At 43.4% G+C, this 72,089-nt stretch overlaps 2 protein-coding genes across 4 annotated transcripts in view; one reads left to right on the top strand and one right to left on the bottom strand.

The window, feature by feature from the left end:
* Positions 1 to 594, bottom strand: part of TMEM100 (transmembrane protein 100) — a 9,414-nt gene extending 8,820 nt beyond the window's left edge. Inside the window, exon 1 of one of the 2 annotated variants that reach the window (XM_054047406.1) lies at positions 24 to 594. The gene's annotated coding sequence lies outside the window, so the exon portion shown is untranslated. The other variant, XM_054047405.1, reaches the window with a different exon arrangement.
* Positions 595 to 12,783: 12,189 nt separating this feature from the next.
* On the top strand, positions 12,784 to 62,643 carry PCTP (phosphatidylcholine transfer protein). Of its 2 annotated transcripts, XM_054048000.1 has the most exons (6): positions 12,784 to 13,008; positions 27,867 to 27,984; positions 32,477 to 32,556; positions 33,284 to 33,455; positions 34,130 to 34,197; positions 34,743 to 36,356. In XM_054048000.1, exons 1-6 carry the CDS (start codon positions 12,868 to 12,870, stop codon positions 34,806 to 34,808), a joined length of 645 nt encoding a protein of 214 aa, XP_053903975.1. In that variant the 5' UTR covers positions 12,784 to 12,867; the 3' UTR covers positions 34,809 to 36,356. The 2 variants fall into 2 exon arrangements, with proteins under 2 accessions (XP_053903975.1, XP_053903976.1); XM_054048001.1 differs by lacking the exons at positions 34,130 to 34,197; positions 34,743 to 36,356 and adding an exon at positions 62,511 to 62,643.
* The last annotated feature ends 9,446 nt before the right edge of the window (positions 62,644 to 72,089 follow it).

Raw genomic sequence — 72,089 nt, 5'->3', positions numbered from 1 at the left:
CAGAGCCTGGGCGCGCCGCTTACCTTCGCCTCGGCCAGAGTGGAACTGGGACCGCCAGCCGCTTGCACCGCGCACACAGCAGCGAGGGGGACGCACATCGCAGCGCAAGGGAGTGTGAGCAAAGTGCTGAGCCAGGCTGGAAGACCACTAAGGGACCGGGGGAAAGTCGGCGGAAGGGAGCGGGGCTGCCTGGGAAGGGCTGAGCCGGTTTGGAGCAGGCGGGCCGGAGTTGGGAAAGCTGCTTGGTTGGTTTCCCTTCTGGCGTCCTTCTCTCCGCTGGGCAGGGGGGGAGCGGCTCAGCCATCCAGCCCCCAGCCTGCCCAAGCCTGAGCAAACCTGCCCCTGCGGAGCTCCCAGACTGGCCCTTGGGTGCTAGGGGAATAGAAATAATAACAACAATACTCCCTCCTCAGCCACCCACCCCACCACGGAACCCTCTGAAATGCACTCAGAGACCATGGTGACGGGCACCGTATATTAACCTAGATATGACAAGCCTGGGGAAACAGGTGCCTTTTACAGCAGCTCCTGATATCTGACAAATCCAGAGGGTGACACAATCAAATCACACCCCCACATGCACACACCCCTTGTCTGAAGGTTAATTGAAATGTGGTGTAAGGCCAGTCTGATCCTGCAATGTGCTGCAAGTGGCAGGACTGCCGAGCCCTATAGACTTCAATGGGGCACAGGGGGGTTTGGGGGCAGGGGTCTGCTCAAGTGGAGTTCACTGCAGGATCAGTGTCTTATGGCTTTTTAAAGGCTCTGCCGGAGCTCAGTGCGCTTTGAAATCCAGAGGGGCTCCTAACTGGCTGAAAAATAACGTTGGAAGGAATGCAGCTTGCATCAGATTGAGAACTATGTTCTTAATGCAATAAAGTTTGAGGGTGTTTCTCAATCTTATATAAAAACATTGAAAAGGACTGTCTAGGCTTCAATCGATCAGTTAATATAATATCAAGAATTTAGTTGTTTTTTAATATTGTGGCTTCCTTTGTTTACCTTAGATATAAGTGGGAAAATTTGCCTTAATTGTTGGGTGAAGGGTCTGTTTGATTTTTGTGGTTAAGTTTACCCACAGCTTACATTTAAAAGGCACTGTTTAGTCAATGCTTGATAGACCAGCAATGCACCAGATATATTTAATCAGCCTCTGTCACTGAGAATATATATGTACTGTTGACTCCCCTTTCTGAGGTGAAATCCTGATCGCAGTGAAGTCAATGGAAATCTTGCCATTAATTTTTCTGGGCCCAGGATTTCACCCTCTTCCTGTTGTGTTAATTTCTTCCTGGTGGCGGAGATGCAATCCCTTAAGTTATCCCACCAGGGGTTCTGTCTCATTCCATCAAAGTCAAGCCAGAGGTGTTCTGGAGAATTGCCATTACTTTATACAAGAAGTCTGCTATTTTCACCTTTTGTCTAGCACTCCTTTCTGATGCTTATGTTTGCAGCACCTTTCATCCGCCCCAAAAGACAGGCCAGCTCCCTCAGAATGGAATCTAATGTAAGTGGAGCTCAGTGTATGAGACCTGGGGTGTATTTCACCCTAATATTTTAGGCCAATGCTTTAATAGCCCTGTATGAATATAGCACAAAGCAATGGTAGCTCTACCTAACCTTGTCACTGGTAGAATGCCTGATGACATGACTGCAGGACAGTCACTGGAGTCCTTGACAGATCGCAGGACCCCTGTCCTCTTCTCCAGATCTCAGGTATTTCATCCTGAAAACTCATCTCACCCGAGGTGTCCCTCTTTAGCAGGGCTGTCTGGTGTGAGCAAGATTTCCCTGGTAGCTTCTCCTCCCACCGACAATGGGCTACTTGGGTTGAATTGGCAACTAAGGTTGCTTCCTCTTCCTCCATCCCCTTCTCCCAGCTTACTATCACAGTGAGTTATAGATGGGGGAGAAGGAGACAGTAGGCACTGGTTGCCCCACACATTTTCATCACCCCCTTTGCTCATCATAGGGAGGGCTGACGGGAGTTCCATATGCATATGTGGTAAAGAGAATTAAGACCTGAGGAGGGAACAATGGTAGATGGAGATGAGTGGGGAAACAGCACCTAGGATGCAGAGATTTGGGGAAGGAGACAGAGCAAAGAGAGAATTGCAGGGCTGGCAAAGGACTGCAGTGGGAGGGGACCAGTGAAGGAGGGGAAAGAAAGACCAGGTGTCAGGCAGAGAAATAGAGACAATGGCAGAGAATAAAAAGCGACAGGAGAGACTGGGACAGAGATAAAGAGGAGGAAACACTGTAGGTAAATATAAAGGAAAGGTGGTTTTGTGGCTAATATAAAGGACTTGGTGCCAGAACTCCTGGTTTCTATTCCTGACTCTACTAGAGATTCACTGGACAACCTTGGGTGAGTTACTTCACCTTTCTGTGCCTCAGTTTCCCTACCAGTGAGATACTGTAGTGGTGCCCCCCGTAAGGCTTTATGGAATATGCTTATGAAGGTATATATGACATAACTAGAATATGTTTTATGCTACATATGCCATGTAACATATCTCTGTTATGATCTACTGAATCTATTTATCCTATTCGTACGCATGTATCATTTTTGTACTTAAAGTTAGGAATATTGGCTGTATACTTGCTTGATTTCTATTGAGAAAGTGCAAATTAAATGCCCAATCAAGAACCACTTAAGCCAACAATGAACTCGAAGATGCCAATCCACATCGGAGTTTTCCCAGGTATGTGGCTTGGCTGGTAAGGAACTCAGTCATGCATGGACATGTGCAGGAGCGCTGCCAGCTTTTCTGCCACCCTAGGCAGAGGAAGGTCCCGCCCCGAAATGCTGCCCCCCACAGAGGCAGCGGAAGGTCCCGACGCCAAAATACCGCCGCGGTCGCCGTCCCCCCAATTGTAGCGCCCTAGGTGACCGCCTAGGTCGCCTAATGGGTTGCGCCGGCCCTGGACATGTGACTTGCCCATGTGACTCCAAAACTCCATCTTGGAGCTGGACTTTGCATAGGAGAGAGGAGGGGGTCTCCTCCCACAAGAGAAAGTCTATTTAAGCCTGTGGGAGACCCCTGCATTTTGTCTTCAGCTGGCTAAAGAGATAGCCTCTCCACCTCCAAGGATATCTGAAAGAAACTAGAACAAAGGACAGTAACCATAGGGGGTGTGAGTGATTGCTGGACCCAGACTAGAAGGAGACTAGTCTGTAAAAGGAAGCTTACTGGGTGAGGTTTTTATCTGTATTCAGTTTCTTAGACATAGACTTGCGTGTTCTATTTTATTTTACTTGGTAATTCACTTTGTTCTGTCTGTTACTACTTGGAACCACTTAGATCCTACTTTCTGTATTTAATAAAATCACTTTTTACTTCTTAATTAACCCAGAGTATGTATTAATATCTGGGGGAGGGAGGCAAACAGCTGTGCATATCTCTCTATCAATATTATAGAAGGTGAACAATTTATGAGTTTACCCTGTATAAGCTTTATACAGAGTAAAATGGATTTATTTGGGGTTTGGACCCCATTGGGAGTTGGACATCTGAGTGTTAAAGACAGGAACACTTCTGTAAGTTGCTTTCAGTTAAGCCTACAGCTGTTAGGGGACGTGGTTCAGACCTGGGGCTGGGTTTGCAGCAGGCTAGCGGGTCTGGCTCAAACCAGGCAGGGCACTGAAGTCCTAAGTTGCCAGGGCAGGAAATCAGGGGCAGAAGTAGTCTTGGCACATCAGTTGGCAGCCCCAAGGGAGTTTCTGTGATCCAACCCGTCACAGATACTTACCAACCTCACTGATCTTTGGATGGAAGGTATTAAGTAAATGCCTGGTGCAGCCATTCCTATATTATTATTATTATTATTATTAGACAAGGGGAGACCAGCTGAATCAGAAAAACCTAGTCACATCTATGACCAGGTCACTGGAGGAAGGAGGTAGGCTCCCATTCTGGTAGCCAGGGTTACTGCGGAACCACACCAACAGCAGACTGAATTGTTCATGGACAACTCCTCTCCACACTATTCCAGAAGATGACTTCAGCCTAGGCTGTCTCTGAAGTGGCTGGGAGGAAACTAGAGGGGATTAGAAATGAAATGGCTGGGAAATGACAAGCCCCTGTCTGGACTACCTTTGCGCTTACACAGCTGCTTTGGGGAGGTGCAGCCCGCTGTTGCTGGAACAACAGGCGAGGAAACATCATGCATGAGTGTTTGAAGTCCTCCCAGTGCAAACTCTCATGGGCTTTTGAAAAAGCAGAGGGAGGTACCCCTAAATTGAGCAACACTGTTGCTCCACTTATTAAATGACGCACTTGCTATGCTTAGCAGCTGCCTTTGAGCTTCTGACTACATATTAACAGCCTCCCAGGCTCTGGGTCACAACAAAGCAGAAAGTGATTAATTTATCTAGCAAAATATGACCATTATAGGCTCCATATTCAATTACCTCTTCTTCCCTTTTCCCCACCCTCCGCTGCTTTTTTCCTTTTGTGGGTCTGCACCCTCCTCTGTCCCAGTTGATTTTGCTTTCTGGAACTTTTGGAGACTGATCTTTGATTTTTAATGTATTTAAATATGTTTTACAATGTCCTTATGCTGCTGTTGAATGTGAGTGTTGTGGGATGGAAAAGTAGTGATTCATAAAGTCATTTAATATTATGGGCTGGATCCTCACGTGGGACAAATCAGCACAGCTCCATTGAAGTTACAGCCGCTACATCAGTTTGCACCCGTTGAGAATCTGGCCTTGTTCATTAATATCTGCATGAACCACCTATTTTATATGTCATCACACCAACAATGAAATTGATGAGCTGCTAATTATAAAAGGATGCACCCTGGGATGACAGCAATATGTTAAGGGCTTTTCTTCATCTCCCTTAAATGAGGTATTCCATGGACTTCAATGTACACAAGTGCTTTGCAGGACTGGGGCATTCATTTCTGCCTTTTTTGACTTTCACTTGCGCCTCTTGATGTGCTGGGAAGCACAGGGCCCTTCATCTGGAACTGCCCGTGATTATTCTTATGTCCAACTACTTTTATAATTACATAAATTCACCTTGGAAGAGCTGCATTCCTTGTGTGTACATTTGCCTTTAGTTAGCCAGGGCTGCATGTGTGCTACCAGACACTAAATCCAAAACCGTGTAGAAATAGGTTGCAGAACATTCTGACTCTTTCACGTCCATTGCAGCTCTCCGGTTGGTGGCGTTAACTGAGCACAAGTATTATGACAGACATGCAGATGACATGATTTCAGTGCATTTTCTATGCTGGTGTAAATTATTTTATTGTACTACAGTACAGCCTAGAGGTTTCAGGTGAGATTAGGGCCTCACCGTGCCATTGCTGTAAAAAAACAAACAAACAAAGCCACATAGTAAGAGACAGCGCCCGGCCTGAAGAGTTTACAAGACAGACAAAAAGTGGGAAGGGAACAGAGGCACAAGGAGGTGAAGTGAGTTGCCCAAGGTCTCACAACAGGTCAGTGACAGATCTGGGAATAGAACCCACGTATTTTAGCTCCCAGGCTGCTGCCCTATCCAATATGAATAATAAGATTGGTCCCTATAGTTAACACTAAATGATAAAAATGTGCGAGGGATGTTATACTCACGCTTCTTCAGGACATAATCCCATCACTAATTACCTGGATTAAGGAAGAAACTTCCCCGACAGACATTATATTACAAAATTGTCCATAATAGAGGTTTAACATTTTTCTCTGAAGCATCTGGCCACTGTCAAAGACTAAATCAATAAACTCTGGCTGTTCCTATGTTCCTAGAGGCCAACAGAAACTCTGCTGTAGAAATCCTGTGTGCTAAGTAACAGCATTTTGGTGGTGTGTGAGAGCAGTAGAAAGGGCTATTGATACATAGCCCAGGTCTACACTAGCTGGGGGGGTCGACCTAAGATACGCAACTTCACCTACGCGAATAGCATAGCTGAAGTCGGCATATCTTAGGTTGACTTACCAGGCCGTGAGGACGGCGGCGAGTCGACCGCTGCTGCTCCCCCATCGACTCTGTTTCCGCCTCTCACGAGCTGGAGTTCCAGAGTTGACGGGGAGCACGATCGATTTTATCGCGTCTTACACTAGACGCGATAAATCGACCCCCGATAGATCGATCACTACCCACCGATCCGGCGGGTAGGGAAGACCTGCCCATAGATTCATAGATTTAAGGCCAGAAGGGACGATTATATCTTTTAGTCTGACCTCTTGTATAACACAGGCTACAGAATTTCATTAGATTACTCCTGTGTTGATCTCAATAACTTGTGTTTGGCTAAAGGTATCTAGTCTTGATTTGTAGAATCCAGCACTTCCCTGGTAGTTCATCCTAATGGTTAGTCAATCCACACTGTTAAAAATATGTGCCTTATTTCTAATTTGAATATGTCTGGCTTTAACTTCCACCCATTGGTTCCCATTATGGCTTTCTCCTGTAGTTCCTCTGGTGAACACAACCCCAGACAGGATCTGTCAGAACGAACAGGCACACTTTCTATAGTTCAAAAGGTGTACTTTTCCTGTACTTAATATGTGTTGACTATATAAACAGTCAAATGCTCAACACAAGGAAAGCCTTTTAGAGCAGAAAGAATTGTTTTAGCAGAACACAGGGCTTCACATATGTTTGTTCAGAACCCTATCACATGCTAAAGGAAATGTTTAGAAATCTTTCTCCATCCATTTCAAAGTCTTTGATGGTTATAGGATTTGCAGCGGGAAAGAGAAGCATCTGCCAAACCAAATCAAGATCTAAATCGACTTGTTTAGCTTTTGGCTATATGGCTTTGGCAAAGAGAGAATACTTTTAATCCTTTCTTTCCTTGCCCTAACTTTTTAAGTGACCCTCCTCTCCATCAAGCGGCTTGCTCCTCATAGGCTCCTGTTTATTTACCCAATAAGGGAAGCACACAGGAAGTGGACATTATTTTCTTTAGAGTCTTTGAAAAAGCACCTGTCACAAATTAGTGCCCACGGTGAAAGAGAGAAACCCCTACACATGCAGTTCAGAAAATTAAAGCCTCCAATAGAGACAGATATATTAGTACTAATAAGAGGCAGCAGCTAGTCAGTTAGATCTAGAGTGCAGGTCAGGTCCTGATTCTGCACTGAGCTCTATGCAGGAGGATCGCTATATCTATGTGGAACCCCACTGAAGTTAGATACTTAAATATGGATTTAGGGTGATATTCACTCCTGTGTAGTATTATGCTTCACTTAAATTCCACTTAAAACCTATTTTGAGGGCTTAACTGGTACAAAAGCTTTCTGCTGGCTTTCTGCAAAGAAGTGAAATTCACGCTCAGGTGCTTAAATTTAGGTGACCTCTCTGTCTATGTGAAATGGACATGGTCTCAATCCAATACTTAGTGGAAAGGCATCTGCATCACCTCTGCCACTACTCGCTTCTCTTGATGACAATCCCAGCAGAGAAGGCAGTGACTGAATGGGCCGTGGTGACTAAATGACCCATTCACTCTTAGAAGAGGTACCTTGGGAGCAGGGTGTAGCCAGTGTGGGGAAGGCCGCACTACTGACTTTTCTGCAGGACTTTGGTCTTTATGGTAATTTGCAAGAAGTCATAAAAGAGTCCACAAAACTATTTTCTATAAAAGTCCTGAAAAAACACCCCCAAAGTTCCAACCAGGCCCCAAACTCTTGTACATGGGAATCTCACACGTTTCAGTGGATCGTACTGTCTATCAATCAACCTGCTTATGGATCCAGAAACGGCTCCGCTTTTCACAGTACAATAAACCCCATTTTCTTTTATCTTTACAAACATTTGTTTATTATTATAAACGATTAAATGGCTACGTATGGGAACCGTATATTTACTGTTTCTGAGTATGATGTAGATTTGCAATATACACAAATTTTAAACCCATTCCCTCTCCTATTCAATTGATTTAGTGAATGTGTTGCTCATGAAAGGTGCCAGAATGGGGGAATAAGAACTTTGCCAAGATTTGCAGTAGTGACTAGTCACTTGGCTTGCCGCGGGTTTTGGATTCCCTACTGGAGCTGATTTACAGTGGCTGGGTGCTCGTCACTTTCTGAAAATCAGGCCCTTTTAAGGTGTCTCAATTTGGGCATCCAAAAATTGAACCCCCCCTCCCCAAACATGTCCCCAATCACTAGTTACTCTTTAAAATTTGAACCCAACACCCTCAATTTAGTCATAGAATATTGTAGGTAAAGCACAGACAGCCGTGAAGTATGGTCCCTTCCCAAACTGTCCCATTGACATGCCTCAACCCTGTGTAGACCAACTGTCTCTAGGGTTGAGAGGATAATTCCATTAAAATCTTTACCTCTTTGTGGGGACTGCAAGCAAGGGTACCATTTATTGCCGTTTTTTTTTTTTTTTTTGGTCATGTTTTCTACCAATGGGACTGAGGCCAGCAGTTCATTTTACAGAAGCCACCAAAGAACAATCAGGTGGTAACATGTGTCAGGAAATACCAGTATGGGTTAGATTCAAACTGGTGACTTAGAGACGAAAGTTTCCATAGCTCATCTGCACTTCTCCATTCCTATGTATATAAGAAGGCCACCCTAAAGAGGCAAATGGAGGGAGCAGCTATCTATTAAAGTCTCCTAAACCTAAAAGGGATTAACATGGTCACAGAAGGGATGGTGAATGTATAAGACTGATCCATTCCCTCACACAGGACAACCCAAAGCTAACCATTATCAGGACTCCCCAGCGTCTTACTGGGTGGACATAAAAAAAATTGGGGGTCCCAGTCTGCAAACAAGGGGAATGTTCCTGAGAGATGGTGAGCACTCAGAATTCCCCTTGACTTCAATAGGAATTGAGAGTGTGCAGCACCTCACAAAATTGTCCATATCAAACCTATGACAATGTAGCCCTCAGTATGGCACATGATCAGCTAGAAAGGCCATGGGGTTATGTAAGAAAGCCTTATAGTTCATGCAATCAACAATACAATAGCAACAATAGATTTTAATTCCTAAAGACTCTACTTTGTATATGTAGATACCAACATACATACTGTAGGTATGATGAGTGTTTAGGGCCATACAACACTTTTCCAGACTTTTTGTACGAATTGAATACAACGGAATTGAAGATGGTATGTAAACGAATGCTTAATAATTGAATCCAGTAAAATCCCAAATCTTTATTTATTGTCATGAATTTCTCAAGATGCATCAGTGCCCCACTGACACAGGAAAACACAAAGTAGCTGATAGTTTTCTCCCGGCTATGGAAATGGTGTACAAGACAAACAACACCGAAATTTATCTGGAAAAGATCAAGGGTTGTGTTTGCTCATGTTTTCAATCTTGTCGGGTTTTGTCCTCATATGAGTTCCTTATGGAGGAGGCTCTTCTCATCTCCAAGTTATTGGTTCGGTTCCGTTCCATGCCACTGAAGTCAGTGGCAGATTTCCATTGACTTCACTGGGAGCAGGATTGGGTCCCATGAATCCATCGCAGTGTGATTTTTAATCAGGTAATTTACATTGTGAATATCAGGTGGGATTTTCAAGCACATTTTAGTGACTTAGGCCTGGTCTACACTACAAAGTTATGTTGATGTAAGCTGCCATGTGTGCAGTCTACACTTAAATTTGTCTCCCACCGATGTAAGTGCCTCGTTACAGCGACGCAGTGACATCACCTCCCTGAGTGGCACTAAGACAATGTCAATGTTCTGAGATCCACACTGTGCAAATGTAGACACTGCATTAGGAGCATAAGTCCCAAGTCAATGGGATCTGTGCTCCTAAATCAGTTAGGCACTATTGAAACCCCATCCACAACCCACATAATAGTGATCCACTGTTTTTAATTAGTTAGTTCTTTGCAGATGGATTTCTTTCTTGTTGTAACATTAAGAAAATAAACTCCTCTCTGAATAGCGCCTACCACAGTAGGGCCTGACCCATGACCGGGGCTTCTAGGCACTAGTGCAATACAAATAATAAATAATTTTATAAAAGTGAACGGAACTTAACCCAGTAGAGTATATCAGCTCCTTTCAGAAGTGCTTGCACCCATGTTTACTTATAATCACCACCCCACATGGCCACAGATGTAAACTGCAAGTTTATTTAAAAGTTTTGCTTGCTGGAATAACCTTGTGAGACAAAGATCTCTTTTTTTGGTGAGGGTGCTGGAGCCGTGACAGCTATAGAGTCGTACAATAGCCACTTCAGAGTTATCCAGACAATATAATGAAGAACGCTTAGGCCCAGATCTACAAAAGTATTTAGCATCCAAACGTCCATTGATTTCAATGAATGTTAGGAGTCTAACTATCTTCATGGATCTGGGCTTTACTGTAAAGTAGCAGGCAATATTAGGCAGTCCCCATATTAACCACTTACACTGCCAAGGCTTTTTAAGATAAGAGATCATATAATCGGTCAAGGTCATTAGAGGCATTTGTTCTTGCTGCATGTTAACCTTCATCCTCCACTCACAGCCTGATTATGGACCAATTAGCTAGAACTGGGAGGGATATCTGACATCACTGGACTCTTTGTCAAAGAAGCCAGCAATCAGGCAGGGAAACTAGAGAGAACTAACATTTGCTAAGCTTGCATTTAGGGACGGTGAGGATAATGGTGTTGTGAGACTGATTCTTTGTCCACTGTTAGTAGCTCAGGGTTGCTTGACTCTTTCTTCACCAAGGGATACTGTGTCCAAGCAGGGGAATCTAGGAGGAGCTGTGTGAGCAGAACAATATTTAATATAGCAATGCAGCCTATGGAGACTATTCCACATGCACTGCCCCATTTTGCTCCACTGGCTGCTGTGGTTATCTGTGTGAGGCTGCCATAGCAACACGTCAATTGTATTTATATTGCTTTTCATCCCGAGAGATCCCAAAGCACTTTACAAACTGGGGGCCATTTTCAGAGGAGAAGGCAGTGCCCCACCAGCCGCAGCACAGAAGTAGTGTGGAAATACCATACCATGCCACCTTTACTTTTGTGCTGCTGCTGGTGGCGGCTCTGCCTTCAGAGCTGGCCTCCCAGCCAGCAGCCACTGCTCTCCAGTTGCCCAGCTCTGAAGGCAGCGCCACCACCAGCACCAGTGCAGAAGTAAGGAGAACAGTACTGCAACCCCCGCCTACAATAACTTTGCAACCCCCCCAAAAAACTCCTTTTTGGGTCAGAATCCTTGTAATTACAACACTGTGAAATTTCAGATTTAAATAGCTGAAAACATGAAATTTACGATTTTTAAAATCCTGTGACTGTGAAATTGACCAAAATGGACTGTGAATTTGGTAGGTCTCTACATATACCCCTTTGATTTCTAAATCATAGCACTGCATTGACCCCATTTGCACTTATTCCTAGAAATTGCACCACAGACAGAATGTAGTGATTGTTTAACAGACAAAGCAACGCTACAGTGTCCCCGCTATACATGTGGAGAGAGACAGTTCCCATACACAGGGCCGGCTCTGGCTTTTCTGCCACCCCAAGCAAAAAAAAAATGGGGGCGGCCAAAATGGCAAAGCAAACAAACAAACAAACAAACAAAACCATTGCAGCGTGGCCGGAGCGGCAAAGGAGGGGAAAAAAAAAAACCTGCGGTGCGGCCGGAGCCAGGGTGCAAGGGGACTCCCTGCGCTGCAGACGTGCCCTGGCTAGCGGGGTGGGAGAGGGGGAGGGAGCGGGGAGAGAGAGAGAAGGGGGACGGCCAGGGCTTCAGCGGGATGCTCGCCCTGTGGCCCTGACCACCGCACCGCCTGCCGGGACAGCTCCGCATTGCTCCGGTCGGCAGGGAGGGAAGGATGCGGGCTGCCCTGCCGGGCTTGCTACAGACCTGGCCGCTCCCGCTCCCAGCAGGGCGCTCCCCTCCTCCGCGCCGCCGCCCCCTACAGGGCGGCCGGATTGGCGAACAAACAAAAAAACCAAGCAAACAAAAAAAGCCGCCGTGCCGCCCTAGGATTGGGCGGAATGCCGCCACGTAGAATCTGCTGCCCCAAGCACCAGCTTGCTTGGCTGGTGCCTGGAGCCGGCCCTGCCCATACAAATGGCCCATGAGGGAGATTGCTCCTATATATGTGGGGTGGCAGCGTTATACATGTTTCAGAGGCTCAAATAAATTTGTTAGTCTCTAAGAAGCAACAGAGGGTCCTGTGGCACCTTTGAGACTAACAGAAGTATTGGGAGCATACGCTTTCGTGGGTAAGAACCTCACTTCTTCAGATGCAAGAAGCTTATGCTCCCAATACTTCTATTAGTCTCAAAGGTGCCACAGGACCCTCTGTTGCTTTTTACAGATTCAGACTAACACGGATACCCCTATGACACTTAGTCTCTAAGGTGCCACAAGTGTTATACATGGGGTTGGGAGGGGAGGGGGCAGGACCCTATATGGCAGGGAGGAAGAGACGGCTCCACAATACATTGGATGGAGGAACAGCTAATATTCCCTATATACAGGAGTGCCCCCCTATATATGCTGAGGGAAGTAGTCCCTCTACACATGGGCAGGGAATGTCCCATATGTACGTTGGAGGAAGTGCCTGGAAGGAGGAGGGTGTGTTCCCCTATATACCTTGGGGGATGTGTCCCATATGTATGTTGGAGGGGGGCGTTCCCCATATACATCGGGGGAAGCCCTATATACCTTACATGGGCAGGGAATGCCCCCTCTAGGCCTGTCTGGGGCTGCCCCCTCTATACGCCCCCCATGGGCACAGGACAGGCGGAGAGGGGAGGCGATACCGCCTCACACCGCTGCAAGCCCGGGGCTCGGCGCTTCCTCCTCCCGGAACCCGGAAAGAGCCGAGCGGCGGGTGGCCGCGATTGGCCGCCTCCGGCCCGGGGCCGGCCCGGCCGGGGATATCACATGGCGCGCCGGGCCCGGCCCCGCACAGGCGGGCCATGGAGGCGCAGCGGGGCTTCTCCGAGGAGCAGTTCCAGGCCGCCTGCCGGGAGCTGAGCCAGCCGGCGCCGGCGGCAGGGGGAGCCTGGCAGCTCCTGGTGGAGACTATGGGCATCAGTATCTACCGGCTCTACGACGAGGTACCCTGGAGAGGGCTCGCCTTGTCGGCGTGGAGGGCAGCCCCCAGGGCCGGGGCTGGGGCGGCCCCTATGCACACGGGGCCAAGGGGCGGCCCCTATAGGCATGAGGTGTCCCTTATATACGTGGGGGAGGGGCATGCCCTGTCTATGAGAGACATTCATCCATTCACTGGCTCTGGGGTTCGGTGTGGTGTCCTCTAGGGGAGGGGCAGATGCAGGGCCCCTATTTGGGGGGCATTCACTGGAGACATGGGGAAGTGGGGGCACCCCCCTATATTCATGGGGGAAGGGAGAAACCTTGGTATCAATGAGGAAGTGCTCCTTGTGTATGCGGAGCAAAGGGTGAAAGTCCATAAAGGAGAGCTGTACAGGGGGTTAGTCACCTATATGCAGGGGGCAAGGTGGCCTGTCCTATGTAGTGGGCATTCTCATTATGTAAGGGAAAGGACCCCATTATTTGGCAGAGGGGAGCTCTTCTCATATATATATATATATATATATATATTAAAAAGAACATGGCTATTTCCTTTATATATGGGGAACATTCACAATACATAAGGTATACCCAGTTCCCATATCTATGCTGGATAGGGGCATTCCCTAGATAAAGGGGGAAGGCATCTATATATCCGGTGATGGCTCCCCTATATTCAGGGGAAGTGTTCATCCCTTGTCTATGGGTGCATATCTATAGCTACAGCAGGTGAATACTGGGTATCCCCTATATCTAGGGAGAAACAGCTCCCCTATATATCAATGGGAGGCAGGAATGATTGTCATCACTATAACTGAATAGAAGTAGGATTGACTACTAGCTGGAGACAGTTTATCACCTAGAAACTTTTATGTGGGGTTGCTCTCTAGAGGAGTATCCATGTTCTTGGTGGAGGAGGCTTGTGTATTTATCTAGATATTAGAAAGTGGGGAGATGTTCTGCTGATTAGCTAGAAAGGGTGAACTGCTCCCCTGTTCCACACACCCCTCTGTCATCTGTTTGAGCTCTAACACGACTAGCTCAGTGTCTCCTGGGTCACACAAAGCAGCTTTCAGGCTAATGCCATTAACTGCTGATGGGGGGGAAACGGTTGCAGCTGCAAACACTGCTCCTGTTTCTCTAAAAGCTGCTGCAGGAGCCTGCAGATTACTGAGAATTTAAGGTTTAGTCACACTTGGTAATTTGGAAACTCCTGATGGAGGGCTCTGCTTGGTGAGAGGAAGCCTTTTAGTCCGAAGGAAGCAGTTTACTGATTTCAGTGGGAAATACCCATCTCCCCCTTCAATACAAATCCATCTCAGGGGAGAATGACAGTACCCTCCCTTAAGGAGGAAGGGTAGGGAACTTATTACTCTGTCTTCAAACACCTCCATCTGTTCCTGGTCTTAGAATCTTCAATAACTTTCCAAGTACATGTCCCGTCTCCATCTCCTTCTCTTTTTAGCTGATGATGATGTTTACTGCTGGCTGCATCATCAAGATGCTGGCCCCAAATTAAGGAGAGCTTCAGAAAACACTGTAATAAATCCCCTATCAGCATTGAAATCTTCACTTCTTGGTTTTGAGGGAAGATTATGGCTGAGATGTCCAAAACTGCCTGAATTGGTTTTCATATAGAATCCCATTAATTGTAGTGGAACTGGGCATCAAAATCCCATTTTAAATGTTCAAGGCTAGAATCTATCTTTAAAATTAGCTTGAAGTTGAATATAGATATTTTCTATTAGTGGCAGGTGATTCTTTATTGTTACTTGGTAACTAAACCATTTTCCTGACTTATTAAAACATTTACCTATAAATATGGTTCCAAAATGTCTTTATTTTTGTAGTTTTAGTTACTCTTCTTATCGCATACTTAACAGGTCAGTGCTATTGTTGCACTGGAATTAAATGCTATGATACCGTATGGGGCGAAGCATTACAGAATCTAGTATTGGTATAAAATTATTCATCAACTTATTTTTAAAAAGTCTGTGGAAGCAGTTTTGTTTCCTGCTGTCTCTGCAATCTGAATATTGCAATGTTTTGGTAGTGCACAAGAATGGGAAAGAGAAATTGGCTTGAAACTGACCAAAATGAAGCCGACTAGCCTGTTTTCTTTTTCAAAGCTCAATAAAATAAAATAAAAAGCAAATGGCGTAAATAATCAAAAATAAATGACACTTTAAAAGTTAAATCCATTTGAATAATCTGTTATCAGTAATTCATGTAAAGATAGCTTTTAAATATGATTTTCTAGCTTCAGTGGCCTGTTAATTGCAATTTATATCATTCAGCATACTCTAAGAGCTATTGAAAATGCAGAATTAATCAAATTGTATTTCCAGCTAGACTAATTCGCAAAACAAATTATCTTGAACTATGAAAGGTAGATTTAGCTAAATTGAATTAGGAAATATATTTACGTTAGCAGTTACACTTACTCATAATCCGATTTAAAACAGTCCAGGTTTGGTTAGATCCAAATAGCTTGCTAGGAGTAGGTAAGCTGAATTGAAATGGAAGGACTAGAAATATGGTCAGAGGCTGTCACAACAGTAACAGAGAATGATTAATGACTACCTACCAATATATAATGTTTATACTTTCTCAGTGAGCTGCTTTGTAGCTTGATTCCCTGAACACTGCTGGCAATGAAGGCCTCTTCCCCATTTCTCCCCTTTCCTGGCTCCTATGGCTATGAAACTTGGTATATTTGGTTATTAAATTGGGCTTTAAAAAACCCTCTAGTTTAAGGAGTGGTAGCCTGGTGGTCATATCAGGCTGGGTCAGTTTGAAGTTCTAGCAGGCCTTTTTCCTAAATTGCCTGGGCTGACCTGCTGATGGCTCTTTATAGAGAAAATTAATGCTATAATCAGCACTCTTACAATCTCCACTTCAGGATTGGGTTGAAAGCCTGTTAGAAGATCACTTTGGTCTCTGCTCACAGCCACTCTAGTCGTCTTCTCGTATTTCTCACTGCTTGTTGTAGAAGGGTGCTGAAGAATGTTGTTGCGGATAAAGCTGTTCCAACTGCTCAGTGCTTCTGTCCTTGGAGTTCTGGTGTTATCAGCACTAGCAGAGTGCGTAGCCTGCTAATCCAGTAGACCTTGATCTTACTCCTAAAGAGAGACCACTGGCACAGTTCGATGACAAAGGCACTTGGCCAGCTTTATTGCCCCCAAGGCACAGTGCTAGCTAGCATCCCATAGGAGCTACAGGTACACTAATACATGAGTGCCCAGTGGCGAGGAGCATCTCAGTCAGCAGCGGGAGTTTCTGCTGTCCCGTTGGCCACACAAAGGGTTAAGGTGAGGTACCCCCAACACTTATAGACTGAGACAAACAACTGGGATAAACAGTTTACGTACTACCTTACATGTTTCAGGACATCTGTGGGTTTGTTTTTGTTTTTAACCTTCCCTTGTTCCTGATATTTCGGACAAAACATCCCTATTCATTATTCTGTCAAACCGTCTTCTCTTGTACTAGATTGGGGATATCAGTACTATCCTGCTGGAATGAATTTACATAAATATCTAGTGCCTAGTATGCTAGCAACAACTTTGCCAGGTTAACATACCACTAAGTGAATTTGTAAGGATCTGTTTAATACACAGCCTGACTTTGGTTCATAGCCTCTGGTTCAGGCCTCAAATCTTGCACCAGACCCAGTGCTTCAGGCTCTCTTTGGCCTGATCTACACTTGGGGGGGGGGGGGGGTAGGCAAGCTAAGTCGGTCTTAAGTTACGCAACTTCAGCTACGAAAATAGCGTAGCTGAAGTCGACGTACTTAGAGCTACTTACCTCGGTATCTTCACTGCGGTAGGTTTACTGCTGCCGCTCCCCCGTCAACTCCGCCTACACGTCTCACTCAGGTGGAGTACTGGAGTCGACGGGAGAGCGCTCGGTGGTCGATTTCTTGCGTCTAGTGAAGACGTGATAAATCGACTCCCGCTGGATCGATCGTTCTGGAGGTAAGTGTAGACATGCCCTTTCTCTCCTATACTTGTGGCAGGCATTTATTTATTTGGGAATAAAGATGTTCCATAACAGATGGCACTAGAGAGCAACTCCCTGGCCACCACTATAAAGGGTTTCGGGCAATGAGGTCTAGTATTGGAGGAAATCTCTCTGTATTTGGCATACACAATATCCTTAGCCAGGCTTGAAGGTTAGGTATAGTATTAGTCAACAACAGCTGGAATTAATGGAAGCCTCCACCATTTATTCATGAGTCCCTTGGTCCTTCTCCCTTTCCAACTCCCCCTGGGCTTTCTCTCACTTGGGGACGGCTGCCGTTCCTCATCAACATTGAATATCTTCTGCTGGTCCGTTTTTTCCCCAAGAACAGACCTCCCTGATGTGCAAAATTCAGCTCACCCTTCCTGCCTCTGCACTTGAGTGGAGGCTGCCAATCAAAGCACAGTGGGGAAGAACCTGGGGGACAGCTTATGGAGACCTCCTGCTAACAGCCTGGAATGCAAGTTGACCTTGAGTCCCATGCAGGGTGCTGAGTACCAAAAGCCACCATTCAGGGATGCTTCTTGGGATGTGATGGCACTTTTGATTCTGTTATTTTTTTTTCTTTTTCTCCCCCTCCTCATCTCCTCCCCCCCCGCCTCCCATGTGAGTGCTGCAAAAACTTCACTTGAGGTGCAAGAAGAAGTGATGAGTGTGCTATGGTAGCAAAGTTGGCAGTTGGGCTTGGAGGAAAGCTTGCCTGATCAGCTGGGACAATGTGGGAGTATCCAATGACAATGGGATCAGCAGTTGGGCAAGATGCTTTTGAAGCGCTCCAGTAGATTGTGGTGGTCTCTTTGCACTGCCTGTTAGTAAGGCCTGAGGAAGGGGCAGTGATGGGGCTCTCATGTTGTGAGCATCCTTAGGAGGGGGAGCCGAGGACTTCTGAAATAGTTCACGTGTCTCTTGGTTCTGGCAGGTTTTCAGCAGGGGGAGCTGCTCGCGTTCTGCCTCCCGCCGGAGGTTGTGATTGATCAACCTCTTGACCGCCCAGAGAGAGTGGATAGGTGCTCAGATCTCATTGTAGAATCTCATTGATATCAATGCAGCATGGTAGAGCTCCCAGAATCTGCCTGTTGGATCTCATTGCATGATTAGGGCCTAAGAAATTGGACAGTTCCTTAGTTCACCGGTCTACAAAATGGGGATCATATTTGTTTCACAGAGACACTGGTGCCCCCAAATTAATTTGTTTTGGAGGCATGGCAGATGAAAGATGGGTTAGGGTTAGACGAACAAAATATTCCAGTTCTAGGTTCAAACCTAGTGTCCTCAGAATTGGAACATCCTGCTCAGCTACACATAAATATACATGTTTTTCCCCTAAATTCTGAAAGGTTTCTCTAAGGAATAGTGAGATCAAAACGTGGAAGTCTTGTAATTGCTTTTTAAGAAGCAAAAAATACAAATTAAGGGATTAAACTTGGGTTCAGGAAACACCACCTCTTGACTCTGGTGGTTTAGGTGCCCTGTTTCTTGGGATGTTCTTTCCGAAAAGGAAAACATAAAGGGGAAAGCAAACAAATAGGTCGTTCAGGTCCCTGTGAAAGGGGAAGGGTGGCTGGGGAAAGTCTGATTCATTCCCATTACCCTGAAGTGACAATTCTATTTCTTGTAATCTGTTTTTCTTCTGTCACTGTGTGGTAATGTATCCCCCTATTTATAGTATGGGAGTGGTGACCTGTAGTACTGAAATGAAAGCATGTCAGTGTGTGGAGTACACACAGTAAATAGCAAAAAGAACAGGAGTACTTGTGGCACCTTAGAGACTAACACATTTATTTGAGCATAAGCTTTCGTGGGCTACAGCCCACTTCATGATGCATCTGATGAAGTGGGCTGTAGCCCATGAAAGTTTATGCTCCAATAAATTTGTTAGTCTCTAAGGCCACATCTACACTACCCACCGGATCAGTGGGTAGTAATCGATCCCCGAATCGACATCCGTACTCTACCTCGGCAGGAGGAATAAGCGGAGTCGTTGGGGGAGCCGCGGCGGTCAACTTGCTGCCATGAGGACGGCCAGGAAAGTCGAACTAAGATACTTCGACTTCAGCTACGCAAATAGCGTAGCTGAAGTTGCGTATCTTAGATCGATTTTCCCCCCCCTCCCGCCCAATGTAGACCAGCCCGAAGGTGCCACAAGTACTCCTGTTCTTTTTGCCGATACAGACTAACAAGGCTGCTACTCTGAAACCTGCCACACAGTAAATGGGTAGTTAATGAAAGAGGTATAAAATAAGCAATGTTTTTGGTGGAATCTATGGGGAGGGTAGAAGTGTGGGGAAACGCGTTGTCTGAGTAACTGGGTACCGCATAGTAGCTGCCAGTAAAGTTGGTCATAAAATATTAGTTGTTTTTGAGGAGAATCTTTAAATTTTCTCTTGAAATTTTGGTTTTTCAACATCCTCCTCCCCCTGAAAACCTCTCTCTCTCTCTCTCCTCACACTTTCCCTTCCTCCTCCCTCATAATTGTCAATTGAAAAAGGGGAAGGAGAGAGGGTGGGGAACCTCCAAAAGCTTGTTTTTTGTTGTTGGGGGGGGGGGGGGGAAGTGAAAATTCTTAAATGTTAGAAAAAATGCCATTTCCTATTTTATATGATTTTATATATCTTTTTAATAGGAAAAGATATACCACTTCGAATTGCCATTAAAATCAATGATAGTGCAATGGTGCAGTAGCTCAGCATAGTCTGGTAGCTGTGGGTGGATAACTCTTAACCGGGTGGTATAAGTCACTAAAAATGGACGCTTTCAAACAAATTCAATAGAACTCCTGCTGACTATTGTCTAACTTGACCCTCACCAGTACGCTATTTTAAAGTTCTGACTCAACAGGCTGTACCCTGTGCTATGCTATGAAGCTTGCTAAACTTCCCCTCCCCTCCCTCCCGCCCCCCCAATCGACTCTGGTTGGAACTAGGCCTGCATTCAATCTACTATCTCACTAGGCATGCACTACTGCAGAAGCATCAAGAGCACTGGGCCTTTATCGACTTACCTCTGGAGAAATCATGAAAGAATAAAAAAAATGTTTTCCCTTTGAAAAAATATTTTGAAGATGGAAATTCTTAAATATTGAAAATGGGGGCTCTGGTTTATCTTTGACCAGCAGGAACCCGCACCTTGACTTTAAGGGTCTGATCTAAAATAGTTTGATTTCTCTTGTACCTCAGTTCCCCATCTCCAAAATAGGGAACTTTTATTATCCATCTTGTAGGGCTGTTTCTGAGGGGGGTGTGTGTGTGTGTGTGTGTGTGTGTGTGTGGTGTTCAGTGAAATTCTAGACCAGAGGTAGGCAACCTATGCACACGTGCCGAAGGCGGCATGCGAGCTGATTTTCAGTGGCACTCACGCTGCCCGGGTCCTGGCCACCCGTCTGACATTTGTTGCAGATGCAAGAATGACCCTCCAATATCAAACTGAAATTGAGGTGTGAATAGGGGGGTTATTGGGAAGGGATGACTAGGATTCTCCATGTTCACCCAGTAATGGATAAACTCTGGGGGGGTGGGTGGAAATGTAGGATGTACTTAAAGGAATTGTGGGTGCACATCAACAAAACAACGATGATCGTCACGCAGATGATCTTTTGCACCTGTGAATTGTCTCCTTTTGGACTTTATTGTAGGATTGTGCTGAGTGCCTAAAACTTAGGAAAAGGATGATTGGTCAAAATCCATTTCCACTCTGCAGATGAAAGTATGTAACATTTTCTGGCTAATGTGGCATCAGATTAGTTCTCTAACTAGCTCTTGCTAATGGCTGCAGTTCTATGAAGATGCCTGATATTTTGCACAGAGTTAGCAAGATCATAATAGAACTTGAACCCGGGTATAATGTTGCAGTATGGATAGAATGTCTTATAGGTTACATCAGAAGAAGCAGAACTGGGGGTACAATGTAAACTATCCAAACAACTGAGGATGGCATAACTGGGGGAAACCGGCTCAGTGGGTTTTAAATCTATGCTGGGCTAAGACTGGGCCAAATTAGGCTGTTACTTTGGATTTCAGCTGATTAGCTCCAGTGATTCCAATGGACTAAAGCTGAAACCGAATTGACGTACCCGAGAAAGCAGGCTTCAAAGCCTGCTGAGTTGAATGTAGACAGCTTGGTATTCTGCTCTAGTACATTCAATCTCTGCTGTCTTACTGGCCAGATGGGAAGCTGGCTGGCTCTGTCTGTTCAGGGGCAGTATGGTTCAAGTAGTTGGCAGTGAATCCTGGGAGAAGGGACAAGTGCAGCCACAATTATCTAAATGTAGCTTCTCTGAATCTCTGGGGAGACATGACAAGCGTTTGGATAGTTGAGGTTGGATTGTATACAAAGGTCATGTTTTGAAAAAGGGTAATAAAGATGCTAAGTTTAGTCTGGTGGAACAGTGTACCATCTCTAAATATTTAGCTGACGCGTGACTCTGAAATCTTGAGAGTTTCTGTCTTCAGGATCTTTTAGCCTTGAACTCATTATAAATTCCTGTCTCTCAGTATGTCTCTTGCATAACATCTACTGTAGCATAGAGTGATCCTCCATTTCCCTTGCGAAGACTGATCTAATAGTTTAAACCTTAGTAAGCAATTTGAGAAAATCCAATAATTTGGCAAGTACTCTTGATTACTGTAGCATAGAGCTGTGCAAATGTTTGCTTGCTGGCAGTTGCAAAGAGTAAAAAAAAAAAAAAAAAAAATTAGGAGTGAGTTGAATAGAAAGTAAGTTTTCTGACTGTTTGCTTCACTGAAAATTCAGAATTTTGTTTTGTGCTGAATGAAATGTTTTGTTTGGACACTTCTAACTTTAAAAAGAAAGAAAGAAAAGCAAACAAAATAAAGGGCTTGAATCACAGAATGGAGGAGGAGGTGGTGGTGGGGTCATCCCCACTTACACCCAGTAGCTAGGGGGTTAAAACACTCACCTGGGATGTGGGAGATCTAGGTTTGAACCCAAGTGCCCTCCCTCCCAAACGAGTGCTGCTGTGACTATCAGGCCTAAAAAATGGCCCCAATTGTAGCTCATATGTAAAACAAGATGTGCAACAGCTCACAAGAACCTAGAACCTTTTTTCCTGCTTGAAAATTAGTCATGGAAAATAGGTCAAGTTGTTTGTCAATAATGAATGTTATGAACAAGTGCAAGAGAACCAGACGCACGAATTGGGTTAGTCCAAACCAAAAGGGCCTGCTGATAAGGTTCAAGAACTGTTGAAAACATGCTTAGGAAAAAATGGAAGACATGGAGCCAGAAATGAATGAATGAAACAAAATTGGTGTGGTGGATATTAGGTAGACAAAATAACGAGGGGATTAACTATGCTGCACATGTTTCCCTTTTTGGGGTTTAAAAAGTGACTGGGGGGGGGGGGGAATCATCACTGTCTTCCCAGGGTGTCTTCCACTCACCTCATCTTCCCTGAGATAGCAGGAGCAGACCAGATCAAAATACTTTCTTCCTGACAGGGAGGCCATTAAGCCTTGTTTTCGTTCAAGGAGCTTTGTTTCTCACTTAGGTCACACACACACACACACACACACACACACACACACACACACACACACACACACACACACACACACACACTTACTTTAAGGACTCAACAGCCAGCATAGCAGAGGCATATAAGATCCTGTTCCATCCCCCCTACCTCTTTCTCTTGGCTTTTCATCAAATCACCTGCCGTGTATCTGCACAGCCAGATGAGATGACCACAGCCCTGCCCTGTCTAAGGAGAAAAGACTCAACCACGTGACATCCCTGTCAGGAATGTGAACCAGGATCTGAGCAACAGGTGCTGTGGTTGGCCTAACAGCCAAAGCGTCCATTTGTGACTGACCAGTTGTCCAGTGTTCCAAAATAATCAACAAAAGCCATATTTCCCTCCCCTTTTCCATTCCATCTCTCCTCCATCATCAATCTGCCTGTCCACTAGAAACAGGCAAAATGAGTACCGTTTACACATCTGGACTGAGGGTCAAATTAACCCTTCGCATCAAAAGGTTTGTTTTGAAAATAAGACTGGTCTTCAAAAGGAGAGAGACTTTTTAAAGGCTTTAAGATTGTTTTGCATAATCACTCCATTCCAGTTTTAGTATAAATGCTTGTTTTAATTTCTTGTGTTTGATCAATAAACTTTCAACTTGAGAATGAATGCTTTGGGGGGGGCATTGCCGAGGAGTGAAATAAAACCCAGGCCTCTGTAGAAGAAAACCCCTGTACCTAAATATCACTGTTTTTAATGTTGGACAGTGAAAGAGTTTATAAACACCTTGAAATCAACACATCTCCCTAGTCCAGAGGCCATGGGATATTATTCTGTGGTGGGTCTCTCTCTGTCCTGCGGAAGCTGTTCCACAGGGGGAGAGCAGGGGAGAGAGCGAACATACTTTCTAGCTCTGAGGTAAGGCATTAAACCTGGACCTCCCATGTTCCAGGTGAGCGGTCTAACTGCTGGACTACTAGATATAAGGGGGAGGAAGTGGTGCTGCCACTACCACCTGTTTTGTGAATGGCGCCTAAATCCCCTTGATCATCTAGCCTGAAATATCAAAACGTTTTATGTTGGTAATATCAGAACGATTCTTTTCAGCACATCGGCAGTTTTTTTCCATTTTGACTGAAGAGGTCAGTCGAAATTAACATTAATTCACAAAACGTTTTGGTTGACCTGCGACTTTGGGAGGAACACTATCAAACCAACTGGTCTCTCACTTTCTGCCCTTACATAGCATTTTGAACTTTCATACAGCATCTTAACCAGTGATTCTGTAATTTTGGGAAGCCCAGATTGTCCTCTTGCATAATGAATGCAGTTGAAGGCTTTGATGAAATCTCTGATGTTTAAGACTGAGCTCCTCTGGTAAGCAAGCCCTTTCTCAATCAAGCTAGTAATGCAACGGGGATACAGCTACTCTGTGCTGCTTGAATGTTATTTTGCAGTGTAGTCACTCTCAAACTCCTTCACGCTTGCTAATTGATACAGATTCTTGTCTGGGGGTTGTTTTTTGTAACAATGACATTTTTTACGTGGCCAGGTAGTTAGTCTGACTCTCAACCATAGACCCACAGCTCCTTATTGGTTCTATGCGGATCAGGCCAGGGCTGGCTCCAGGCACCAGCTTCTCAAGCAGGTGTTTGGGGCGGCCGCTCCAGAGAGGGGCGGCACGTCCAGGTATTTGGCGGCAATTCGGCGGACGGTCCCTCACTCCGCCTGGGAGTGAAGGACCTCCCGCTGAATTGCCGCCGCAGATCGCGATCGCGGCTTTTTTGTTTCGTTTTGTTTTTTTGTTTTGGCTGCTTGGGGCGGCCAAAACCCTGGAGCCGGCCCTGGATCCGGCCATGCTATGTATCGGATTCTCTCATCTGTCACCCAAGGGGCACATCTGGTAGCTTAGGATGGCCCAAGTGAGAGAGTGGCTCCATAGTGGAAATAACACTCAGTCAGCACAGAGTGACTTTATTAGCAGCACGCAGTAGCTCTGTCCCTATTGTATTGTTAGCTCAAGCATTGGCAGCACTTGAGGCTCGACCCACCTCCATAATGGGCCTGTTCAAAGCACCACCAAATTCAAGCTAGAGAGGGTTGTGTGAATGGGAGTCAGGTTGGGGCAACACTTGAGTTATACCTCAAGATAACACTATATAGTGAAGACAAGCTCCGAGAGAGGGAAGAAGTGTAAACACAGCACTGGATTTAGAATGTGTGGATGCTGCCGTTGTAAGCTTAAATGAGAAGGAAGTGCGGTGTGGCTTTTGTTTTCCCAAGCAGATAAACAGTAGGGGGATAAAGGGTTCAGTGAGATAAACTTTGTTTCTGTCCTTTTTAACTTGCTCTACTACGGAGTAGCTTAAGTTATGGATGTTGACGGCAGGATTATAGTTTTCAGCAGGCTCTGTTTGTTGCTTGTCAAGAGAGACTAAGAAACTGGAAGGGATCCAGCAAAAGAATAATAAAGATGACTCTCTTCCTGCAACAGAATAGCAATGAGCTATTATACGAGAGACAAAGGGAATACAATTAATGTTTCCTGGTCCATTAGTGGGATTAGGGAAATGTGATTGATTATCCTGCCTTGTATTATTTTTTTTATAATGTGAATGCAGATAAACAGATTAAATGGAAGAAAATCTTCAACCTCCCATTGCATTGACAGTGGATAGTTACCTCTCAAAACTGTAAATTTGAAAGTCTGTCCAATGAAGTAGTGTGGATGCTTGTTACAGTGGAAGTTAGGGTCAGTTCTGCACTGCACCTGGATAGACATGCCTAGAACTCTGATCCACAGCCCGTTGAAGTCCATGTGATTCTTTCGACTGTTGTCAGTTGCCTTTGCGTCACACCCTGGATGAGGAGTTGTGAGCAAGCTTTCAGCATTTCATCATTGCTAAAGGCACATTGGCAAGTTGAGATCTTTCATTGCATGCCTTGGGCACAATGAGGGAAAGAGCAGTTATAGGGCATCTCCTTGCTTTTGTAAGTTGGTCATAAACTTAGCGTGATAGTGGAGTTTAACTGTACTCCTTGTGGAAATATAGTTGTTAATTGGAGGGGCATTTACTTAACTTTTGGGATGTGTCTAGTCTAAAGTAATTTGCACTGATATAGCTACTCCAGTGTAAATGCTTAACACAGACCCACTCCAATAGCTTACTGGGTTAAATTAGAATGGTACAAGCCTCATCTGGGACCAATGCTGCTCACATTGGGAGTTTGCACTCCTCATTGTAAATTAAACAGGTGTTTGGGGGGGGGGGGGAAGGAGGAGGAGGGACAGAACAACCCAGTCTAGACAGAGCCTTAGTGGTGTGTGTTTTAAAATTAATGGTGGTGATTACATACTTTCTCTCTTTAACAAAAGATGATTCACAGGCATGCCCTACCACTGTTCTCCAGAATGTAATATTATTTCATCTGATCAGGATCAGATACAAAAGATTCCATTACGAGTTCAGTAGCATTGATCACCTTTGGTAGTGTGTTTGCAGGGAATCCTAATTCTGTTAAAGTGTCCCTACATTTTTATTTGCTCTTATGAGTAATAGAGGAACCGAATTTATGAGAGGGAAATAGCAGAAAAATATACTGTGCTGTCGGAATGTCAAAAGTTGGCTTCCTCTTGTATATAAAAGGAGTTGGCAAATGGTTGGTGACCAAATAAGGGAGGCTTGTGCTGCCATCTTCACTGGATTGGAAAAACACCCGTCAGACTAAGGGTGTAGACTGGTTATTTTGTTGTCTCTTGTCAATGGAAAGACAGGGCAAGGCTCAGGAATGTCTTTGTTACATGTCGGGGTTTTTTTTGTTGTTTTTGTTTTTAATATTTAACAACACGGACAGCTCCTGAATCCTGTGGGGGTTTTTTATGACCTTTTATGAACACAATGTAACCTGTCACGTAAAAAGTCATTCTAACGTCCAAAAGAGACATAAAACTCTCCCAAAGGGTAGGGTGGGGTGGGGGTGGGTGGAGAGGAAGTTACTGGTAAAATTTAAAATTAGGGAGCGTGTTTGGAATCCTTGTAGGAATAAGGAAAAATATCCTCTTACCTGATACTAATCCCTTTATTTATTAAAATATCCTTTTAATATCCAAACTAGGAGATTATATATAAATTAGACTCAATCATTAAAACCTCTTTCCGTGCTTCTCTTGTAAAGCTAGCCACTGTACATACTATAGGATGAAAGATGTACCTTACTTTTCAGGATGCATCTCTGAGTTGGCAACACTGGCACCCAGGAAAGAAGTGTTACCCTGAATGTACTCTATTCTATGGTTAACAGAAGTAAGACTATCCCAAATGGGCTCTAATTCACTTTGTCCACCTCCATTAAAGTCAATGGGATTACACAGGCTGTAAAGCAGTTCAAGATTGGAACTAGTGGGCCAGGTTGTGATCTCAGTTACGCTCTTCAGGGAACAGGCAACTCTCAGGATGAGGGTGCTGAAACTACATACCCATCTGTTATTTGTCTCTTGGTGTATTGAACGTTCTAATTCCAGTGGTGGATTTGTGGCGTGGACAGGTAGGCCCCGAACAAAGACCAACAATTCTTTTCACACAGACCATTGTATAGCCCTAATATTCCCCACCCCCTTGGGATTACTTGATCTTATAATTGACACTTAAAAATATTATTCTCATTGTTTTAATTAGTACTGACGTAGTCGTAACAATAGTGTAAACATTGCTCCATATGCGCAGATGGAATTTCCATATGTTGTGTGAAACTTTAAAAGCATTAACACACGAAATTGTGTGCTAGGGGAATTGAGGGCTGGGATTCAGGATGCTTGCAGAAGGAAAACAGCTAATATCCAAGACTCTCAAAATATGACTCTCTCTCACTTATAGGTATAGCCTGTGTTATAACCAAACATCAAAATTTGGAATAAGATTTCCACTGTGCTTAACATTTTACAGCAGTAGTGATTACTGTGGGTCCTCCATTACCTAGTCATGTTTCACAACAAAACCTCCTATTTATAGGTCCGATTGTGATACCTTGATCCTGAAGTCAATGGGAACAGGATGATTCCTATCCTTTATAGTGCCATTTACCCCAAGTAGTCCCACTTAATTCCTGCGAACTATTTGTGGAGTAAGGCACTACTTTGTGAGTAAGGGGATTATGAAGCGCCTCAGTGTGAGGGCGTCTGACTGTTACACTTCCATATACAAACATTAAAAACAAGGCCATATTGCAAAAAGATTGCATTGGGGATTGTTTTTAAAAGGATTTGCTTTCCCAGCTTACGTAGGTTTGCAATAAGTGCCCCACCTTGCTTCCTTCAGCTGCTTTCAATACAGTAGAATGTTTCCCTTTCCTGTGTGATGCCTTTTTTCGTCTGTTCCGTTTCCACAGCAATCAGGACTTTATGAATATAAAATCTTTGGTGGCCTTGCCGATTGTCCCCCAGAGTTGCTTGCAGATGTCTATATGGATTTAGACTACAGAAAACAATGGGATCAATATGTTAAAGGTTAGTAAATAATCAAATTAATTTTTAAAAGTTTAAAAATAAGCTTTATCTTTAACTCTCTTTCCCCCCCCGCCACCCTCCAGGAAGGAGTTCTAAAATTTCTCTCTTCTCCTAGGGCCACGTTCCCCAAAGCACTTGAGGCATTTTCAGGTGCTCAGCATTTACAGTTGAGGACAGATTATCAAAAACACTCATCTCCCAATGTTATACCAATAAGTAAAAATGTGGCATATGACAGATAAATTCTTGCCTAGTCACAGCCAAACTTCAAATATCAAGAGAGCACACCCCACAGCATCAGTCCTTGCCACTCCGAAGTACTTACGTGGCCCTCATTACCACAGGATCCAAGTACCTAACCATTGCAAGTGTCTTTATCCTCACAGCACCCAGGGAGGTCGAAGTGGTATTATTCCCATTTTACAGATGGGCAAAACTCAGGCACAAAGAGGCTAACTGACTTGCCTAAGGTGGCAGAAGAAGTCCGAGAAGAGTTGAACCCAGGGCTCCTAAGGGGTTGGTTGGCACCTAAACCATTACTCTGCACGAGCAATGGGGGAACATCTTCTCTTTGAAGTGCTCTTTCCCTGGTGATACTGGCCACAGAAAGCCTGAATGACCGTGCTGGTGCTCACATTCTCCTCCATCTGCGTTGTCGCTTGGAGGCTGGGTCAGCACAAACTTTGAACTATAATTTTTAATTTACAATCTTTAGAAACATTAGATGTCCTAATTGACATCAGACGCTCAGAATAGCGGTCAATTCGGTGGTAGTTTTGGGGGCCTGTTTGGCAGTGGTGAGGTCAGGGTTGGCTGTCATATGCCCCACTTTTATTTGTCTTTGTTTTGGGGGAGGAGGCATTGGCAACCATCCTACCTTCCTGGGTGCTTACAAAAATAGTGACCATCCAACTGAAAAACCTAGAACACCTACAATGGCCTCCCCAGAAATAACAGTACACCTGACCACCTCCAAAACAATAACACTTCAGCCATCGTTATCCACACAACAAACTCCCATGCCCTCAAGACATCTAGTTCTGCAAACACCTGGAGGAGGTGGAGGGAGGGTGAGTGGAATTTGCAGTGTCTGGAAGACTAGCCGGCCTGGACTCTAGAGGGGCGAGGACTCAAGTGCATGGTTACACTGAAGTCAATAGAACTTAAGCACATGCATGAAGTATTTTCCTGAATAAGGGCCCAGAGGAGCAAGTTCGAAAGCCAAGGGAAATCCTGCCAGATAGTTTTTAAACTGTGGGGGCTCTAGCCTGAATGGCTCTGTTGACTGCACCTTGGGCAGTATTGTGGAGAGCTCCTTAACCTATGGAAAACGAGGTGTTGATCTAAGTCAGCCTGTAGCTTCACTAGTAGAATAGGTGTGTGCTAACACGTGATAGCTATTTCACTGTAAAAGGCTTTTCTACTAGCAAAGACATACCCAAAAGAAGCTTAAAGTGGAACCTTAATTCGTGCACAGTATTGTACACGAAGACACAGCAAGCTATCGTTCTAATTTTTCCATTTAAATGACTTTATCAGATTCTGGTTTGTAAAACACTTAGCTAAGGCAACCACAACCTACAGTGTCTGAAGTCAACATGCTGATATCTTTTTATAATGCCTTTTTTATTCTAAGAGAATAGAAAGGAAACAGTTGGGAAGTTACACCCTTTAAATTCTAAAATGTAGATAATGTTGCAGGGTTGGCCTCTACACCCTCATTGACTAGGGAAAAAGTCTGGCTCCCTGAACTGTATCCAGAACTTGTGTATGTTTGAAACAACGATTTGATAAAAGTCTGAGAATTGCTGCCTTAATACTATTTCATACTCCAAGGTTGGATGAGTTAACTCCCTGTTGGCAGAAGGTTTACTTTATTACTTCTTTTAAAAATACTCTGGATAGATAGCAGAAAACTGGAGCCATTAAATATGCCCTTTGTTTCAAGGGGTGCTAATGCTGATTTCAGTGATGCCTTAAATGTCGACACTCTTTAACAATTTTACTGCTCATCGAAGCATGTAAGAAAGCAAGCACCATATTATGAAGACTTACACAATCTATTCTGAGTGATAGCTCATTTTTTGGCTAGGTCTTTAACAACACATGGGAGGGTTGAAGGTGGTTTTGCTTTCCTGAAAAGTGGCTGAGCTTTCAAAAGACTGGGATACACAGAGCATGCATTGCTACGTTGGGTCTGATTTGAGGCCTCATCCTACAGTGATCTCCATCTCAACATCAAGACTTTGGAGTATAAGCTGTAGATTTGTCTTTGTCTATAAAGAACCACGCACTCTGATGGCGCAGTGTAATAATTCACATGTTCATGGCTCATATACAAAAATCAGCCGTTCTTCACTACGGCACTTTATTAAAATTTTGCAGTGAAACGAGGTCCATTACCAACATGTCCCTGCTTTAGCAAGCTGAACTACCTGATGTTTACGTTCTGTATTATAAACAAAACTGAACAGTACTGTGGACTAAGCAAAGTACATTTTGTTATATAGCCTTGGTGGGTTTTTATTTTTATTTTTTGTTTGGGAGGGGGGGAAAGGAATGCGGCATTTTAGCAAGTGTGCAATTTTCAGCATAATAATGCATCTCTTGGGCTCTTCAGAATGGATTATTGACGTTCTGTTTGGTCAGTCTGTCCAATGCCAGCTGTGCTTGGCCAGCTTTGGCCGGCCTGTCCTCTGGAATAGATACACCCGTGCTCCCTTTCAGTCTATATGGCTTTCGTAAGTACCATTGTGCAAAGCTTAACTCTTAGGAAAGAAACACAGCGAGCTTTAAAATAATCTCTCCAGGTATTTGAACGCAGATCTCCAATTGACACCTCTTCTGAAAAAGAGGGGGACTCACTTGTTAGCATTTTAGCTAAGAAAAATTCAACTAAAGCAATAGTTAAAAGGCAACAAATTAATACTCTAGTGACCTCTGGTGGAAAACACGAGACTGTGTGGTTTGTTGTTGCATTGCAGGGACTGCAGCATACTGTGTGCCCCTCTTAAATGTTAGTGAAATTGCAAGTGGGCTGAGGAATGGAAATGGGATTTTTTGTGTGGGATACCTGGTCCATACATATGCACTGGGTATAGTGGTAATTCATCTCTTTTTTAGATGCACCATTACCCCCTTCCTCTTTCATTTTCTTTCCCATATGAAATCCACCCTCCCCGTCCCCTGTGGCACTGTTCTTTGTTCATTTGGAAGGGTAAATGCATGGTTTTTCCTCCTGTGCTACTTTCAAAGCCATTTTGTAAACCGGCCCAAGAAGCGGTGCATGAGCATGACACTTCAGTCTTGCAATATCTGTATCTATCATTCAAACACTACCTCGGCTTGGGAGTGGGAGTTCCTAGGAGACAGCTGAATGGTTCCAGCATGAAAAATTATAGTGGATGCTTCTTTTGATATGAGAACACACAAGTGTCTTAACCCTATTGGTGCTAACTCAATGGCACTGTTAACGTCCATGGGCACAATCCGGCCACATGCAACTTACACTGATGGCTCTTTGTGTGTCCTTCATCTTGTCTTTTTCAGCGGCATCAGCGGACATGGTTGCCTTCCTGGTCAGATAGGAAATGCCGTCCTGGCTAAGACCCAGGATCCTTGTAATCCAGTCTCCTGTCTTTGACAATGGCCAGTATTGGCTGCATCAGAAGAAAACCCTACAGTGGACAGTTTGGAGGGGGGGAGGATAACTTACTCCATGGAAAGCTTCCTTCTAACCTCCAATGATTAGAGTTTGGCTTAAGCTCCCTCACTCTCTCTCCTTCCCGCTACTATCTTCCACTCTGATCTCCTTAGTGAGTCATCTTGTCCCTTGAACTCTGATTCTGTTCCCAGGCTCTCCCACTCGGACTGCCTCGTATTTCAGCTTCCAGTATGCAGAGCAAATGTTGGTGCCTGTTTGGTAACTCTGGAACAGAGTTAACTTATCACTTGCCAATGAATGACAAAAATGGTATTTTTAAAAGAGTAACTTCTCGTTTCCCTCCCCCCGCCAGTTTTGCTCATCGCTCGCTTTAATTGGGAGTCTTTTTCATACTTGCCACATGTCCTAATTCCATGTTAGGTTGGACTGGCTCTCAAGGATATAAAGTGATTACCTGTTTTGTTTCAAATGCATGTTCAGCAACAGAGCTGTTATGAATTTCTAGCTACAGAATGTGCATTAAAAGGAACATATGCTTATGCACAGGTTTACCCAAAAGGTGGGATAAGCTTTGAATGAATTAACTCTCTGGGAGGGAGTTTGATTCATTCCTGAATGGAACGGTCTACAGTAGAAACAAACTTTTCTCTTAACCTGGCTTAACTAGACCTCGCATATCCCGGTATAACTGCACTGAGATGCAACCAGATTTTTAAATTCTTGCCACTGCTAGTCTAAGCAGTGTTTTGGTATTACATATGTATAAATGTTGCAGCTGGAATTAACTCTGTGATGGCCAACACTTTTTCCCCCCTTTGCCAATTGCAGAGCTGAGTGAGAAGATTTATGATGGGAAGAGAATAATCTACTGGGAAGTGAAGTACCCTTTCCCTTTGTCAAACAGAGATGTATCCTTTCAAATCTTTGTCTTGGTGGCAAAGCAACTTATTCAAGAGTCCAGATGCAGGCAGCTGTAAGAGTTTTTGCTTGTTTGTTACTGTGGGAGTTGAAGTGTAGAAGAGCCAAACCCGAGAAGAGAACGAAGGGTTTAAAAGCTTGATCCTGCAGTCCTTATTCGTGCTTGTGCAACGTGAATCACTCACCTGGGTATCATGTCAACTTCAATGAAATGCATGTTTGAGGGCGAGAGTCTGCAGGATCAGACCCTACAATAATGCAAACACTAATATTTATTTAATAGACCGAGGTGAAACGTGGATTGAAACAGGTCAGGGACTGGTTTTTTGTTGTTGTGTTCAGTGTCTGTCACGATGGGGCTGCTGGGTGCTACTGTAATACAAGTTAATAATAATATTATGAAACCGATCATAGTTGTATAAGAACATAATGGCCACACTGGGTCAGACCAATGGTCCATTAGCCCAGTATCCTGTCTTTCAACAGTGGCTAGTGCCAGATGTTTCAGAGGGAGTGAACAGAGCAATTTATTGAGTGATCAACCCCATGTCATCCAATCCCAGCTTCTAGCAGTCAGGGATTTAGGGACACCCAGAGCATGGAGTTGCATATATGACTATCTTGGCTAATAGCCATTGATGGACCTATCCTCCATGGACTTATGCTTTTTTTTTTTTTTTTTGCATCTTTAGGCATTTTTCTTAACTTGCAATACAGTATGTGTATATTCGTGAACGTCGTGATATGGAGGTTGATGGGCAGAAGGTCTGGGTTATGCTGGCTAAAAGTGTGTCTCTTCCTCAGTGTCCAGAAAAATCTGGGATTATCAGAGTAAATAGTTACGTGCAAAGTCTGGTGCTTGAGAGTGATGGCAAGACTGGATCCAAAGGTAAGAAATATCACTTATTGCAGCTAAGTAAAGTAGAGCAAGCTTTCAAATTTTATTCTGCATTTATTAAGAAAATGAAATGTAAAATCTCAGATACCATCAAAGCAGGAGAGGCTAAGGACTTGAAGATACACGCAAAGGATATGGTAATGATGTATATCAAGAGTTCTATAATCTGTGAATATCCATTGTGAAAGAAGCATGTCTGGGAAAGTTACATTGGACTTCATGTGTTAGGTAACACCACTGTCGCTCTAATAGGACTTGCACAATTAAGAATGGTCCAGTCAGTCATTTCCCTTCACTAAATGGCGAACAGATGTCATTCATTTGAACTTTGGATATTGGTTATTATATTTTGATCATTGATAGTAAATGGAAAGTGGGTAACCCAGTGAACACTTCATTCGTTGAAAAGTCACTTTTGAATCTCTGTGGACCTGATTTTGAAGTTGTTATAAATCGACTGAAGGATGTTTTGGGACAAAGTTGATCATTAAGAAAAAACGTTTTATTAGGTAACTATGTGTGTATGTAACATAGGGCTAAATCCTGCATTCCATAGTCCGGCAAAAACGGTGGTTGTAATCAATGTAGCTGCAGCCAAGCAAGTAAACTGCTAATTATGATGTTATAATAAACTCTATTCCCTTCAATTTCTGTCTCCCTTTAAGTTTACATGTATTACTTTGACAATCCTGGTGGCATGATTCCGTCATGGCTCATTAACTGGGCAGCCAAGGTAAGCAGGAAGCTGAGGGCAATATCTTCCTTTGTGCTGTCTAACTTGTTCCTGAGAATCCACCCACTAGATCCAAATCTGGCCTCCATAAATCAGCCACGATCAGCCAGTCTTCATCTGAAGTCTTCTTCCCTCTTGGCCACTCTACTATCTTGTCTTTCAGGCCTCCATTCTGATAGCCGTCTCTTCTTCTACTGTCTCTTTAACTGTTCCTTCCCCCACACCTCAAGAAAGCTCACTCTTGATGCTAAACTCATCAGAGTTGTTTCTGCACCACTGTGGACAGACACCCTCATGTTTCAAAGTACGAGCAGACCGATTTAGTAACGTTTGCAAACTCCTGAAATAGTGTGATGTTCTAAGAACAAATACAGAATTTACTGCTTTGTAGTAAATTTAATTTTCGTTGGAAGCACTGTCTTCTGTTCTCTTGAAATATTTGTAGTGTAAAATGGTGTCTATATACAGCTTTTGTCTGCAGTGTCTTTGACCAACATCATCAGAAAATAACCACTGTACACATTTTTTTTTTCTCCCCAAAACAGAGTGGAGTACCTGCTTTCCTCAAAGACCTGCAGAAGGCTTGCCTTAATTATTGCAAGAAAACCTGAGTTGCTGCTTCGAGTCTCTCTCTCTCTGAATTGTTTGATTTGATTCCCAAAATTGGATGCTTCCAAGGACTACTATTGTGAAAAAATTGTTGTTGGATGAAATTACCTCCTGAGATCATCTACTCCATTATAGTTAGGTTCCATTGGCATATGCCTTCAAAGTTGTTGAGCCTTTATTTTTTCATTTGCCATCTGTTGTGCTCTTCAGCTAGATAGCTGGCCATCCTTGCTTCAACTGCTGATGCAATTATTACCTGCTTTTCAAATGGTTTCCTTCCTTTTTATCCCATTTCCCTCCTGCTCATATTCTGTATGCTTTCTACCATAGGTCCATTAGGGGAACTCTAGCTTATGTTAAATCTTCAACAGAGAGTAGAGCCTGTTATTCCTTGTTGGAGGAGAATACTCTAAAATGGCAGCTTTTTAAAGTAAATTTTGATTCTTGTGGTGAATCAGGTCTCTGTACACATTAGGTAACCAGTTCTGGCAGGTGTTGCCTTGCTAATAAAGTCCTTCTGCCAAAACTGGATGCCTCTTGAAGGTGCTCTCAAGTCTAATGCAGTGGATACTTTCCATGATCTTAAGTATGTGTCTTTATCCCTCCTTTTCCTAAATTTTATCCTGTATTTATTCGGAGCTGAGATTCTTTGATCAGAAATGTCTGGCCAGTAACCAGGATGTGCACGTGGAGGATATTTGCTATGTGTTGATAAATAATCTGCAGCCCGCACTGGGACTCCTGCTATTACAGGGTATAATTAAGAGTTTTGCTATGATCAAGTCTTTCAATTGCATTTAAACAGGCATTTGGCTAAGTCCCAATACTGGCATCTTTGCATCTATCATGTCTAATAGTTTGTACTTTTTGACACATCCACTTAGTTGAGGGGAGGCTGGAAGAGATGTTCATGTAATAAGTAAAGTTATGATGAAATAAGACCGAATGAGTCAGTTCCTTGTTCTGCTCTAATGAAAACCAATTAGCGTACTAAAAGCCTATCAAGCCCTTACGTGGAAGAGTTCTGTGAGGAAACGCCGCTCAGATATCAACTATAACTTAAAATCCTTTTAGGACTGTCCCAATATCAGACGTTATCAGGGGATCTCCTAAATGTCATGCTGGGGACTAATGTTAAGGTTCTGCTTCCTCATTCTTGATCCTGACATGGAGATCAATGGCTGGCTTAAGGCTGGCTCTGATACACGGAGAGAAGGCCAAGAACCAAACTTTCCAGCTGATACTATAACATTAGAAATCCCAGTAAAAGAGGAAAAAAATCACATGCAGCACCTCCATGTGGGTGTGTCTGTGTGGGGAGAATATGGAGGGAAAACACTTTCACAAAGGTGATGATCTCAGGGACATAGCCCATGCTGTTAATGTAGCCAGACGCACAGCCTTCGGTGTAATGGCAAAGCTTCTCCGTAACTAACCAGACCTATCAGCATTTCTGTATATAAAAGTCATGATATAAGTTATTTGCCTTTATACCTTGTGTGCTCTGAATGGTAGTTGGTTGATGAATTAAAAACGAAACCTTGCAATTACAGACTTGTACGAGTAGCTTTTTTAAAAATCTTTGCTATAAAGTTTTTGCTCCTTAATGGTTTGCACATGTAGCCATATTAATGCTGTCTAATGGGCATGGCAGATCATCAATTGCACTTCAGCATGAACACTGACTTTTTTGAAAGGCGTGAGTAAATTGATTAATCTGCTTGATTTTTTTTTTTTAAAGTTGTAAACAGTAATCCTTATCAGCTATGACTTCAGATACTTCTCCACTAGACGAAGCTGAAAATGCCATAATATAAAATATATTGGAACTGATTCTCAGGTGCTGTAAAGCAGCAAATTTATCCCAGATGAGAATCTGTCCCTGGTTTTGTAAACAGTTACTCCATCAGTCTAACCTGGTGCCTTTGATACATTTTGTTTTGCAAGTTGACAGTTTTGAAGGTTATTCAGACACACATGGCATCATATAGCGAAGTTCACTTCTCTCTAGACTTAAGTCAGTGCAGATACACTAGTAACTAATTTGACCCACTGATAGGAATATTGATCCAGTTTTGATTGGGCTTTCTCTGCCCTGTGCTGATTGGCTGCTTTGCTCTAATCCTCTCCCTCCACCTCCCTCACAGTCTCTTCACCTCAGCTTCACTTCACACAAGCCCCTCTCATCCCATATTTCTCCTACCCTGGCCCCCTCAGCCTCCTTCCTTTTTTTCCATTCAGCTTATCTCTGCCCAAGTGAACCCACCCAAAAATCAAACTAACATGATGTTTTCCACCCTCCTATTGTTCACGCGGCTTGTTCGTTCTGCCCATTTCTCTCCCACCCTGCATTTGTCTTGTCTATTTAGAGTTTAAGTTTTTCACAGCAGGGACTGTCTGTGTCTGTACAGTGCCTAGCACAATGGGGTCCCATTCTTGGTTGGTGCTTAGGCCCCCACCATAATAAACATGATGTTGCATGACTGAAATTCTGTGCTGGGCCTCTCAAAGGCCCAGCACAGGGACATGGACAAAGGTGGCTGTAAACCACCTCTGTGCCCTCAATGGAGCGTATGGAAGCTCTGGAGGCCACTAATTAATTTTTTCCACCTTTTTGGTAACTATAACATAGGTCAAATGCAGCATTTTTGAGCTCATTAAAACATCATTCACTTTGCATTATATTACTCAAACTATCTGAATCAGTCACATGATTATAGGAGAGCATCAGCCTTCTTTTCATTTACAGATACAATTTGCTGCATATAATGACTTGTACTCCAGGAATTAATTTTGCAAGAAATCTTCGCATACAGTGGTATGACCAGTAAAAATAAATAAATAAATCACAAGATAAGGGCTTGAGGCAGGAATTCCGTGGTGAAATTCTATGGCCTGGGTTTTTATCCAAGTCAGACTAAATGATGAGGTAATAGTCTCTTCTGGCCTTAATCACAGATTCAGTTCATTATAAATTAAATTCTATGAAACTTTCATCTCACAAAGAGTCAAGGAGGAAACTGGTGAGATCCTATATATTTATCTCTGGTTGCACTTCAGTAACTGTATAACATTAGGAGCCTAAATAATATATAAGAAATCTCCTCTAGTTCTTCAGACTGTATCTCAGTGTGCTTCATGCATACTGCAGGAGGCTTTGAAATAAACAATTTACTCATAGCACTGCTGTAAGGAGAAAACAGCATTGTAGGAGTTTTGCTTTAGGTTTTTACAGAACGGTGTGTGTGTGTGTGTTTGGAGGGGGTGGGTGGGAAGGGTATTAATTTAAAATGCTGCTGCCTTCAAAACTGTTGCTTCATTTCAAATGTTGCTACGTACTTTACTTTTTCCTTCCCTGTGTATGGTAATCAGTGGTGTGTTTTATTAATGTGTGCCTTATTTGTGATGTGCACGTAACATAGGAAAGTGGTTAAGACATTTAAACGGTCTATGCTGTTGTGTGCATAACTTTGGAATATTCAATTTACTCTTTGAAATCAGATCTCTGGATCATTTAGCCTCAATCTTGCTTCTGGATGGGGCCAATAGCTTTGTCTTCAGAGGAAGATTTAAAAACAAAAAAAACAAAAACCATAATGCATCTAGCACTGAGCAATTCTGCACAATAAAGTCTTTCCCCTTGCAGAAAACCATCTTTCATTGAAGCATAAGACTTGATTACCCTTATTATCCAGGCTTGACCTGTTCCCAATGGTATTTAAAGGTCGTCATACAATTTCTGAGTCCTTTTAAAATACACAGTATGTCTCTACCTCCGGTGTCGCTAAATTTCACAGCTTGACTGTTCAGTTCATAAAGCACTAAACCTTTTATTCCCTTTAATTTTTATCAAGTGTCCCCTTGTTCCCGCATTATGTAACAAGGTCTATGAAAGGCGGTGATACACTTCAGTATACCTCTGTCTCCAGTGATAGCTGTGCATGCAAATAGACAGAACGGCCCTTAGCGTCTGCAAGGTTGTTTCCTGCTAAAACAATGTGCTATGCTGCTGATTGTGTTCATCTGTTTTATAGAGAGATTTAAGTTCCACACTCCATCCTTTATATTATTTCCTCAGGCTTGTAGCTTTTCTACATTTTTCCTCTGGTTCTAAGGTAATGAAGTGAAATAAATACTTCATGAAAGAGAAGGGTCATTTGACACTTCTGTACCTATTGTAGCAAACAGTAGGTGTTTGACAGAGAAACCTGGGGTCTAGTGTATGTGTTCTCCAACCTCCTCTGCAATTTCAGTTACATAATTCCCATAATGAGACCATGTACTAAGGTATTAAATGCACAGCAGTGGTGTGGTCTTAATAAATTGTTCAAAAGCAAGCTTAGGAAAGCCAGGAACTCCAAAGAGAAGGCTGATTTGGAGTGTTCACTCAGGTCTTTCTGTTCTGGTTAGCAAGGGGAGTACACATCTACTGGCTTTAATAAATAAAGAGAGAACTGGCTGCCTGTTGTGCCCAATTGCTCCTATGAATGCAGCTATGATGGCTGTGGCGCTACTCTGCCGCGTCTGAATACTGTGTGTTGAGCTGGTTATCGGGACATTTACTGCATGAATCTATTGAATTAGCTTAATACAGGGTCTGCAAGGGAAAACACGCAGGAAGTGAATGGCTCAAGATAGCAGCCGCCTCTCAGCAAATACATGAGGGATGTTCAGGGACAATGGCAGAGCCATTGGCTTTGAGGCCTCTGGCTTGGCCTCTTGCTGAGTATCCAGGACTGGTTTTGCCCAGGGCCATAGAATAACAGATACTATAGCAGTTTAAAAAGGAGCGCCCTCTTGGGAGGGAGAAAAGAGGTTGGGGATCCAGGCTGAGAGAGAGGCATCGGCTGGGGCATCTGAAGAAGTTAGGCCTGCCTAGGTTACCATCAGGGATGATCAGCTTTTTAGTAAGATAAGTCTGTGTTTGTCATTTGTTTGTTTGTTTTTTAAAACGTTCTCTCCATGCTTTGTGCCTACTGCTAAAATAACCAATACTTTGGTTTTAAGATGGCTGGCTGGTCACTGTCGCAGATTCCCGAAGGGAAGAACTGCAGAGGTCTGAACTCAGTTGGACCTGTTGGGTGAACATAATTGATCCACAGGGTGCAGCAGCCCAGGGTCCGGTCGAGGAGTGGGAGAATTGTGGAATTCCACCCCCGGAGAGGTATAGGCTGCAGGGTTGACATAAACGGGCAGAGGTGCAGCTAGCCCTCTAGCTGTGGCAAGTGGTATTGCATGCACAAGTGCATCCGTAAATGTTGTAGGTGTAACATAGGGTATGTCTGCACGGCAATTGAAGGCGTGACTACTGCTCCAGTAGGCCTGCCAGAGCTTGCTTTAATCTAGTTTGCACACTAATAAATAGTAGTGAAGATGGAGCGGCACAGGTTACCAATGTGCATAAGTACCAGAGTTCCCAGTGGGCTTGTACAGTCCATGCTGTTGCATGTTCACTCTGATTTTGAGCAGGAGATTGCTGCTCAGGCAGGCATACCCACGCTAGAATTAATCACACCTCTGACTGCAGTGTAGACACACCCTTATAGGTCCGCATTCCTTTTTGCCTCCCTGAGGTGACAAGATGCAAATGAAGAGGAAGCAACAGGAGAATGATGAAAAAAATTGATCTAGCACCAAAAGGGGGCTATCCACATAAGGAGTGGGAGGAGAGGATGTTCCAGGCTGCTGTAGTGGAAATGGCCATTTCACTGATCACATGAGTCAGGATCATACCAACATACTGGTGTAGTCTTCCCAGCAGGTGTTGTATTGACCTTAAGGTCATGAAATTGAATTACACAGCACTTAAGGAGTTGCTTTAAGAAGGAACTGTCTACAGTACTAGGCACTGTCCAAACCATCTGTAATCTAAATAGAGGGGAAGTGCAAACACAGAGAGAGGTGAAATGATTTCCCCACGGTCCCAGAGCAAGGAATAGAACCCAGGTCTCCTGGGTGCTACTCCAGGTCCATAGCCACTAGACATGCTGCAACTTTCTCCAGTGCAAGCAATGGTAGTAAGGACAGGGAAAGGGTGGGAAAACTGGCTCACTGGAGCTTTCAATGTGAAAGGTACATGGGCGTTAGGGGTGTGATTCCCATTCGTTGTAATGAGTTGCACAGCTGCAGCATAGGGCAACTGGGAGGCCATCTTGTAAGGTGCCTGTTAATACCTATATTCAAAGCAGTTCAGGATAATACTGCTGCTTATGGCCAATTCCCCTGTGATGGATATTCACAGAATTCAGTTCTAAATACTGGTTGCCACTCTTTAAATGGAAGTGACTCTCCCCTAAAAATCTTCATTTTCCTATCCCACAGCAGGAGTCTTGATCCATTTCCCTAATTTGTATATCCAGCCCCAAATATTTGATAGATAAGCTTACACTTGAGTTGGCAGAAGACAAAGTACTGTACTAAACTATGGGGTTGGGGGGGGGGGGGGGGGAGACTGTTTGTTTGTTTTTCCTCTCTCTTTGATGTTTGCATTTGTATTTCTCATTCCTACATACAGTGGAATTTAGAGCAGCCTAGAAATCCTTAGCTAAAATGGATGTTACAGACCTCTCCCAGCTCAGGCCTCTTCCTAAATATCCCTACAACCATTAGAAAAAATGGTGTGAAATGTCTGCAATGAAAACTGAAATTCCCGACTCATTTGTTCCTGTAATATCCCCTTTAAATAGCTTGAGAGTCCTTTTGTGGTGCTCATTGTGTTCTGGGATTTAGGAGCTACCCAAACCAGTCGAATCAGCAGCATGTTTGTAACTAAGCTGTGCAGGCTTGTGTGTGCCTTCATATTGCTGTGTAAAGAACAAAAGAGACAATGGTTTCATATACCAGACGGAGTTTGACTTTGAATGTATTGGTCGAGACTCCAGATGAAACTGGGACAGTGGTGAGAACCTGACCTGACCTGACTTGCTCTGGGCGGATCAAAACCGGAAAACCTGTGCACATGATTGCAAAGTGAGGCCACCAAGTTTCATTTCCAGCATTAACCAGTCTCCACAAAACTGTCTCCTCAATAATCATTTTAATATAGAGCTGTTGATTTGCCTGCTGGTAAAGCCTCGCCTTCATATTTATCTGGTGCTTCTCTTCCTCCAATTTTCTGTTAGAGGTGGGGAAAGCAAAGACAGTGTCTGAAGTTCTGATGATCTGGCATCTGTTAGCGGCTCTGTGGTAGGAAGAAACTCAGAAAGCTGATATTTGCAGTACAGTAGCAGACAGGACTGTTAACTCTTCTTGTATACAGCGGGAAGCAAGCTTGTGCTGGCTGAAGAGAAGATTATGCTCAGCTTAAACAGAGTAGCCCATCACTGACCCGTATGTGTGTGTGTGTGTGTGTGTGTGTGTGTATAATATATATATATATATATGTGTATATGTATATGTGTATATATATAATATAAATTCTAACACAGGGGAAAGTAATGGTGAGGGTGGCCAGGAGATATTAATGAGGATTGGATCAACTGCTTGCTTGACTTCATTTGAGTGTGAAAGCTGTGGCGTCCAGTTATAGAGGGAAGGAGATGGTGAAATCCCATTGTTGGAAAAGTTCTAAAATATTCTTTTCTCCTGCAGTGTTTCCTGGCTAGTTGATCTTAGGTCTCCTAGCGATCTTCTTTTAACTGGTGGACTCCTTCTGCATGAATGCTATCTTGGAAGTCTCCAGATTCCTTCCCCCGCTACTGCACAGATAACCTTACTGTCCCATTGCAGCTGCTTTTAGTTTGTAAACAGTATAGGTTTTCCATTGCAAGCTAGAAAATGTGACTGTATGCTGTGGCAGTGAGCAAATCCCCGGAGAAGCAGTAAAAGGGAGGACATTTCCTCACATCTATTTTTTTTTTTTTTTTTTAAATCTGTAGCTGCCCACTAGGCAGAATAATATCAGTGGGCTATACCCCTGTCTTCCCACACTTTTCTGTTCCACTAAGTTATAAAACAGCCAATGACCTGCTTGAGAATTGAAGTATCCACCAGATGTTTCCTGAGCAAAGACAGCTAGTGTTTCCCTTTGCACATCATCTTGTGAGAGGCAGCTCTACAATGAGCACATGTCTGACATCATTCAGTATGTTGACATTAGTCTAGTGGGAATCTTTCTCTTACCCTGCCTTCCAACTCAAATACAGTATCTTTGCAGGAAGATTATATAGACAGAACAGGCTCGTAAAGAACTCAGATACAGTGCAGAAGAAGCAGTCTTGCTGTAGCAAAGTGTATACAAGCCAAGCCAGTTGCTGTCAATCTGTCAAACATTAAATCATTTTTAATACTATTTTTTTTTTTCCTCATATGTTTTAGGGGCTTGGAAAAGTTGATCTCCATTATCCTGCACTCCCTCTCTTGCTTTGTATGGAAAGCAGGGATGGAGGGAGAAGATGAATTATTTCCCCAACCCACCCTCCCCACAAAAAGAAAATCAGCACTAATTCTTTTCCGCAAAGCAAAACTCATATTAAGCCTTGGAAAAGTTTGGTTAACTTTAAATCAAAATAGAGTTTTATGCACTTGGAATTTGATCCAATGCCCGGTAAAGTTAATGGAAAGTCTCTGATTAGTGAGTTTTGCATCAGGCCCATGTCCTTTTTCTCAGGGCTTGCACAGGCTTTCCAGTCCAACTGCAACCAGTATAAGTAGCACTGGCACCCTCCGAGGCAGCCTGTGCTCCTTTTGGTTTGAAGCTCAATTTTAGCAATTTAGGAGCTTTGCATAAAGTTCTGATAAGCTTCTGAGTGTTCATCCGAACCCAGCCTTTCCAAGTTTCCCTACTGTTAATGGGAATGTGTAAGATTTTGGTATTGAGCATCTGTATTGGCCACTGTGGACTTTTCATTTCTGATTCTGAACTAAATATTTTCCCCCCCATCTTTCCTTTTATTCATGTCTGTCTAAGTCCAGAGTGACATTTTGGTGTGTTCCAGAAAGAAAGAGGACAACTTGGGGAGAAAGTAACTAAACTTGCACTGGAATTCAAAAGTTCACAGCATTAGAGCATAGATAATATCTATTTTTGTACTGCTGGTCTTTGTTGCTATACATGGGCACTTTTGATGCTCAACATAGATTTTAGTGCAACACATTTTTAGTCTCTGCGTGGTAATGCCCAATAAATATCCCAGCCAATGTCTTCCTCCTCTTCCCCCATTCCCAGAGCTGTCTCTAAATAAAACAAACCAATCCCATGTGCTGCTTCAAGAAATGGGGATCAGAAACATCCCCCAAAGCTCAAGAAAACAAAGGGACTTTGCAGCCTGATAATAATACATTAGTCCTAAATGTGACGTTTGCTTCGGTAAAACTCTGTGCAGAATTAATCGCCTCTGCATGGGAGAAGAGCTCGTCATTGATTAGTGGACTCAAGGGCTTCATCTGCCAGCATGTTACCCTGGGCACTTTCCATGTTGGTTAGATTGACTGTGTAGTCTTGGCATCTGACTCTCCTTCTTTGGATTGTAGAAAGCTATTCCTGGGGAAGAATGGTGGCAGGGCCAGCTTAAGGTGTAGGCACTATTGGCCCATATCTAAGGCCCCAGCTCTTGGAGTCTGGTGATTATATTAGAATTTCATCTCCAGCCTTGTCTCCACTGGAAAGGGTTTGCCAGTGTAGCTATATTGGCAACCCTCCTAGCAGAGATGCAAAATAATTCTTTGGCCACATGACACAGGATACTTAACACCAGCCTAGATAATGCACTGGTATATTGGTCTCTACCTTTCCAGACTACTGTACCCCTATCAGGAGTCTGAAACTCAAGCCCCGCTGCCCAGGGCTGAAGCATGTAACTTAGCTTCATGCAGCCTTCTGTGGTGTGGGGCCCCCAGGCAATTGCCCTGAGCTTGTGAACCCCTCATCCCTCCCCCCCCAACCTGTCCCACCAGGTTGAGAAACACTGATCTAGATGAGTTGATGTACTCCCTGGAAGACCTCTGTGTACCCCCAAGGGTATGTGTACCCTGGTTGAGAACTACTTCATTAGTAGATGTGCCATAGGGAATGAAGCTACATTAGCAGAGGAATGTGCTAAAAGCACTCCTTTCTCAGGCCAAGCTCGGGGAGGGCAGTTTTAGGCTCTACATGACTTACCAGTGTGTTCTTTTTTTTTTTCCATCTAACTTCTGTGCTACCCAGCCCATAATACATGGTGACTTATGCCCTGCACAAAGGGGGAATTTTTGTTCAAGTTGTCCAGGAAAAATTCACATGACCCTCATGTAATTTACACAAGATCAATATTTATCAGTCATGAATAGAGCTCTAAGATGCTTTATGAATAAGGCTCTCGCATTCAAAAACTGAACGATACTGAAGTATTTTTTCTAGTTGTAGTCTCTGATTAAAACAAGCAGTTGCCATACACATAGATACAATGGCTTTTTGTTCCCTGGTAATATGAGATAGGTGTAATTTTACTTCAGACCTAATATTCCAGGTCTTTAAAAATAAACCAAATGCAATGTCATTGCATATTTATGTCACTATGGAAGCTGATGGAGAGCTAAGTTTAATAGAAACATCTGATGTTGTATTCATCACACATCACTGTTTAGTTGCTTGTGGAAAGAAGGGAAAAAAATCTGTTTTCAGTAGCTACTGTGTAATCAAATTCTTGGTTTAATTTGGAAAGTTGTGACGGGAACAATAAACGGCCTGTCTGAAGGATTTTAATATGGATACAAGGGCAGCAATCACCCCCTTTTCTGTGGCTGTTAGTGTGAGGTCTTTAGGAAATTGTGATTTCAGCTGGATTGACAATGGATCCATTTAGCCTTTCTAAAAATTATTTAAATGTTTATTTTTTGATGTTTCAACATAGCCCAAACAAACACCCGCTGTATCTCAATGAAAGATATCCCGAAAGATGATAAAGATGCAATAAGAGAATTATGGGTATAAAGTGCTTTCCCTCCTCTTCAAGTATGAACACTACCATTTTAAGATGGTGGCGATGAACAAAGTACATGGACTAGTTGGGAAGAGTGTCTCATTTGTGAGTAAGTGAAAATCATGATACAAATGAGTTGCAATTATTCTCTATACACAGGGCTAACTTAAGTCCTAGCCACTACCTATGACTCACTTGCATTCTGTTTTGAAGATTTCAGTTAGCATAAGCCCCATGCACCACTTAAGGCTAGGTCAGTTACAGCTCGGTCTCGCTCTCTGCCATTGCAGTACAATTCCTTAGTGTATCATCCACTTTAGTGGTAAATATCATCTTACTCCTCCCAGTGTCCATCCTGTATTCCATCCCCTTTGCCTCTGCGACTTCAACAGGTGCTCAGATATCTCAGTGAGGAGAGTAGTGTAAGAAACCCTCCCTAACAACCGGATTCAAACTGAATGGAAAGCTTCCAGTTGACTTCAGCGGATGTTGGTTTGGGCCCTAAGTGCCTGCAGGAAAAGATACCGGCTTTATAGTTTAACTGGTAGGTTAACAATCCAGGCTGTCACCATGGAGCGGAATGAATACCACAATGAGGATCCTTAAGCAAAAAAATTTACCAGAAGAAATCTTAAAATGATTGTATGTTAACCCATGTCCTGTTTGTCACGGTGGCGGTTTTGCACACTAACCAGCCATCTGCTTATGTCACCTCTGAAAATACCACCTACCTATAGAATGGTTGCTTTGACCATTCAGACTTTCTAATAATAAGAAACATAGCAGAAGCTTTCCACACTTGTGCAGCTGGAAGGCTCCAGTACCATCCACAATCCTCGTTCGAGCAGCTTGAATAAGCCCAATTCCCATTTTGTGCAGTGAGAGTCAGCGCTGGGGATCTTGTGAATATGATCCACATTAAAAGCCTGCCAAGAACAGGAAAATTCTGTGACTCTGTGGACAAAGGCTGTCGGAGGCACTGCATTGTTTTCTTTAGCGGAAAAGTCTAAAAACTTGATTTAATGAAAGCAAAATTTCAGCTCTCTGCTGCACATGGTTAATATGAATACTAACCCCTCCCCCACTAGCTAGAAGGATAATGGGATAACTGCTTTGGGAAAGGATAGTGGAGCAGCAGAAGCAGACAAACCAGGTGTGTGTTGCAGAGTCAAACACGTTATTGACAACCGCGTCTATTGTTCGTTTCCTGTCACATCTAGCAGCTGTAGATCCTGTTGAGAAGGGTAACGCTGAGGGGGAAGCCAGGTTTGGATGCATTGAATAGAGCTGGAGGCCACCTGGGATGATCAATGCAGAAACCAGAAATTCAAGCATGGCACAAAACGTTAACAAGTTTAACCTGCGTCTTCCTGGCAAGTATTGTAAGCAGACAACACACTGATTGGTATAGCAAGGAGCCAGGATGGGGTGGGTTAGTAAATTACTGGTCCAAATCCTTAGTCTAATATGATGGGATTCTGTCAGACAGGGACAGTTATTCCTTAAAACTAGAAGTCAGGCTTTCCTGGCACCCCCCTCCCAGGTTAGCCAGTAACATCTAGTGCTGGGAGGTTAATAAATTGTGTTGATTCCCTATTGGAATCTTCCTTTGTGGCACAAATTAATTTATTCAAATCAATGCTTAGCGGCCATCACAGCACCTCACTCTCAGATGCTACTACCGCTTCCTTCCCCTTTCAATATTGTACTGTAAGTGTCAGCATTTGGTATGAGCCCAAATCCCAGCATGTGACCTGAACTTGTGACCTTCTAGCCCAGCATGCTACCAACCTAGTCACACTTCCTGCTGTGGTGAATAAAGTGCATAAATTATTCTAAACATCTTCCTCTACCCACCTACTTATTTTTGGCTCAGTGAGTTCTAATGTAGTGTGTAAAAACTTTTTTTTAAAGCCTCATTTTTGTTTTTCCTTCTCAAAATATTTATTTAGTGGCTGAATGAATTTTGTATAGTTTGATTTACACTAGTAGGTAATGATTATACATTTTGAGACTGATGCTTATGTGTGTTAGGAGCAAATGGGAAAGTTGAGAAAAAGCTGAGAATATGCTATACTAAAAAAGACAGACAAAATCTAGTCAGTGTTAATCACTCTAAGCAAGTATAGCATTTGTGTTTCAAGGGATCTAATAAAATAACTTGTCTTACCAGACTATTTCCATGAGAGCACATTTCACAAATCTTAATAGCAGAGCAGAACAAAACCAAGAATAGTATTTCATGTATTTTCTTCCCCTTTTTTTTTTAATCAAAGTTTTACACATTTTGAAATGTGCCTGTTTTTGACTAGCTGAATAGTTGGTCCAAAAAAGGGATCTATTTTACTTTTTTGTTGAAGTTTGAAATATCAACTAAAATGCCAATTGCAAAGTTTGACAATTTTTGATCAGCCTCCTTCATAACCACACCGTAGTGTTATGTAGAATGAGAGAGCCTTTTGTGTCCTCTTCTTTGTGAATTTTAAAGCCTGGTTAATGTGCAGTCATAATGCTTCATTAATAATACCCAGTTCTTGTAGTACTTTGCATCACATATCTCAAAGCACTTTACATGAGAGGGCAGTATCTCATTCCTCGTTTTATAGAGGGGGAAACTGAGGCACAGAGGGGACACTTCCTAATTAAGCCTCACAATGTACCTGTGTGGTCAGTAAGGCATATACACATATAGTAGAGCTGGTTGAAATTCTTCATTTCAAACTTTTTTTGAAGAAAAAATTTAAAATATTCCTGGATTTTTTTTTTTTAATGAATAAATGCTAAAATTGTAAATGTGTCTTTTCTCTTTTGCTAGTGAACAGGGGAGGGAAGAGAGAGCAGGTTGGGGGGAAGGGAGTAAGGGGAGGGAGAAATAAAAACTGTAAAACTTGTTTGGGAGATGATGTGGAAAAAAATTAAAAACACAGAATTTTGGAAAAAACAACAACTTTGTTTTAATGGTTAACTTCACACGTCACTGAAATCCAGACCAGCAGGTGTGGAATACCACAGCTGCTTAATAGCAAGATGTGCAGTATTTTGGGGTAGAAAGTGCGGCAGGACACTGTACCTAACTAAAACTGCAGTTTGATACCACAAACAAACTGCTGCAGCTCTCCAGCAATGCAGTATCCCCAAAACCCTACTGGGATATGGATTTAGTATTGATCCTGGTACCCTCTGCCTATTGACCAACATCACTGCGCTGTCTTGCTGTTCCTTGAAGACTCCCATTCACCTTGTAAGCCAGTATGATTCTGCTTAGCTGATAGAACTGAGGAGAATTCCAGCACAAGCTGGCATAGCCACAACTTAAAAGTCCTAAGTGAGCTTTCGATACTCAACATCGATTTTTAGTGCAACAGATTTTTTTTAGTCTCTGCGTGGTAATGCCCAATAAAAATCCCAGCCAATGTCTTCCTCCTCTTCCCCCATTCCCAAAGCTGTCTCTAAATAAAACAAACCAATCCCAGGTGCTGCTTCAAGAAATGGGGATCAAAACCATTCCCCCAAAGCTCAAGAAAACAAAGGGGCTTTGCAGCCTGATAATGAATACATTAGTCCTAAATGTGACGTTCGCTTTGGTAAAGCTCTGTGCAGAATCAATCGCCTCTGCATGGGAGAAGAGATCTTCATTGATCAGTGGATTCGAGGGCTTCATCTGCCAGCATGTTACCCTGAGACAGCCCAGAAACAAAAATCATGCTTACTAACCAGCTGGACGGTAGTTCTAACTCAGCAGTCTCATTTGGAAGCCGCATTCTAGAATGACCCGGCATGCTCACACTGGTGAGGAAATTGGCAGAGGGCACAAGGATGGAATTTTTGAAGTCTGAAATGTGGAGGGTGAAGGAAAACAGACATACCCGTGCGCAGAAAGGCATGTATGTGCAGTGAGCCAGGGAAAAGAACACCAAAATAGAGCTGACCAGTGAGGAAAGGCTCCAGGAAGCTGGGTACCAGAACACTGTAGGCCAGGAAGGAGGATCAAAGCATGAGGAAAGGGCTTCAGGTAGAGTAAAACAAACCAGGGCACCACAGGGCACGGACTGCACCCGGCGCTGTGCAGACTCTAACATCAGCCTGGGCTTGGAAATAGAAGCAACACAGACACAGTGGGGTTCTTTTATCTGAGAAGTCACATCAGCATTTGGTTTCCTTTTCCTGATGCTTTCTCGATGGTTTCGCCAGTGATTGGAAGAAAACCAGAAAAGATGGAGGTGGGAAATGATTTGGCTTAAAAAAAAGAACATGATGGGGGTTTTGCTAATTCATCCTGTGGGGAGACAAAATTATACCTCTCTTGGTGAGAGGAAGCTTGAGGTAGCCATGAAATCCAGGGGATGAGCCCTGGTTCATTAAGTGCCCGTGGCAACTTCTGAGAGGAGCATGTCAGGTACCAGAAAGGGATCTCTTCTTGGGGTGGGGCAGATGAATTTTAACACCTCTTAATTAACATGATTGTAAATTCTATTGCAGATGCCTCCGGGGCACGTGCCCCTGCAGTAGTGCCAACCCTAATCATTCAAAAAATCACCAGTCAGATGCCCAAACCCACGCAACTTAAAAAATAATAACGCAGGGTTAGTTTTGATTTGTTTTCTGGCATTAGAGACTTTGGGATTCACATTTTCAAGCTTTTCTCTGCAACCATGAGGGCTAGAAACTTACTTTACAAACAAACAAGCACAGCTGAGATTCTTATGTAATAACATGATTCCAGCAGCTGGGAGGTTTTTAAGGGCACATCTACATCAGTGGGTCAACAGACTCGGGCTCGTGTCGTGGTGCTGAAAATAGCTATGTAGACGTTCCACCTCAGGCGCTGAAGCCCTCCCTGCCCCCTGGGGTCTTGAATAGGAATATACTCAGGGCAACTAGCCCCTCTCACAGCTTGTGCTGCCTTAATGATGCTCACGCTAGCTCAAGGGAAACTAGCACCGGTATGTCTCCTTGAGCTGGGAATTACACCCTCAGCTTGACGTGTAGACATATCCTTAGACTTCCTAGTACTTCGTCATCCAGCGCTGGGGAACATAGTCATCTCACTCATTGATGGCTATTTATAGAGCACTGTGAGAGTATTTTGGTGAATTACAAAAGCCCAGGACCAAGATTTTCAAAAACCACTAGTGATATATATATTTTTTAACTATCCAAACAGGCACAGTGTAAAGGGATCAGCTTTTCAGAAACAGCAGCGCAGCCCCAGTGTTTGAAGTCCTGTGACTTTTAGCATGAGTCTGATCATACGTGGTGACATCCTAAAAGCTCTAGCTCCTAAAGTCATGCAAATACGTGAGAATTTCAGTTGGTTTTTTTTTTTTAATGAAAGTTTCTACCCCTGAGGCTATGGAAAAAAGCTTGAAAATATGACCTGAATGTAACCCTATAGTTCAAAACCCAGAAGCTAAACACAAACAAACCCAACAATTGATTTTTTTTTTTAAATCTGCTCAAAATTTTTTGGGACCTGCCACATGATTTTTGACTACTTGGGGTTGGCAACAGCACATCTACCCTCTGGAAATCAGGCTCCCTTTTCAAGTATTTCAAGCTGGACATCCAAAATCACTAGGCACCTTTAAAAACCTTGGCCATGATTCCTGGTCCGTAGAACTCCCCGTTTAACTTTCTCCAGTCTATAGACGTTTATTCTCTTTCACAACAAACTGTCTCAGTTACCTGGCAGCTCATTTGTCAGCCGGGTTACCATAACAGTACAAAGGGCAACATCAGAAATCTTTGCTCTCCCTAAAGAGCACTGTATGTGGGAACCTCATGCTGTACTGTGTGAATGACTATCCTGCAGATTCAGGTCATAAATACAGAGCTAAATGACAAAGAAATTCCTTTCATTTCTGCAGAACAAGAGCCTGAGTTTAAAATCCAGCCTCCAACACTGCACCCCCAAGTGCCTGCTGCCACAATTAATTGCAGCTGCAGGTTACCATCTGGGTACATAGTTGATTGTGGTCTCAAAAATATGGAGCTATTTTTAAAAATCAGCCTAATATGCCTATAGCCGGGAAGGGGAGTGTTTAGTGTCAGATCCTCAGCTGATGTAAATCTGCATAGCTCCCCTGCCATTAGCTAAGGGGTTACACCAGCTGTGGATGTAATCCTGACTCTGCTAGTGAGGCCAGGAATCAGGACTATGGGGTTATTTTCCCAGCCCTGCCACTGACTTGCTATGTCACCTTAGGAAAGTCACTTTTAGTTGTGTGCCTCCACTTCATCTGTCAAATAAAAGCTGATGATCACACAGGAGATTGACGTTTGCAAAGCATTTTGGATGGAACATGTGTTAGACGCGCAAAGAGTGATCATGGAAGAGGGATTTCTAAGCTTTGTGATGTTTGCTTCATTCCTGGCTGAGAATATTATGTGATCCACTGAAAGAAATTATTTCTCCAGTCATGTGCTACTAAAAAGGTAAGTGATAAAAGGGCAAGTAAAGATAAATTTAGCAGCAGATTCAGACCATGTAACCATTTCTGCTCCTTAAAGTAAATGACCACAAGTGGCCTCAGGTGGGTTTCCTTTCTCTTCTTTTCTTTTTTGTCATATTGCATAGTGATTACATTCCATCTCCAGTTCTAACCTCAATCGGCAAAGGTGATACTGCACTATCAAAAGTGAAAGTATTATCTTTTGTCTCCTGGTATCTCACTAAATGCATTAATAATATGTTCATCACAGCAAGGGAAAGGGAGATTAGAATGTTGTTTCCTACCTCCTGGGGACTGATAGATGCTAACTGCCACATCTCAGCAGCTCTGTAGCCAGGATTAACATATCAGCAACACCTGTAGCCTGTCATTGGTGCTGATCACAGATGGCAATCCGCAAAGCAGTGCAGTGAATGGCACTGTGCTATTTTGCCTTCATAAGAAAAGTGAGGTTTTTACCAGCTGCTGAAGGCAATTCCCAAAGAGCACAATATGCTGGCAATTCCAAGAAACTGAATTTGATCTGTTTGACATTTGGGGTGTTATGGTGCTAGTGAGCCCCATTAGATTGTCAATTGGCTTTTACAAATTTGGGGGAGGGGATAAAGGGAAAATGTTTAAATTATTGCTGTTTTAGGCAAAATAAAGAGTGCGCAGGTAGTGGCACATTTTTAGGTTATTTATTTAGCTGCTAAATAAAAAGCATTTATCCAAGCCTTTAGGGCCCTGATCCCTTGCCATCAGTGGATGTGGGGAGCCCTTCCATTGACTTCAGTCAGCTTTGGATCAGATCCTAAATGCTTTTACATATTCTCTGTACCTAGGAGGTATCGCTAAAAATCTGCAATGTGGAATAATGTCAATTCTGTGAAAAACCAGGTTTGCTTCTCCAACTATAAATCATCTTTTTAACCAGCCCATCATAAATAATACCTTCTCCTGCCATCAGACTATCTCATATCCTCTAACCTACCCTTTCCGCAAAAGCTCCTTTTGAACCAAGAAGATGGCACAATTTATCTGCTTTCTCCTTTAAATCAAACTGATCTATGGCACTGGGGCAGAGGGGATCTGTTCATGAGCATTCATTTGCCCCCCTGCACGACTGAATGAGGGACTGATACTGCACTATTAGAGCCAATGGAAAGCTTGACACAGTCTTCAGTGGGAGCAGAGATGGGTTCTTTAATGGGAGGCAGTGTGATCTGGTGCAGTGGTTCTCAAAGCTGGTCCGCCGCTTGTTCAGGGAAAGCCCCTGGCGGGCTGGGCTGGTTTGTTTACCTGCTGCGTCCGCAGGTTTGGCTGACTGCAGCTCTCAGTGGCCACGGTTCGCCTCTCCAGACCAATAGGGGCTAAAGGAAGCGGCGCGGGCTGAGGGATGTGCAGGCCGCCCCGCAGCCCCCATTGGCTTGGAGCAATGAACCGCAGCCAGTGGGAGCCGGGATTGGCCGAACCAGCGGACGCGGCAGCTAAAGAAACCGGCCCGGCCCGCCAGGGGCTTTTCCTGAACAAGCGTCGGACCAGCTTTGAGAACCACTGATCTCGTGGATGCAGTTCAGGAGATCTGGGATCTGTTTCTGGCTCTGCCTGCTGGATGACTTTGAGCAAGTCAGTTCACCTCTTTGTGCCTCAGTTTCCCTATCTCTAAAATGAGGATGGTGATCCTGATCCTCTTTATCAAGTGCTTTGAGATTGATGGATGAGAAGCACTACATACGTGCTAGACATTATTATTTATTATCTATTCTCAATCACTTTGGGCTAGACTCTGATCCTTTTAGTGCTGATGAATGATACCTTGCTCCATGAAGAGTTGCACCAAAGTTGATCTTCTCATGGAGAAAAGTGCCAGTCAGTAATGAGCAAGGGTATCAGAATCTGCCCTTGTGAGTTCCGTTACATTAAAGAAAAATATAGTCCCTGTTAATGCAACACAAGGAGGATTTTAAGGAAGTTCCCTGCAGTTTATTAGAGTAGTGAGGCTGAAATAATAGGATAGCACTGAATTCTAGGAAATTGGAGGTTGATGGCAATCAGTATATTGTTGGGTCCAGAATAAGAGTCTGACAACAAATTTTGTGGTTCTAAGGAGGAATGATGATGATGGACGGGTCTATATTATCTATCTATCTAATCTCCAACCCTGCTGGATTCATGTTGGGGGGGAGAAGGACCCTGCCCCAAAGAGCTTCCAATCTAAATAGAAGAAGCAGATACAAGGGTCGGGCAGGAAGACATGGTGTGAAAGCAAAGTCACTGAGCGGTTGTGTTTGGCAAACACCTTGCAGTCACTAAAACTGTTTTCGAAGAACATGTTGATTTTGCACTGGGTGCCGATTAAAGGATTATAGAGTGAGGCATGAGCCCAAAGGGTGGGATGGAAACCTCAGTCTGGTCAACACAGAATGAGATGACCTGTCTTTTAATAATAGTAAATAACAAAAGCTAGCTCTTAGAGAGAGTTCTTTATCAGTATATCTAAAAGTGCTCTCCAAAGTAGGTCAGTATCATTATCTTTTATAAAGATGGGGAAAATGAGGCCCCAAATGAAATGATCTGCCAAAGGTCACCAGCCAAGCAAGGAATAGAATCTAGTCTCCTGGATTCCAGTCCAGTGCTGCCTCCAGAGTTTTGGCTAAAGATACCCAAACACTCGTCCTTCCAAGGCAGGAGTGGGGAGGAGTGAACTGAATAAAACAATCTCCCAATATAAGAGCTGGTCAAACATTAAAAAACTGTGTGTGTGTGGGGGGGGGGGGGGGAGTTTACATTTCAAAGAAATTTTCCTTTCAAAGGATTTGGGTGGGTGGGTGGGTTTTTTCAATTCCTCCCCCTAAAGTTTTTATGAACAATATTATAGAAATTGTTATGGAAAAATGTTTACTGAAACCCAGGTTTCTGGTGAATAAAAAAAGTATCCTTTTTTTATTTTTATTTTTTTCATCCATATTTCCCTCCAAAAATAGTTTTTTGTCGTCTTTGTTATGGTGAAAAACATTGACCATGTCAATATTTTTTTTTTCCTGAAAAAATTCTTGTTTGGAAAAAGGAAAAAAATTGCTTGCAAAATATTGAGTAGCTGTAGTGAATATCGGCCCCCCATTCAGAAATAATTGTTTGCACACAATAATCATGAAAATATTTAGTTCAGAAAATTCAGTTTCCCATCCTTGTCCCCATACTCCTCCCCTTCCCATGGAGACCAACACCCTGTCCCCTCCCTCCCCACCTCATACTGCCCTCAGAATCCTGTAGCCCACCAGCTCTTAGCCTGGGCTTGGCTGCCATCTCTTCAAGGTTGTATCTACACAGCAACTAGACACCCATGGCTAGCACGTGCCAGCTGACTTGGGCTCGGGCTACGGGGCTGTTTCATTCCTGTGTAGACTTCTGGGCCCAGGCTGGAGTCTGAGCTCTGGGACCTTCCACCTCACAGGGTCCAACCTGAGCCCGAACATCTACCCAGCAATGAAACAGCCCTACAGCCTGAGCCCCTTTAGCCTGAGTTGGCTGGCACGGGCCAGCCACAGGTGTTTAGTTGCTGTGTAGAGATCCCCTAAGTCTCTGGCCCATGAGTCTTCTCCAGAACCCCCACTCCTGGGCAAGCTCATTGTTCCTTGTGGCTGTTGAGCTCTCTCCCAGGTTCCTTTCTGAGTCTATCTATCTCTAGTCCCTGGTACTGCTCTTCAGGTCCAGCAACAGGGCAGTGATGGAGAGCAGACATCCAGATCCCTGCTCAGGGGTGCCGTGTCTGTCTGCCCTAAACCAAGTCGGGGGAAAGAGAAGGCTAGTCGCTCCCCTTTCTGCTAGGCTCCCTAGCAATCTCCAGCATCCTCTCTTCATGGGCAACCATCCCCTTTAGATCTGTAGCCAGCTTCATCTTTTTAAAGCTGCCCTTCTCCAAGCACAGCATGCTCTACAGATGTCTAATTGGCACTGCCCGAGTGCAGGGCTGCTCATTAGATGTGCTGTCAGCGGCATGGGGGCGGGTCCCATCACAAACCCCCATCTTCATTTGAAAGTTGGTCCTGTGACTTATAAGCATATGTCTACACTGCACGGTCCTTACTGTATGTGTATGTATGTATGTATGTAGAGTACATACCGCATAAGCCCCCCTAGCATGAGTATAAATAGTGAAGTGGGTGAGGTACAGTTTTTAGAAGAGTAGAGTAAAAACACCTCTGAATCCGTAGGGTATGTACCCTACATGGCTCTTGACACGCCCAAGCAATGCCTCTCCCATCTACACAGGTTTCAGAGTAGCAGCTATGTTAGTCTGTATCTGCAAAAAGAACAGGAGTACTTGTGGCACCTTAGAGACTAACAAATTTATTTGAGCATAAGCTTTCGTGGGCTACAGCCCACTTCATCGGATGCATAGAATGGAACATATAGTGAGGATATATATATATATATATATATATATATATATATATATATACATACAGAGAAAATGAAAAGGTGGGAGTTGTCCTAACAACTCTAAGAGGCTAATTTAATTAAGAGAAAAAACTTTTGTAGTGATAGCCCATTACAGACAGTTTGACAAAAGGTGTGAGAATACTTAACATGGGGAAATAGATTCAATGCGTGTAATGGCTCCGCCATTCCCAGTCTCTATTCAAGCCTAAGTTGATAGTGTCTAATTTGCATATTAATTCAAGTTCAGCAGTTTCTCGTTGGAGTCTGTTTTTGAAGCTTTTCTGTTGCAAAATTGCCACCTTTAGGTCTGTTACTGAGTGACCAGAGAGGTTGAAGTGTTCTCCTACTGGTTTTTGAATGTTATGATTCTTGATGTCAGATTTGTGTCCATTTATTCTTTTGTGTAGAGACTTTCCGGTTTGGCCAATGTACATGGCAGAGGGGCATTGCTGGCACATGATGGCATATATCACATTGGTAGATGTGCAGGTGAACGAGCCCCTGATGGCGTGGCTAATGTGATTAGGTCCTATGATGGTGCCACTTGAATAGATATGTGGGCAGAGTTGGCATCGGGCTTTGTTGCAAGGATAGGTTCCTGGGTTAGTGTTTTTGTTGTGTGGTGTGCGGTTGCTGGTGAGTATTTGCTTCAGGTTGGGGGGGCTGTCTGTAAGCGAGGACTGGCCTGCCTCCCAAGATCTGTGAGAGTGAGGGATCATCTTTCAGGATAGGCTGTAGATCTTTGATGATGAACTGGAGAGGTTTTAGTTGGGGGCTGAAGGTGACAGCTAGTGGTGTTCTGTTATTTTCTTTGTTGGGCCTGTCTTGTAGTAGGTGACTTCTGGGTACTCTTCTGGCTCTGTCAATCTGTTTTTTTCACTTCAGCAGGTGGGTATTGTAGTTTTAAGAATGCTTGATAGAGATTTTGTAGGTGCTTGTCTCTGTCCGAGGGATTGGAGCAAATGCGGTTGTATCTTAGAGCTTGGCTGTAGACAATGGATCATGTGGTGTGTCCTGGATGGAAGCTGGAGGCATGTAGGTACATATCTACACAGTGTAGTGTCCTGCTCTGCAAGTCCCACAGTATAGTGTCCCCATTGCAAGTAAAGGCTCCATCACCAGGGAAAGCCTCCAGCAGCCTCCCCGCACTGCCCTTCACTGCCATGTGTAGCTACACACTGCAGTGTGGACACAGTCTGCTTTTCACATATACCCTACACGCCGCCACCAGTGGGACCCTAAGCCCCTCTCCCTCTCAGCTCTTTGTCTCAAACCGAGGTGAGCGCCTCATCTTCTCTTCAATGGCTCTAGGTAGCTGTTCCCCTAATCTTGAACCATCAGAGGAAGCAAATTCTCCTCTCTTAGCCTGAGGCTAGGAGTTAAGACGTGTTCCTTGGTGCATCACAGAAGACTTAACGTAGAAGGTGGGGTGTTTTGGTGTAGGCGAGAGGAAGCTATATATATATATATATATATGTTGGGGGTCTGGCTATTCCTTGAGTAATACAAATATCAACTGAAAATTTGCACATTCCACGATGCACCTCTCCAGCCACGCAATGGTAGGCGTTTAACAGCTCACAGCAATGCCAGCCAGCTGCTTAGGACAGCAAGAATACTGTGTCTCAGTGGAGCGACATCAATTTACACCAGCTGAGGATGTGGCTCGGTGACCTGCTGTTGTGTACAGGTTTTACATTCATTTACCAATTAATGTCAATTATAACTGGATGATGACAGGTTTGGCTAGATGTGAAGTGTATAAATCCCTGTTTAATTTTTGCCATTGCCTGAGATAACAGTATCCAGTTTTCTTGGCAAAGGCACAAAGAACCTGATCAGCTTTCCCTTGCAGTGCGGTATGCTGCATGTAGCATGAGAAATGGCTTTTTGTGGTTTAGCTTAAATCAACTTCATACCATAGACCAAAACAAACTTTAAAAAAAAATCTGTTTCTATTTTGCACTTAGTTTATGGTTCCCAACACAGATGACTAATGACACGCAAAAATCAGATGAGTTCATTGGAAAATGTAACGTGACTGCCATCTAGTGCTGCACAACAGGCTTTCAACTCTTGTCATGCAACTGAAAGAAAGTGAAATTTATGGAGATATTCCATCTCTTAGAACTGGAAGGGACTTTGAAAGGTCGTCGAGTCCAGCCCCCAGCCTTCACTAGCAGGACCAAGTACTGATTTTTCCCCAGATCTCTAAATGTCCCCCTCAAGGATTGAACTCACAACCCTGGGTTTAGCAGGCCAATGCTCAAACCACTGAGCTATCCCTCCCCCCATAGTGTGGGACTTCTCAGCACTAGGACAAAAGAGTTACCTGTCCTACCAGCTGATCTATAAAACTGAGGATACATCTGAGCAACATTTTGATATTTGGTCTGCTCCAATGAATCAGTCCTCTCTCTGTTCATGTTTTCAGAGCATATTGAACTCAGATATCATGAGGGAAAAGATCTGGGAAAAGATCAGAAGGAAGCCAGCAAAAGGCTGAGACAGCATAGACAGAGTCCCGAATGAATACTATTAGCTTGTAGGACAGTGATGACCAGGCAATCCAGTGGTCCATTAACCTGTGGGTTGGATAGGCCAAGGCCTAGAGCAACAATAAGTAAGAAACAACTTTCAGTTGGTCTGCAGATGATTTCTCATCAAGCTTATCCCCTTTTTATGTTGATTTGACTCAGCTGTGTGTTGGCTCATGACTCCTTTGGAGAGCGATGGTAGGAATTTGTCAAAATTCAAAACTTTGTCAAATTTTCTTGCACAAAATTTAGAATTTTGACCAAAACAAGGGAAGAATATTTTACAAAAAATTTTGTGGATGTTCCTAGGTCACTGGGATGCTGTGTATTTACAATGGGTGGGAGCAGTGTTGGGAGCACTAGTATAAGACCAACCATATTTTAACCCCTATGTCATGTAGACCTGTCCTGAGCATTGTTAAATGACAAAGGGGTTAAAATATCTGTGCCTGTCTACATTAGCTCTTCCACCATTATTACCAAAATCTGAAGGAAAAACACTAGTGTAGAAACATCCCAAGAGCCCGATCCAAAGCCCAATGACGCCAATGCGAGTCTTCAGTTGACTTCCACAGGTTTTGGGTCAGGCCTTAAATATGCAAACAGAGCTCCAAACGTGCATTGTATCTGGCGTGAATCATGTAGTGCTCAGAGCTACAGACAGTCTTTACAGAAAGCCTGGTTGGGGCCTATGCTGCACACCTCATTCAGGTAACACTCCTATTACTGTTCCTCTGCATTTAGATACTTTTCAGAAATTGGAGAGGTCATGAGAAATGATTCACTAATTCTGGCAGGGAATGCAAAAGTGCCTCCTGATACTGTTCCTCCATTTAATATATTTCCACAACATGGTGATAAACTGGACACAAGTGATAGCTATGAGTTTGACTTAATGCCTGATGAAGTTAATAGAAGCCTTCCAGGAGCCATTTCATTGGGCCCTAACGGCAAAAATATAAGGCTGAAATGACACCTAGAGTTTCAAAGACCCCAAAGAATCTTTTGTCTCAAATTAATTTACCACAGGTCAAGATAAAAATACAGCGAAAGCCATACTGTATTCAACCCTAATACTGGACCAAATCCTGAAGTCCTTACATGCTCCCTTTTACTGAAACTACTGCACAGTAACTTCAGGATTTGTTCCACTGAGACTAAATGACTTAATAAATTATGCATTGCATCTAACAAACATGCCATTACAATTGCTGTTCTGCAGAGCCAAAGGATGAAATCCCAGTCCAGCTGCTGACAAGCGCTCTAAAATGCAGGCCTTTCATTGTTTGGATGTTGCCTGGTGCAGTTAGTCATGCTCTTCATTAGAGGTTTAGGCCTGCCTATGAGAATAATCCTTTTTTACACAATTTAGCTCATCAGCTCTAAAGTTCTTCATGTTTTTTTTCTAAGCTTGTGTGGTGAAAGCCCATTACAAAGTCATCCCATGCTAGTTAATAAAATGGCATTGCTATTGCCTACGAACGGAGTAAGCTTAATTCTTCACAGTAATTTCTGGGAGAGCAATTTGGGATGTCTCCTGTCATCAAGCAATCTTGGTGGTATAGGGACAATCCTATCCTATTTCTAGCTGCTTTCTACCTTGCAATCCTACAACAGCAGCTATCAAAACACATAAGTCAAATTATAGCTTATATTGGCTGGAACGCTGCAAGCAGCAAGGTCCAAGCCAAGTTTTTAGCTTTGCTTGGATTTTTCCGTAAAGGTAGAAGGTATGCTTGTGAGATCTGTAATTATCTGTAATCTGTAATTGTACTATAAAAAGCAAAGTCTAGATGAAGTGCCTTGTTCCCGTTGTCCTGCACTTACATAACCCTACAGGTCCGTGCAAAGTGGGTGTACACTGCTATTAAACCAGAATAGTATTACACGTGCGCTTTTGCACTGGTGCAACTGACTGTCCAGGATGTGAGCCTGTGGAGAACCCAGCTCAGACTGGTAGCTTTTGGTAAGGATGTATTTTCCTCAGTTCATGAGGTTTTGTAGTCCTCTTCCTGTCCAGCAGCTAATGTTCTGGTTTTACCATGCACTCTGCCCACCCTCCTCATTCCCTGGGCTCTTCAATCCTCCATCCCATCAGCATATGACAGAGCAATAATGTGTATAGCAAGTTCACGATGGGTCAGAATTGAAATGCAGGGCATGCTGCAGGCTAGGAATGAGGCACTGCATTGGTAGAGCAGCTATGAGGGGAGTCTTGCACAGCACTTGCCCACGTTCCTGCTAGTTCAAATCTGTATTGTAAATCCTTTGCTTTCACGAACAATAAATTCACCCATAAGCTACCAAGGAAGGAAGAAAGCCTCCAGAAAACCTGCCCATTAGCAATGAATAGAACCCCAAACAATGGTAAATATAGTTATTGCTCACTGAAGGGAGACTTTATTTTCTTTCCTTACTTTATGATCAAAACAGGCTTGATGTGCATTGACAAATCAATATTCCTTTCAAGGTGAACAATCTCCCATTGTTGCCACCAAGGCAATAGAAAAGGAAGCAGAAGTAACAACACCGGGAGCTGTTAATGATAGATCTGGAACTGTTTTTGTTCGGCAAGCGTAATGATAGGCGTGATACAATGAGAAAAGCTGCTGCAAGTATGTAGGGAGCAGCCCTCCTCACCAATCGGATTTGCTGAAAATTCAGCATCCAGGGAAAAGATTTGAGAGGGCAAGTCAGGTTGCAAGATGAAAGGGAAGGCAGTTTTATCTGCTCCAGTGGCATAGTGGAGATCAGGTCCTCAAGCCTGGAAGAGAGATGACTTCAATGCTCAGATACTGTACCATGGGATTTTTGTTTCCTTTGGTACAAAGACCAACGTTTCTCTCTTATGGTGTAATTCCCAATCTCCAAAGGGTACATTAAACAGGTTAAGAAGATCTGCAGATTTCAAGCAACACACCTGCATAAATGGAATAAGTTTGACAAGACAACTCAGTAAGGATCTTAGCTACAAAAATGACACTGCTGGTCTAAGATGGGAAACAGCAGGTCTAAAATGTGAGACAGCAGCCAGGAGAATCATAGTTAATGCTTCTGTCTCTAGTAAGTTCTACTGATTAAACATGATGCACATGTGTTCCTCTCTGAGCCTGCAAAAATGTGTTGTGTTCTGATGATTGCATGTTCTTCCATCTCATTTATATGTGAATAGTAGATGGGAATTACTAACAGCATGGGAAAGTTTGCTCTAATCACAAGGGACTGGAAGTATGGGCAAAGCTACTAAAAAGGCAACCAGGGAATCCCTGGGGTCAAGATTCTCCCAGTTGAGATGTCAGACTAATTTTGTAGGCAGAATTAGGTTTTCTGATGGGCGTTTATTATTTTCCTTTTCCCTTGAAAAATTCCATCTTTCTTGTTATGTGTTTCAGATGTTCTGGATGAGTGAAGCCCAACAGTGTTTTGTTGACAAAAATCCAGCTTCAGAGAAGATAAACTCACCATTGCTGTAAGTAAATTCACCAAACAGAAAATTATTGTAAACGGATGAAAATGCTTTGCTCCTATATACTACCCAGAATAAATATTTATGCTTTAAAGTGAGTCCTTCGTGTTTCTGGCATCAAGCCGTATGGTTTAATGTGTATTTCTCTCAAATTAGAAAGTCACTTCTGAGTAGTCTGTAGACGCGAAATATTTACTGTATGGTTGTATCTGCTAGGAAGGCTGTTTTGCATGGGAAATTGATTGCAATTTATTTGTATGCTGCACATACAACTGGCTTCTCACAGCATTTGATTTATATTAATTAGTGTTTTCCTACTCGGATTTGCTCCCAATTTGTATAGCAGATTGGTTCTGCTGCACTGAATGATAGTAATAGTTTTAGCATATCAGATATGATTAAAGTAGGAGTTTGCATTCTGCGGGGCTTTATTACCTATTATGCTTCTTGTCAAGTGATTCCATGGAGAATATCGACTCTTTTGGTTTAATGTAATTGTTTACTTTATTGTGTTAATGCTTTCATTCACAGAGAAGGACGCTAGAAATCCATTATTAAATCCACACAGATGTAAGACTCTTTCTCTCTGCATGTGAAATCCTCGGCGTCATTAGGACTGACACATGAGCAATACAGCCATTTGTACTGCATCCAAAACCTGGGTACAAAATGAAATGTTTGTGGGTAGTGATATTGGAGCGGTGCCATGGGAATTTTGGGTTGGAGACTCAGGAGTCGGTGCTAATATTATTAGATCTATGAGCTGCCTTTCATTGTTGGTGAGATGTTGTTGACTCTCCTGTGGACCTTTTGCAGAAGTCTTTTCTTTCTGAGAGATTGCAACAGGTAATTGTGGGCAATTGATCCACTTACTCAAGTGCAGGGTGCCTCAGGGTTCTGGTTTGTCATACATACACCCCCCCAACCCCACTGCTATTCAACATGTATAGGCGGCTACTAGAAGGGTTAATGAAGAGGCAGGAGGCAAGGTGTTTTCAGTATGCAGGCCACACATGGAAGGTTAGAATGCTGTTTTCCATTTGCTAGAAGGAATGAGATCTTGGAGAACATTGCATCCCTGGCACACTCCTAACTCAGTGGTGATGTGGGACAATGGCCAATGACGTGTCACAGACCCACTATGCCCCCGCTTTTAAACACTTTCTTGGGGGAACCCTGTTTGTCTGTTAGAGCCGGCCATGCAGCCACACCACCTCTGAGATGGAGCCTCTGGGCTCCAGCACTCCTGCTTCATGCCATGAGCTCTGCCCAGCCAATCCAGCTGAGATACCCTCCTGGTGACTAATGCACACCAGCAAGTGTAACTCACACACCTCCCGGGTGTGGTGTTCTGTCCTACCTAGTGGAGAGAGTTAAATGAGTCTGCCCTACAGCCTTAGCTAACAGCCAGTTGGCTTTTAGCTCATGCGGTAGAGGCTCATGCACAATGCTCCAGTTCAATCCTGCCTGCTGGCGACCAGGGTCTGTCGTTACACAAGTATTTGCAGTGACACAGAGCTGTGTTTTCAAAACAGAGCAGGATTTATTAGTCCGATTTGGAACAGAGCATTGGAAGTTAGCTTAGCACAGAGAAATGAAGGTTAAAATATAGTCCATCTGGCCAAGTCAGAACAATCCATCAGCCAAGCCAGAAAGATCCATTGGCCAAGCTGCAATGGATTCCATCTCCGGCTCTGTCTCTCTCTGACTCTTTAGTCAGTCCCAGAAGAAAGCAGCCAGTCTCTTCCAGAAGCCCATATTTTATTTCCTGCTGGTCACCTCCCAGTCCTTTGTCTCCAGGCAGGGCCATGCTGAGTTCACAACCCCACCTGCCCGAGCTTCTCACGGCTGAGTGTCAATTTGTGGAGTTGTTGGGGGCTTCCATTTTCCCTCTGGACCCCTTGTTGATCTGGGTCAGTTTCAACCAGTTCCATAACAACCCTACTGGCTGTGCCTAGACGGCAATGCAACATGCTTCATATCCTGGACTGCCCCCCCATGAGCAGACTTAACCCTTTTGCACCCTCTGGGTAGCAATGCCAAGTTCAGAGGCAAACATAGGACTCATAAAAAATATTACAGAAAACTCCCACCCCTTCATGGCATGCACCTATGCTGGTCGTCCTTTAACTCTATGAAGGGGGCATGCAGGAGGGCACGTGCAGTTACACAGAGCAACTATACAGCAGTTCCATGACCTGCCCTTAGGTTGAGGGTAGAATTTCTTCTATCCTTTTACCCCAACCAATTAATTATAGGTACAAAGCCCATCTACCATTGCATTAGCCTTGGTATTGCCCATTTTATCTCTTTTCAATGGCATGTAACACAATCTAAGAACTGAGATAGATGGATTCTGAACTCTTCTGACCTTCCATTTCTTGCTGTTTCCATTAAAATATCTGGACTCCAATGCTTTACACTATAACAGATGCCGAGAGCCATGAAATTGAAGGATTGTTCAGCAATGAAATTCTAAAACATCATCTTGATAGTTTTTGAATAGGAAAGATGATTTAAAAGAGAGAACCTGGAACTTTGTGGGCCAGACCTTTAGCTGGTATAAACCAGCATAGCTCCACTGAAGTTAATGGAGCGACACCGATTTCCTCCAGCTGTGGATAAGGCCTTTTGTGAGGTAGTGCGGGGGAGGTAATCACATTCTCAGAGAATGGATGCTTTCATTTGGACTGTATCCTTCCTCTGCTATATAACAGGACAATGGGCATGTAATAGGCTATTTCCTACCTTTGTAAGTGGGGGGGAAAGGTTTAAATGAAAAATGTTCAACCCGGAGCTATTTTAAACAGTGTAGATACATTACTCTTCACTAAAACTAGAAATGACTCATTTTACAGCCGAGTTCTTGATGTCTTTGCCATCTTACCTTGGCCCATTGTCTTTCAAGAGTAGAACCAGACCTGGTTAGTAGCTGGCTAGAAGACCTTCAAGCAAAGCCCCTCCTGAAATTGGTGGTCATGGTGGTATAAAGGGCACTCTTCCCTGAATCAGTGCCTACCTGTGTGTTAGTGGTTCTATACCATTGGAGTGAGCAGCCTTTGGATAAGCAATAATAGTGGTGTATGTTAACTGTGGTATCTTGGGCAACTACTAGAGCCAGTCGGCAATTTTTCAATTACATGTTTATTGGAAATGCCCATTTGTCAAAACCAAAACTTTTTGCAGAAACATATTGTTTTAATGAAAATTTCTCAGGTCCAGGAATATGACAGAGAGGAACTGACTCCATAGTCCAGTGATCAGGGCACTCAACTGGGATGTGGGACATGCAGATTCAAGTCCCTGCTCTTTCTGATTCAGAGTTGGGACTCAAACCTGGGTCTCCCACATCCTGTGCGTGTGCCCCAAATCAGGCTATTAGCTGTTCTGGGTTAGAGGTCCCTCTCTGAGCTTTTCATAACATGTTTTGAAAGGTCTCATTTTCATTCCAATGCAGGATGAAAACAAATTTCAAACCCTGAATTTTTTTCATAAAATGGAAATCTTGTTTTCTGGCCATCTCTAATCATTAAACATTTCCTGCCTGAATTTCCCCCTATATTTCAGATGGAGAAGTTATTCTTTGTTTCACCTTCTAAATACTATTGTATTTTGCATTTGGTACAGAATTGCTCTCATTTTTTCCTCCAGATATGACTGCATTGTTATAGTGGGTGGGTGCTCTCTGTCAGTGGTCTGTGAAGTACTTTGCATTCAGATCGGGCATTACTATATAATTGTAAGTTATTATTATTGCATCATTACAAACTAAATATGATGCCAAGTGTCAAATTGTTTACCTGGTGATAAGTTTGTGGGGGCGGGGCAATCACTTCCTGCAGGGAAGGTTTTTTCTGAATGATGCAGTGCCTGCCGTTTCCTCCATCGGAGCTTAGCATTAAAGAAATTATGACAGTGATTATGGGTTTCTTAGTTACAGAAAGCAGAGAACAAAACATCCCTTAAGAGAGATTTCACATCTCATCATGTACTCTTACAATTTGCCTGTCTGATTTGCAGTATTTAAATCTTTGTAACATTACAATGTGTACAGGGGAAGGAAGTTGGGGAAACCGACGTCAACTGGTGTAGATCAGCTTCGCTCTGTTGCTTCAATGGAGCTACAGAAATCTACAGCCGCTGAGGATCTGTCCCATAGATCCTAAACTATTCCAGACGTGGCAATTTCATCCAATTCTTTGTACTGAGTCTTCTATATAAATACTTTTTTCAAAACAAAGTGAATATCCGTTTTGACAGCTCTCTGATTTGAAGTATGCAGGTATGTCTTGACAAAATCCAGAGTTTTTCACTCACAGGACATTCATAATACATTGTTTCTACCTGCTTTATCCCTCCCCCAAAAGAGTGGAAATATCAGTATATTTGTGAGTGGGATGAAAATGTGTTCAACATTGTCCAGGATACACAAGAAGATGTTGTCCCTATCCTGAAGAACTTATAAACAGATGGCTGAATTTGACTTCCGAATTCAAACAATGGAAATGTATGGATCTCCATCTACCTCCAGCTTCCAATGGGTTTGAAACCGAACCCCAGGTTTCCTGGATGAAAAGCTCGTCCCCTTTCGTATACCTCTCCATCCCATTTCTCTTTAAGTTACTGGGCAAGATCCTCAGCGGATGGAAATTAGCTGGTGTCAAAGGCCAAACAATAACTGAGCAATTTAGCCTAGTGACTTCTCATTGAAATGATCCTTTTTTTCCCCTGGCTTTTTTCCAGCCATTACTGGAGATTTAATTTTTGTTCAGTCCATCTTAGAACATCATCAACAGCAGTAGAATCAGATGTTGTTGCATTATGCAACTCCGTTTTTTATGTCTCTCTGCCTTTCTCCTCTACCATATGTGATTTCATTAACCTCAGTCAGGGTTTCATTGTGGATTTACATGGTGACATCTCTCCTCATCTCACTGAAATGATCTTTCTGACTTTTGTGTATGAATCAGATTACAGGACTCATTCAGCTACAGCTACAGCTTACCCTCTTCCCCCTGAGGTGAGTGTCAGGGCTTTTATTACTGCAAATGCATCACCCACGATACTGGCTCCTGGCATCAAAGTGATTTTATTATTTGTACCATGCGTCAGAGCTCTTTGTCTCTCCTCACCGCTCACTCAGGGGGTTCCCTCTGCACACAGCAGCAAGATGCTCTTTGCTCACCCTGTCTTATTTTCTTTAGCGTCTCTTTGTTCTTCTTTCCGGCAAATTGAACAGGCATGGGTGATAGGAGAGTTTAATTCATTTCTGGTGATTCTTAAACTTTGTGAGCTGTATCTGTTAGTGCTATAGGCTTGGAGCTTAGAATTCCATCTGTTCCACAGACAGAGGAGTGCCCCTTTTTAAGGAACTCTTAGTTACTCAATGGATATCACCCCCACAAGCCAGGAAGCATCTGATACTACAGGGTGAATTTCAGGGATCCAGAACTGTAGCTAGAACACCAACTACTATTATGGAACTTGTCATGTAGTTTAACAGGGTGCAAAATTATGCAGCTAAAAAGTTCTGTAGCTATCCAACAATTAGGGCACTAGCTTGGGAGTCAGGAGACCTGGGTTCAATTCCCTGCTCCACTACAGACTTCCTGTGTGACCTTGGGCAAGTCATTTAGTCTCAGAGCCTCAGTTCCTCACCTGTAAAATGGGAATCATAGCCTTGCCCTCCCTCACCGGGGATCTCTTATCTGGACCTTTCACACGGCTCTAGCCTGCAATAATGTCACCATGTTCCATGCATTTCCCAATTATTTGTTTACCTGCCCATCTTGCTTTGATGTTTGTTCAAAAGGCTCTTGCAAATAGACAGGATTAGAAAGTAAATCCTTCTGTAGTCATTTTTTTCTTCAGTTCACCCAGTGAATGATTCTGCAAGCTTAATATCAAAGCCAAGTGGCCTTTGGCTCTGACCTTTGCCTCCTCGTTTTGTGGCTATGACAACACAGCATGACTGACTGGCAGATAAAGCAGATTGGTCTTACTCTGGTTTGCCTGACTACGGACTATGAAGATATAATTACTACCATGGAAACAAAAGCATCCCATAAAAGACAAGGGTATGTAACTGTTGGGGGCAGCAGGAACCCTGCATGAGTTTGATCACAGCCTGAGCCAGGGTCACAGGGTCTACAAGGAAACCAACCTTGCACGTTCTTTCTTTTGGAGGTTCATGTTTGACGAATTAAGGACACTAAAGGGAACTCCCCTCGAGCTGACCCTTTAATGCCCCACCCAAACAATACCCAGGCAAAAATTTCTTACCCTAGTTGTTATTTTTAAGGGCAACCTGGCTCTTGCCGGTGGAGATGAGATGTCTGCTAGGGTTGGACGCAAGTGAGGGTGGGCCTGGAAAAGGAGGTTGACCAGCTTTCAGGCTGTGCAGAGAATTTCCATCCTTTCCAGAAACAAGTGCCAGGGTTCATGGCCATAGCAAACTGCCAACCCAAGGCTGAGTCTGAGGAGGCTTAAAACGTGGTGCAAATATTTCTCAGAACAGCTCTAGCGTTGGGAACTGATCCAAGTATGTCTGGTTCCTTTTAGTTATTGCAAACTATTCTCATTGTGAAGGGCAAATTATGGAAGCGGCTCCAGTGTCTCATTGTCTCAGCCCTGTGATGGGGTGGACTAGGCCTTGAGGCATATGGCAGTCTGGCTCTCAGGTGGCGGTGTGTGTGAATATGAGTTCGGCATGGGCAGATTTCCCCACTTGCTCCTGCTGTTGGGTCCCTCCTCGAGTGCTGTAACTGGTATGATGTCACAGAGGGGAGTTAAGGATCCCGCCCATGAGTGTAACTGGCCCTCCTGTGGAGCTGGCACCCTGGCCCTTGAGCATATTTGTTTTCCCTCAGTGGTGGAGTAGCACAATGGTGTTGTCTGAGTGACCGTGAACTTGTAATCTAGCCGCTGCTCCTTAAGTTATAAGGGAGATTTCCTTTAGCTCCTGTGGTAGAGGACTGCATTAATGGAGCTAGTGTGCCCTGGCTGTGCTCAAGGCCTATGGGTGTGTGATTGATATTGTGATTTGGTCTGTTGCCTGCAGCCTATGGATTTATTACAGCAGGTCGAGCAACTGGAGACTTCCTACCAATACTTCCGCTTTTATAACCACTGACCCAAACCCTTGAGCTGTCATGCAGGAGTGACTCGAGTATGGATGTGTACACAGAGGGCCGCCTCCTGCTCCCACTGAAGCCCACAGGAGTTTTTCCATTGATTTCAAGGGGACTAAGAGCTGGCCCTGAATATCTACTGAGTAACACAAGAGCATCAAAATGAGAGCAAGCAGTTGGGCTGCATGAGAAGAGTTTGGTGTCTGTATTTTATACAGCAGCTCTGAATTTTGGCACCTGTTGTTTGTTGCTGATGGTAAGGACTGGTCTACTCAGTGGTCCATAAACATACAAGAACCAGTCCCTGCCCTAAGAAGCTTACAATCTAGGTCTGATGTGGAAAAAAAAACCCAGTGCCGATATGTGCAATGTACCAGGAGACTGTACAAGCTCAAAACGGTGGAGAGATCTTGCAGAGTTCATCAATGAAAGGCTTTTTTGCGTGTGGCAAGTTCCAGCAACTAGGAAAAACTAATAGCATTGGCTTCATGAGGCCAGACATACTGTAGGGAGGCACTGTGCAGTTCTCCCCACCGCCCTGCCAAGGCTCCTCCGTTCTTGCCCTCAACACTCCTATTATTCCCCTGTGAATGCTGCCAGTTGGCCTGATGATGTGGGCGTACATAAAGAGCCAAATTCTTCCCTCCGTTACCCTTGGCACCATGATAGACTTCAGGGGCGCTGCACGGGTGTTACTGAGGGCAGGGTTTGGCAGCCAGCTTCCAGTACGAAGTAGGTCAAGGCCACCAAATGCATTTTAGCCAGGAAGTTTGAATCCATACCTCTAGCAATAGAAATCAAACACCTTAAACAACATTGTGTTGCCTGCCCCGTTAGCTGGATGCAAGGCGACGCTGTACACAAAGCTTTATCCTTGTGCCGGGGTGAATGGAAATAAGAGCATTTTTCTTTCACCTGAAGTTATATGCGGTGGAACAAGTGCTTGAATCCCCCTACCTACATCACTGAATCACACAGTATGTGGCATGCCATCTAAAGGATCCAGGCAGAAACTGTACTTTGCTTTAACTGTGTATTTTTATTGAATAAAACTAAGCTGAGAATCCTATAGTTGGGGCAGTATATTTTCTTGCTCCTGTAATTTATGAAATATTGAGACATTATGGTCTGTTAAATTCACCAAAGTGCTGCGCTGTAACGCCCCCGTGTGGACACTGTAGGCATGAACCCCACAAGGCTCCTAGTTCGCATTTACATAATCTTCTTTAAACAGGACTACATTAACAAGAACTAGGAACCTTTGAGTTCACGTCCGCAGCATCCATGCTGGGGGAGTTACACTGTAAGACTTTGGTGCACACTGCTATTCAAACTCCCATAATCTGAATTGTGAGGCAGTGTAGACATGAGTTTACTCACAATAAAATGAAGTAGGATGGTATCTACCTGTTCTCTCTTTTGGTGAATCCAGCCCAAGGTTTCCAGATGAGAATGCCTATGAATAATACACTTTATCCTCTGAGTTTTCTAAGTAAAACGCTAAGGATACAGTGCAGTATAATGGTGTTGAGGTGGCAATTCCCCGGGAAGCAAAGAGGGATAGCAGATTGAGTCCTGTAAATCTCTCCCAAATGCATGAGCTGTCACTGTACTCCAGAGGGCAGTATGGTAATACCTATGATACCAATCATATCAACAACAATTCCTCCAAATCTTCTTAATTAGACTATTTATATTAGATATTAATATTAACAATTTAACTGATAGGAGATAGAAACCATCAGGTTTATGAAAGCAATATCAGATGACATACCTTTGTTAAAATGCTCATTATCAGTTCATAAGAACCTGATTTGCAAGGGTTTATAAGGATACAGGGTTGAAGTTTCACTGTCGGTCTAGCTGCAGTCTTTTTAATTTTTAAAATGGTTTATTTTTAAGCTATTTTCAAGCAAGAAGGGAAGGCAAATAAAAACTAGCCTTTTTTGTTGTTGTTTCATATGCTTTATGTAGCAAGCTAGCACTTTTTGAAAGGAAAAACAAAACACATGAACAAAATGACGTTTTTACTGGCAGTTAATCTTTAATGTGGACTGGAACTGTTTAGTAATAAAAATATATATTTTTCTGAAATCCAATGTATGAAATCCAGAAGTACCTACTAAGGATGCCAAGTAGTTACTTTTTCATATATTTTTTTTTTTCTGCTCAGTAAATTTATAATCAATGAAAGTCAAAGTTCAAGATGATTTGCTTCAAAAAAGCATCCAAAAGGTTGGCCACGTATCCATAGTCCATCTACTGGTGTTCCCATGTACTGCAATCTATAGTGGTCTTGGGTAATGTTCTTCTTGTTTGTTATTTTTACTCAAGGATGGGTCTGAACCAAAATCCTGGATCTGGTAACCCAACAA

The sequence above is a fragment of the Malaclemys terrapin genome, chromosome 13 (assembly GCF_027887155.1).
Source record: "Malaclemys terrapin pileata isolate rMalTer1 chromosome 13, rMalTer1.hap1, whole genome shotgun sequence".
Taxonomy (NCBI): Eukaryota; Metazoa; Chordata; order Testudines; family Emydidae; genus Malaclemys; species Malaclemys terrapin.
This window is presented reverse-complemented; position numbering and strand designations above follow the sequence as displayed.

Bases quoted from the DNA above. Each gene is read 5' to 3' on its own strand.
- PCTP (XM_054048000.1), top strand. From the start codon at position 12,868: ATGGAGGCGCAGCGGGGCTTCTCCGAGGAGCAGTTCCAGGCCGCCTGC. The intron at 33,456-34,129 runs GTAAGAAATATC...TCTCCCTTTAAG, and splicing joins TGGCAAGACTGGATCCAAAG to TTTACATGTATTACTTTGAC. The intron at 34,198-34,742 runs GTAAGCAGGAAG...TCCCCAAAACAG, and splicing joins TCATTAACTGGGCAGCCAAG to AGTGGAGTACCTGCTTTCCT.